This window comes from Eretmochelys imbricata, chromosome 14, assembly GCF_965152235.1.
Source record: "Eretmochelys imbricata isolate rEreImb1 chromosome 14, rEreImb1.hap1, whole genome shotgun sequence".
NCBI lineage: Eukaryota > Metazoa > Chordata > Testudines > Cheloniidae > Eretmochelys > Eretmochelys imbricata.
Genome location: NC_135585.1, coordinates 46,697,489 through 46,769,110, shown reverse-complemented (window position 1 = coordinate 46,769,110; position 71,622 = coordinate 46,697,489). Strand labels below are relative to the sequence as shown.

Below are 71,622 nucleotides of genomic sequence, written 5' to 3'. Positions count from 1 at the left end.
CTGGTGCAAAGCGACAATGCGGGAGCGGCTGTAGAGTGAGCCTGCCCGTCACTGAGCCCGCAATGGGGAGCCAGGCACAGCCCCATGGGACAGGACAAACTACAGCAGGATGAGTGTGGGCTGGGCTCACTCTCCAGCCCCCTCGGCACTTGGCGGGGATTAAGGCTGTGGTGCTGAGGCAGAAGGTGCTGTTGTGGTTGGTCTGAGGAGGAGGAGGAGGAGGACGAGGCAGTGACAGAGTGAAGTGGCAGTTAGGGAAGCCCGTTTGTGCAAAGCCATCCACAATGTCACGCATGTTTACCAGAGTCACGGACTTTCAGAGTCCAATGGTCAACTTTCCCACTCCGAACTGGTAAGCGACCGATCAGTAGCAGTCTGAAGTAGCCAGCTTCCACTGTGGAATCGCCATGTGCTTCTCCAATGACAGGGCAGCTCTCATTCTCATGTCTTTGGGCTGCAAGGCTGGGGCAAACTAATCACACGGTCCCACGAATGTGGCTTTCCTCATCCGAAAGTTTTGCAGCCACTGCTCGTCATCCCAGACGTGCATGACAATGTGATCCCACCACTCAGTGCTTGTTTTCTGAGCCCAAAAGCTGTGTTCCACTGTGGTCAGCACCTCCATGAATGCCACAAGCAATCACGTGTCGTAGCTACTACACATGGCAAGATCAATGTTGCACTCCTCTTGCCTTTGTAGTTTAAGGAATAACTCCACTGCCATTCGTGATGTTGTGACAGTCTGTACCTTAGGGGAACACCCTGTACCCCCATGTTCATCCTTATAATATGATTGTGTAGTATCCAATGCAAAACTTGTCATCTCGGGTGTCTTCGGAAGGCTCATGATGCACTGAGCATTGTTGTTATAGTAATGTTATAGGTTGTAACTTCAGGTATATAGTTATGAGGCTGAAAATGTGTCCTCATGGCTTAAAAAAAGCTCAGGCAAAACTCTCCAGGAGCAGAGGGGCAGTACACACCTCATCAAGGTATGTATGGGACAAACCCAGCCCGACCTCACAGGAACCAAAGACACTGGCCTAGGCAGCAACAAAGGATCTATTGGACTCTCAAGTGAGTCACCCCCCTTCCCTTGGTCAGTTTGGGACTACAGTGAGGTAATGCTCACCTGACTCTGAAGCGGGGGGCAAAGCCAAGAGGGAAGAAAGAACATGATAAAAGGGAGAGACCTTTGCCATGCTCTTTCTCTTCCACCTCCATCTACAGACACCACCACCAAGTGACTGAAGTGCTGATCAAAGGGGAGAGCCTGGTTGAAGGGCAACCAGCCAGCTGTGGTGTGGCGTATCTAAGTTTGTAAGGGCACTGAAAGTGTTAAGATCAGCTTAGAATGTGTTTTGCTTTTATTTCATTTGACCAAACCTGACTTGTTGTGCTTTGACTTATAATCACTGAAAATCTATCTTTTGTAGTTAATAAATGTGTTTGTTTATACTGCCTGAAGTAGTGTGTTTGGTTTGAAATATGTCAGAGACTACCCTTGGGATAACAAGCCTGGTACATATCAATTTCTTTGTTAAACTGACGAACTCAGATAAGCTTGCAGTTTCCAGTAGGCATAACTGGACACTGCAAGACGGAGGTTCCTAGGGTTGTGTCTGGGTCTGGAGATATTGTCTAATGTCCTTTGGTAGCACAATCCAAGCAGCAGCTGGCCAAAAGTGCTCACTCATGTAGCTGGGAGCAGCTTACATGCTAGAGGCTGTGTGTGAACAGCCCAGGAGTGGGGGTTCCCACAGCAGAGCAGGGTAAGGCTGGCTCCCAGAGTCGAGGATTGGAGTGACCTAGCAGATCACTGGTCTAGACAACACCAGGGGAACGTCACAGTGTCCCATCTATGTGCTTGACTAAGCTGTCTGCAATATGGGGCTACTCATGCATATGTAACCCTCTACTTTTTGTGGATGTTGTGTGGACGATAACAGCCTGCTGCTGCTGCCAGCTATTGTAGCTCGTTCTTTAGTTCAAGTGGTGAAGAGCTGTGCTGCAGTGATGAAAGACCAGCATTCAAACCCTCGTGATGATGTAGGGGATATTCCAATTATACTGAAAATAACTTTTATGTTTTAAACAGTAGGAAATGACTGACCAAAAGCTACATTACCAACATTGTAAATAACAAGAATTACTGTGGCCATGGGGAGCATTGAGCATTTGCAGGATTCCTGTTTGCTAAGACAACCTAGAGCCAGTGGGGTGTGAGTGTCCTGGGGAGCTGACCCATGCTTGGAGATCAGCGGTAGCTCCCGAGCCCCATATTCAGCATTATTCACATAGTTAAATGTGTCCAGAGCACCAATGTGGTGACAGTTTATCGTTCGGGCAGATGCCAGGCATAAGGGCGAATGGTGATGAGGGGAAACATCTCGGTTGGTGTTTCACAGGGTAGAGGCCCATCTGAGTGCACTGGAAATGCACATGCAGAAGCGCACAGACATTTGCATGCACAGCTACCAGAACCCCCCCTCCCCCCCCCACACACACTAACGTCCTGGCTCCTCTTCCCTCACTCATTGGAGGAGCCCCATTGATGTCAGGGCACCAATGAGATGGCTCACGTGAACCAGGGCTGCAGGATGGGCCCCACGGGGGGATTATGCCCACAACCAGCCCGTGCAGCAAGGCCCTTCGCAAGCACATTCTGCAGTCTCCAGGGCAGAAGCAGGTACAGAGCTGAGCTCCCATTTTCAGTGCACGAAGCTCCATCCTCCAGTTCTGAAACTTTGAGCCCATAAGTTAATTCTATATGGAAAGGTTTCAGACAGCCGTGTTAGTCTGTATTCGCAAAAAGAAAAGGAGTACTTGTGGCACCTTAGAGACTAACCAATTTATTTGAGCATGAGCTTTCGTGAGCTACAGCTCACTTCATCGGATGCATACCGTGGAAACTGCAGCAGACTTTATATACACACAGAGAATATGAAACAATACCTCCTCCCACCCCACTGTCCTGCTGGTCATAGCTTATCTAAAGTGATCATCAAGTTGGGCCATTTCCAGCACAAATCCAGGTTTTCTCACCCTCCACCCCCCCCACACAAATTCACTCTCCTGCTGGTGATAGCCCATCCAAAGTGACAACTCTCTACACAATGTGCATGATAATCAAGTTGGGCCATTTCCTGCACAAATCCAGGTTCTCTTTCACCCTGACCACACCACACGATCCATCGTCTACAGCCAAGCTCTGCGATACAACCGCATTTGCTCCAACCCCTCAGACAGAGACAAACACCTACAAGATCTCTGTCAAGCTTTCTTACAACTACAATACCCACCTGCGGAAGTGAAGAAACAGATTGATAGAGCCAGAAGAGTTCCCAGAAGTTACCTACTACAGGACAGGCCTAACAAAGAAAATAACAGAACGCCACTAGCCGTCACCTTCAGCCCCCAACTAAAACCCCTCCAATGCATTATTAAGGATCTACAACCTATCCTAAAGGATGACCCAACACTCTCACAAATCTTGGGAGACAGGCCAGTCCTTGCCTACAGACAGCCCCGCAACCTGAAGCAAATACTCACCAACAACCACATACCACACAACAGAACCACTAACCCAGGAACTTATCCTTGCAACAAAGCCCGTTGCCAACTGTGCCCACATATCTATTCAGGGGACATCATCACAGGGCCTAATAACATCAGCCACACTATCAGAGGCTCGTTCACCTGCACATCCACCAATGTGATATATGCCATCATGTGCCAGCAATGCCCCTCTGCCATTTACATTGGTTAAACTGGACAGTCTCTACGTGAAAGAATAAATGGACACAAATCAGATGTCAAGAATTATAACATTCATAAACCAGTCGGAGAACACTTCAATCTCTCTGGTCACGCAATCACAGACATGAAGGTCGCTATCTTAAAACAAAAAAACTTCAAATCCAGACTCCAGCGAGAAACTGCTGAATTGGAATTCATTTGCAAATTGGATACTATTAATTTAGGCTTAAATAGAGACTGGGAGTGGCTAAGTCATTATGCAAGGTAGCCTATTTCCCCTTGTTTTTTCCTACCCCCCTCCCCCCAGATGTTCTGGTTTAACTTGGATTTAAACTTGGAGAGTGGTCAGTTTGGATGAGCTATTACCAGCAGGAGAGTGAGTTTGTGTGTGTATGGGGGTGGGGGGGTGAGAAAACCTGGATTTGTGCTGGAAATGGCCCACCTTGATTATCACGTTATCATGCACATTGTAGGGAGAGTGGTCACTTTCGATGAGCTATTACCAGCAGGATAGTGAGTTTGTGTGTGTGGTTTTTGGGAGGGGGGTGAGGGGGTGAGAGAACCTGGATTTGTGCAGGAAATGGCCCAACTTGATTATCATGCACATTGTGTAGAGAGTTGTCACTTTGGATGGGCTATCACCAGCAGGAGAGTGAATTTGTGTGGGGGGGTGGAGGGTGAGAAAACCTGGATTTGTGCTGGAAATGGCCCAACTTGATGATCACTTTAGATAAGCTATTACCAGCAGGACAGTGGGGTGGGAGGAGGTATTGTTTCATATTCTCTGTGTGTATATACAGTCTGCTGCAGTTTCCACGGTATGCATCCGATGAAGTGAGCTGTAGCTCACGAAAGCTCATGCTCAAATAAATTGGTTAGTCTCTAAGGTGCCACAAGTCCTCCTGTTCTATATGGAAAGAGACTCTGCCAGTCCTAGCTCTTGCTGTGCTGTTCTCTGTGGCTGGGGCACTTCCCCTCTTCTCACAAACACCCTCCCTGCGGAAGTGCCGGGGCTGCAGCTCCCCAGATATGAGAGATGGTTCCTTTAACCCTTCAGCTGCTGCAGAGACTAACTCATCCACCTCCCACTCTGGAGCACAAAGGGCCAGAGTCTTGGGCCAGGCTGAGCTGCTATTTCAGCAGGACTTGAAGGGACCAGGGCAGAGTCCAGTGGAGACATTTTCAGCCCGATCTGGGCCGGATCTGGAGATTAAAACCCTGCAAAAAATTCCTGCCACAGAACGAACTTTGAAAAGCTCCACCCCCCGGCCAGCCCCTGCCATCCTCAAAGACCTGAGGAAATTCATAGATTCGGGGGAGGGGAGTGCTTTTGTTAAACTGGAGCTAAAGGTGGCAGGGGAGAGAAGTATCACTGAAGGGGAAAACTCCCCGTACTAAGAGAATATTGTAGTTTTCTCAAAACCACTAAGGTTCAGAAGCCTGGAGATTCTAAGTGAAGGCGACACTTTCAAAACAAACCCCAATATTGGACAGTCTGCCAATGCACAGTTAGGTCACCAAACAACCCAGGTTCTGTCCTGTGCCAGCACCAACCTCTCACCCCCACCCCAGTGAACCATTTGTGTGTCCTGGGCACAGAGTGGGCTTCTATGGGGGAGGACTCTTTCTAAATGAGTGTTTGTTCACGGAGTTTCCAGGTTGGCGGGAGCTCGAACAGGCCCACAGCCACAGGCCAGGTCTGCACTTGAAAATTAGGTCGACCCAGCTACGTTGCTGAGGGGTGTGAAAAATCCACACCCCTGAGAGATGCAGCTAAACCAACCTAGCCCCCGGTGAAGACAGCGCTAGGTCCATGGTAGATTGCTTCTGTCGACCTCGGGAGCTGGATTTCCTATTGTGCTGCTGTAGTGTTTTTAGTGTAGACATGGTCTCTGGTTGCAGAAACCTTAAAGTCTGACAGTCCCCTGGATTTGCATAGTTCATCTACCTGTGCCACAGACCCATCCAGCCATTACCATCTGGCAACGGTTAGGCAAGGGGCGAGTTCAGACTTCTATTTTTCTGCTGAACTCTGTCAACTGTATTACCAGATTGGAAAGGCCAGATCTTGAAGACATTTTGTAAAGGACGAAGTGGTAAGATTCAGACATGACTCGGAAGTGTGGGGCTACAGAGAGGGCTGAATCAAAGACAAAGCTCAGTTCATGGCCTGAGTGACCACCCCCATGGCGCTGCCCATGGTGACTGAGAAAGGAGGGTGAGTGGGAGGGTGGATGTGGGGAGATTAGGAGCTTTGTGTCACGAAGTGTGAATGTTCTTAATGTTTTCTCTGAATACTGTGTGTGTTCCTCAGTTTCCCCTATGCACTTCTTAAGTTTCTAAGTGGTGGGATACGGGTGTGTGATTGTTGTAGAGCTGTAGAGGGCAGGGGTGGTGCGGTCTGCACAGAGAATGGCCGACACCCTGTCTCCTGGCAACTGATGGCCTGGACCCCTCCCCTGCAAGGTGCCAACTGAAGGTGTTGGAGAACAAAGAGATCAGGTGGCCTCCTGGCCCAGGGAAGGAGACAAAGGCCAGAGGCAGGGCTGGAGGAAGTCTCAGTTTGGAGCTGGCCGGGGAAATGGAGGGAGGCCCAGATCTGGGGTCTGGGCTCCCTATATCCCAAGATGGACCTGACTGAGTGGTCCTGTTCTCTGTACCTACAAGCTATGTTTTAGACTGTGTTCCTGTCATCTAATAAACCTTCTGTTTTACTGGCTGGCTGAGAGTCACAGTGAATCGCAGGAAGTGCGGGGTGCAGGGCCTTGACTCCCCCACACTCTGTGACACTTTGTTTCAACCGTGTTGCGTTTAAGCTGATGGTGGGATACCAGTGAGGACAGAGACAGGGAGACAGCCTGGAGGTTTTAGTTTGGACTGACAGAAACAGGCCCAGAGTGGATAGGCTGATCTAGGAGTTGTCAGCATAAAGATGATAATGAAAGCCATGGTTTTTAATGAGATTACCCAGAGATAAGGTGCAGAGGCAGAAGGGAGGAGGAGAGGTGTGGTGTGAAGCTGAGGTGCATAGACTATGAGGAGGGGAAGAGGAGGAGTAATAGTTTTACAGTAGTGCCTAGGGACCCTACTCATAGACCAGGGCCTCATTGCGCTAGGTGCTGTACAAAACCAGAACAAACAGAGCATGGAATGCTTGTGGCTTGTGGCCAGAGATGCATTGGGGACACCACTGGGATGAGCCAATGGCTCTCCTCCAGCCGCCTATTGCAGCACAGTACTGAGGGCAAAGGGGAATTCTGCCACTGACTTAAGTGAGGCCTGAGAGTATCAAGGCTGAAGGTCTCATTGCACTCAACTGCAGTGACTGTCTGTGTCACTGATCTGCAGCTCTTCCAGGTCACTCTCAGCCAGTTAAAGTGACTTTGCACCATAAGTGCAGTTTCAAGGGGATTTTGGGTGGTGGCTGTTTTTAACTGTAGAATTGTTTCATTTGCTTCCGAAGCCCTTGCACAGGATGTGACAAGGCTGAAAGAGAATTTATAGCTGTGCGGCTCACGCTCTGACTACAGCCGGCCTTTGCTTCCTCTGCAGGTTCCGCTTGTAAGACACCAAGGCTGGGAATTGGTCTGAGTTCAACGAAATGAAATTCAATTAAAATAAGTGCAAAGTATTTCATTTAGGAAGGACAAGTCAAATGCAAAACTACAGAATGGGGAATAACTGGCTAGGAGGTAGTACAGCTGCAAAGGATCTGGGGGTCATAGTAGATCACAAATAAAATATGAGTCAGCAATGCCATGCAACTGTGAAGAAGCTAATAGTCTGGGAAGTATTAACAGGAGTGTTCTATGTAAGACATGGGATGTAATTGTCCTGCACTGAAGCCTCAGCTGGAGTACTGAGTGCAATTCTGGGTGCCCCTCTTTAGGAAAGATGAGTCCAGAGGTGAGCAACAAAAAATGATCAAAGGTTGAGAAAATCTGACCTCTGAGGAAAGGTTAAAAAACAACCAGGCGTGTTTAGTCCTGAGGAAAAAAAGCTGAGAGGGGAATCTGAGAACAGCCTTCCAATCTGCTAAGGGCTGCTCCAAAGAGGACTGTAAATAGGAGAGCAGAAACCAGTAGGAAAGACAGAAATTAAGTGGCCAAAACATTAGTGACTAGAACAAAGTGGAGCTAAGGGCAGCAGTCCCTGGCAGTGGTTGAAAGCTGGGGCAGAAGGAAGGGGTGGCAGCCCTTTTAGTGCCCCTGGCCACCACCGTGTTCCCTCTAGTGCACATCAGGCCTGATTCTCCCCTGCCTGTTCCCTTGCGTCGGCATTCACACCTGTGCAAAGTGAGGGCTAACTTGGTTTAAATGCCACTGTTGGTGTAAGTGAGAGGAGAACTCTGGCTGGCAGGGTTTACCCCCCACTCTGCCCAGGTGTAAATGGCAGCAGGAGTGGCAGGGCAGGGGAGAATCATGCCACTGTTGCTTAAGGCCCTGGCTGACAGTCAGCATCTGCTCCCTCCTGCCTGCTCGCATGCCATGGAGCTTTCCGGGGGAAGCCCGATGACCATGTGAATTTCCTTCACTACAAACTGTCTCTCTCTCCTGCTACTGCCCTGCCAGCTGCCTTGCTCAGCGGCTCTGCTTCTGCCCTCACACTGAATCCCACACACAGCCCCAGCTCTCTCTCTGGGGACGTCTACGTTGCAGCTGAAGGTGGAATTTCCAGCTGGGGTAGACGTACCTCGTAAGCTTTGACTGAGCTTGTGAGCTAAAAAGACCAGTGTCGCTGTGGCAGTGGGGGCAGCTGGAGAGGCTGGATGCTCAAGTATCTACCTAGAGTCTGGGGCGGGATCGTACTTGGGTGTCTGGCCTATCGCACCACCCGCACCTTCACGGCTACTCTGCTATTTTAGGTGTTGTACCTTGACCAAAGCCAGCACGTGTACGTCTCCCCTGATCCCTTTAGGATCTCTTGATGAGGGGGCTGGACTAATTCAGGGAGATCAGGGGGTTAAAAAGCCAGCTCATAAACAACCAGCGGAGCTAGTGAAGAGAAGCAGCAAACAAAGGAGTTCTGTGAGGGAATTTAGAAAGGGAGCGTGATAGCCAGATACACCTAACAAACAGTCTCTAAACTCCCTCCAGTCCTCAAGAAAGAAAAACACATACAAGGAGCAAACATACAACCCCCCTTACGAGAATCAAAGTAATGCAGACAGAAGTCCAGCAGCAGGATGGGGGCTCTCCAGTTATTGCACTGAATGCAGCGTGTGTTATTACCTGCCTTGTGAGCAGGTGGCGTATGTGGGCATTAGGTGCAAGCAACCCCTGGCCCACAGCGACCAAGTACAGGCTCTGGAGACCGGAGTGGCGAAAGGTTAATGGGGAGACATACATACACTGGAAGGAGAGATACCGGGATTTCTAAGACCATAGATAAGTCTCACGCAGTGAAATTTCACCCTGTCAGATGCTCCCAGGGTGTGAACTATGGATTGAGGCTCCGGGTGTACAAGCCTTCCTGCTGCCTGTGTCACAGATTTCTACGCCCCAGGAAGGGTCGGGGGTGCGGGCTGTAGCTGTGCTGTCCAGTTTGCCACGTTCTTTGCTTGAGGGGAATGATGTTCTGGCTGTGAACACAGAAGGGCTGAATCAGCCCCCTCAGGTAGCTCCAGACAGGCAAAAGGATGTGAGCAAAACCGCAGACAGAACAGCTGATGGGGAAAGGGGGGGGGTCACATTCCCTGGTTAGACTCCCAGAGCATGGGCAGCGCGTTCAATAGGCAGGGAAAGGCTGAGCCTGCCTAACCGGCCCCGCATGGCCCCACCCATGCTCCGCCCAGAGGCCCCCTCCCTCCGCTGCTACTTGGCCCCAGCTCAGGCAGGCTGCTCCTCTCCCAGGAAGGGAAGCCGGCTGGGGCTGGGGCTAGGGTGGCTGGGACTTGGCGTAGCTGGGGCTGCCCAGTGCCAAGGGGGTCCCAGCACTGGGGCCAAGCTGTTCAGCGCTCCAGAGCTGGGGGGGAAAGGGGGACTGCATGCCACCTGCCACTCCGGGGCTCGGGGGGTGTCTACGCCCACCCGCTGCTCTAGGGGGCCATGTGCTGCCTGCAGGCCCGATGCTCTGGGGTTGAGGGGGTGCCCGGCGCTCTGGGGGTGGGGAGTGCTCATGGCTGCAGGGGGATCTGGGCTTGGGGGGAAGGGGGAGGGTGGGCTGCGGCCTCAGGCAGAAGGGGTGGGCTGGGGCCTAGCCTCCCCGAGCCGGTGGCTCACCCTCCGCCCATGTCCCAGAGGAGTTAGGCAACACCCCCAGGTTTGCAGGCAAAGGCCTGAGGAGGAAGCGGGTGAGATCCCTGCTGCTCCAGAGGAGGGACAGAACCTACTGACTGAAAGGGAAATCCACTGGGCCCTACAGTTCAGCTCAGGTCTCTGCTAACCCATCAGAGGGACCCAGGAGCTGTACAGACCATGAGGTTGGCAGTGTCTCAGGCCACAAGTAGGGACATGGAGGCAGCTGCAGTGCACTGCCAATCTATGGCACCCAGGCAGGGGGGAAATGCCCAAGCGGTGGATCAGAAGCTGCTTGGGAGATGGTGAAGGATCCTGAGCCAGAGGGGAGAGGGAATTCAGCTCATCTTGACTCAGGGGGCGGGGAACCTCCATCCAGCATTGGGGCAGCCAACCCTATGAGGGACAAAGGGACCACCAGAAACGTCCTAGGCACTGCATGAGAGGAGAGAGGGGGAGAACCAGGTCTCAAGTTTACATGCAAAGGTTTTGGGATCTAGCAAGGGTAAGAATTGGCATGAGAAAGTTCAGCCCCATGGGATCTGAACTGAGAACTTATTCAAGACGGCTGACAAGCGACTCTATGGATTTTGGAAGGATGCCTGCTGGCTTACTAGCAGAATATTTGTTATCTGAACACACGTTACGGAATTAGGATAAACTTTCTTGAATTAAGTTAGATCTCATTGAATTAGGGTTAATACTTTTGGGGTCCATTGTCTTAAAATTGCAATTGTGTGAGTGTTGTTGTTGCATTGTATGTAGGGAGGGGGGATGCTAATGAACTTCCCCCATTATCAACCCTTGAAGTCGCTCTTTCCCCCACCCCCCAAGTCTGCATATTCTAGTTGGAACTGGATTCTGTAGAGACCCAGAGACAAAGAAAAGCTTTTTGGATAAAAGCCTGAGTTTAAAATGACACAGGGCCTTCTTCCTGGTCCAGCAAATGGACAGAACCCTGGTCCCTCCTCCTTAGGGGAGGATTGGAAGGACTTGGCCTGCTGAGGCCTCATAACATTGGGTGCTTGTTCTGAGCTGAAGCTCTGAGGAGCTTGAACCACAAGGAAACCCCTAGGGTGGGGGGATGCCCGATAAGCTTATTAGCATGTGTGTAGGTCCTTCTATTATCTTTAATGTCATCTTTTTACCTCAAGAATAAAGCTAAGCTTGCTTAGAAAAAGCTGGGTGGTTATTTATTCCTGTAGCAATTACACTGTATCCATCTCTGAAGGGAAAGCAAGCAGGTGTCCGAGGGCAACCTGTCTGTGCTGGGAATTACACAGTGAAGGCAGGGCACTGTGCAGCCTGGACTTACCCTGGTCAGAAGGGAGAATGACGTGGGTCTCCACCCAACAGAAGCAATGGCTGGGGAGCTGGGAGCCTGAGAGTGGGTGCCCTTGCTGATTCACTGAGGGGAGATACAGGTGCAGTTGTCCTGAACTGTGACACCTATTTCTGTGAGAGCGGGAGGGCTTAGGACACATCTTTCTCATCAGCATCTCCCATTGGCTACCTTAGGAGGTGTCACAGATCCACAGGATCCGTGCTATGCCCCCAGTTTTGAAACAGTCTCTAAGAGGAATCAGTTCAGTGTGCCAGACCCCCTTGGGCGTCTCACTCCTCCTCCAGGGTAAGCCACGTGGCCTCACAACCTCCTTACACTGAGCCTCTGAGCTCCAGCACTCCTGCTTCACACGAGGAGCTCTGTTCAGCGAGTCCAGCTGAGATAGACTCCTGGGGGAGACTCGTCCACTCTTCAAAGACTAATGCACCTCATCTGGCATTTGCAGTGACACTCAAACAACATTGTCCAAAGAGTAGGATTTATTAATCATCTGGAAACAGCATAGGAAGTCCTTAGATTAGCACAGAGAACTGAAGGTTAAAGCATAGACCTTTCTATGTGGGTGCAATTCATCCCATCATCCAGGTCATTCATAAAGATGTTGAACAAAACCGGCCCCAGGACCGACCCCTGGGGCACTCCCCTTGATACCGGCTGCCAACTAGACATGGAGCCATTGATCACTACCCGTTGAGCCCGACAATCTAGCCAGCTTTCTATCCACCTTATAGTCCATTCATCCAATCCATACTTTTTTAACTTGCTCGCAGAAAAACTGTTGGAGACTGTATCAAAAGCTTGGTAAAGTCAAGATATATCACATCCACCGCTTTCCCCATATCCACAGAGCCAATTATCTCATCATAGAAGGCAATCAGGTTGGTCAGGCAAGACTTACCCTTGGTGAATCCATGTTGACTGTTCCTGATCACCTTCCTCTCCAAGTGTTTCAGAATGGATTCCCTGAGGACCTGCTCCATGATTTTGCCGGGGACTGAAGTGAGGCTGACCGGTGTGTACTTCCTCGGTTTCTTTTTCCCTTTTTTAAAGATAGGCACTCCAATAGTCCAGGACCTCCCCCGATCGCCATGAGTTTTCAAAGATAAAGGCCAATGGCTCTGCAATCACATCAGACAACTCCCTCAGCACCCTTGGATGCATTAGATCTGGACCCATGGACTTGTGCATGTCCAGCGTTTCTAAATCGTCCATAACCTGTTCTTTTACCACTGAGGGCTGCTCACCTACTCCCCATGCTGTGTTGCCTAGTGCAGCTGTCTGGGAGCTGCCCTTCTCTGTGAAGACCGAGGCAAAAAAAGCATTGAGTACTTCAGCTTCTTCCACATCATCTATCACTATGTTGCCTCCCCCATTCATTAAGGGTCCCACACTTTCACTGACCTTCTTCTTGTTGCTAATGTACCTGTAGAAACCCTTCTTGTTACCCTTCACATCCCTTGCTAGCTGCAACTCCAATTGTGCCTTGGCCTTCCTGATTACACCCCTGCATGCTCTAGCAATATTTTTATACTCTTCCCTAGACATCTGTCCAAATTGCCACTTCTTGTAAGCTTCCTTTTTGAGTTTAACAGTGAAATCTTCGGTGAGCTTAAGTCAAGCTAGTCGCCTGCCATATTTGCTATTCTTTCTGTACTTTGGGATGGTTTGTTCCTGGGCCCTTAATAAGGCTTCTTTAAAATACAGCCAGCTCTCCTAGACCCCTTGCCCCCTCATATTAACCTCCCGGGGATCCTGCCCATCAGTTCCCTGAGGGAGTGTAAGTCTGCTTTTCTGAAGTTTAGGGTCCAGATTTTGCTACTCTCCTATCTTCCTTTTTTCAGGATCCTGAACTCAACCATCTCATGGTCACTGCTGCCTAGGTTGCCACCCACTTCTACTTCCCCTACCAATTCTTCCTGGTTTGTAAGCTGCAGAGGAGCACGGCCCCTAGTCAGTTCCTCCAGCACTTATATCAGGAAGTACTCTCCAAAAACTTCCTGGATTGTCTATGCACTGCTGTATTCCTCTCCCAGTAGATGTCAGGGTGATTGAAGTCCCCCATTAGAACCAGGGCCTGTGATCTGGAGACTTCAGTTAGTTGTCCGAAGAAAGCCTCGTTTACCTCATCCCACTGGTCCCGTGGTCTATAGCACATACCCACCACGACATCACCCTTGTTGCTCTTGCCTCTAAACTTAACCCAAAGACTCTCAACAGGCTTTTCTCCAGTTTCATACTGGAGCTCTGAGCAATCATACTGCTCTCTTACATACAATGAAACTCCTCCGCCTTTCCTCCCATACCTGTCTTTCCTGAACAGTTTACACCCATCCATGACAGTGCTCCAGCCATGTGAACTGCCCCACCAAGTGTCTGTTATTCCAATCACATCATAGTTCCTTGATTGTGCCAGGACTTCCAATTCTTCCTGCTTGTTTCCCAAGCTTCTTGCGTTCGTGTACATGCACCGAAGAAAACTAGCTGATTGCCCTGCCTTCGCCGTATGAATCAGGAGGCTTTCCATCTTGTACCCTTCTCTTTGTGTTTCCTCCCGGTATCCCACTCCCCCACTTACCTCTGGGCTTAGGTCACCATCCCCCGGCGAGCCTAGTTTAAAGCCCTCCTCACTAGGTTAGCTAGCCTGCCTGTGAAGATGCTCTTCCCTCTCCTCATTAGGTGGATCCCATCTCTTCCTAGCAATCCTTCTTCCCAGTACAACATCCCATGATTGAAAATTCCAAAGCCCTCTCTCCAACACCACCTGCGTAACCAAGCACTCACCTCCACAATTCGACAGTCCCTACCGGCCTTTTCCTTCAACAAGGAGGATAGATGAGAACACGGCTTGCGCCTCAAACTCCTTTATCCTTCTTCCCAGCATGCAGTCTGGGACTGTGGTGGGCCTGCTGTGCACCCCTGACTCTCTCCCTCCCTTGCCCCTGCTTGCCCCACCCCTTGTCCCTGCTTCTCGGGAGCCGATCAAAAAAAGAAGCAACAAGCTACAACAAGCAACAAGCTACAAGCCAAAAACTAGCCAACAACCAACTCACAAGCCAATTAAGCCAAAAACAAGCCCAATTTCTGCATTTTTTTCATGGGTTTGGTATGTCTGGTGTGACTGTGGAGTGAGTAAGGTTTGTTTTGTAATCGTTAAGCAGCATTTAGAGTATTACATACTAACACTGTTTCCGGTATCTGCCTGCTCCCCATCCCATAGGGAGACCTCTGTTGTGGGTCTAACAGGTCCAGGGGCTGTGTGCAAACTTTTGTAGAACTTGCTTACAAGGGGTGACCTCTTGCACAAAAGGTAATGACTTCCCTCAGGGCTATCTCTGGATTGCTTTCTCTCAAACATTTTTCCAAAGGTGCAAAATTCCACATTGTTACTCAAAATTGTTTATGTGCTACTATTTGCCTGAGCTCCTATATCCTCAGAGCTGGGTCTTATACAAAAAGAAAACACTGCCTAAAACTCCTAGAGAGTTTATTCCAGTCCCAAACAGAGCAAGAAACTCTTAAGTTCTCCTCTTACTGCGGCTCTCTATGACCGAGGGTGTGCACACTAATTTTGCAATAAACAATCAATTTTGCAACTTTACAGTAAAGGTGGGGTGTGGCCACATTTCCGCTTTTGCAATTCTCCACCAGAAATGTTAGGCTTATAAAACTCACAGAATCTTTTTCAGGGGACAAGGGAATACGCCGCGTTTATTAAAAAGTTAAACAAGTATTAAAATCAGTATACGAGCGTGCACACACACACACAGACACACACACACACACAAAAGGTTCTGCAGCTGGCGTTATAGTTACCAGTTATACAGTGTTATAGTTACCAGTGTAATGATACTGCCTTTGACGGGTCACTTCTGAGAGTATCAATTCAGGACAAATTGCTTAGAGCAGGGCAGTTACAGCCCAAGGCTGAGGTTTCTCCACTTCTAAGGCACACCAAACCAGCCAGACAGAGAGGACTTTGGTTTTACCCCACTCACTAACCATAAGTCATACAAGCAATTCCCTTAGGCACTTCAGTTTCCCAGTATCACCACCTGTGCCACTCATTATGGGGGCAAATGGTTATGAAAACCAATACCCCAGTAAAGGGAAAAAGGTTCTCCCAATCCCAAAGGACCAAGCCCCAGACCCAGGTCAATATACAAATCAGATCTTATCCACAAATCATGCTGTTGCAATCCTTTAGAATCTAAAATCTAAAGGTTTATTTATAGAAAGAAAGAAAGCAAGAAAGAAAAGTGAGAGTTAAAATTGGTTAAAGGGAATCATTACATACAGTAATGGCAAAGTTTTTGGTTCAGGCTCGTAGCTGTGATGGAATAAACTGCAGGTTCAAATCAAGTCTCTGGAGTATGTCCACAGCTGGGATGGGTCGTTCAGTCCTTTGTTCAGAGCTTCAGTTTGCAGCAAGGTTCCTCCAGAAGTAAGAAGCAGGGTTGAAGACAAGATGGAGGGATTTCCAGGGCCTTTTATATTCTCTGCCGTGTGGAAGGACACCCCTTTCTTCTTACTGTGGAAAATCACAGCAACAAGATGGAGCTTGGAGTCACTTGGGCAAGTCACATGTCCATGCATGACTCAGTTTGCAGGCCGGCACCATTGTTTACATGTTAGTTTGAATGTTCCCAGGAAAGCTCAGATGTGGATTGGCATCTCCCAAAGTTCCTTGTCAATTAAGTGTTTCTTGATTGGGCACTTACTGAGAATAGTAAGAAGCTGACCAAATGCTTCACTGAGGCTACTTAGCCCTGGCCTACACTGGGGGGTCGATCTAAGATACTCAACTTCAGCTACGAGAATAACGTAGCTGAAGTCGACGTACTTAGATCGACTTACCGCGGCATGTTCACAGAGGTGAGTTGACTGCTGCCGCTCCCCCGTCGACTCCGCTTGCGCCTCTCACGGCGGTGAAGTAGAGGAGTCGACTGGAGAGCGCTCGGGGATTGATTTATCGCGTCTAGATTCGGTGGGTAGTGTAGACCTAGAATCAAAACACATTGAGAGACACATATATAGTTAATATTTATAACTTCAACTACAAAATGATACACACATACAGATAGCATAATTATAACCAGCAAATAATAACCTCTTCATAGACACCTCACTCGACAACCTTTGTACAATATTTGCTGCAAATATATAACAGTGGTTGCAACAATGATCTATACAGTTACAGTTCACGTCAATAACATCACACCGGTCATTTTCCATTTCATATTACTACTTTAGCTTTACAACAAATTACTACTAACTTAATAAATCTAAAACAGCTTAAAAGATCAAGGCAACTTTGTCAGGGCTTGGGTTCTTTTGCGAACACCTCCACCGGTGTGTCTGAGGTCATATTGGCAGGAGCAGGGTAGCAAGGGTCTGCAAAATGGCAACCTCCATAATAATACCAGACAAGACTACACCTGGTATTGGACAGGGACAAACCTTTCCAAAATCAGCACTGTCCAACACAAAACTGGACAAATAAGCTGCCATGAAAGGCTGTGTGGACACTCTTATTTTGGTTTGAACAAGGCTTATTTCAGTTAATTTCAAATTAATCTAAACTGCAATACGCTGCTTTTAAAATGAAATAAGAGGAGCATCCACACAGCGATTTGCTCTGGTTTAACTAAATTGGCTTAAAACACAATATCAGTGAAACTGGTGCAACTGTCTGATGTAGACAAGGCCTGAGGCCTTGCCTAGATTCCAAGTTGCACTAGTTTAGTTAAACCAGTGAAAAACCCAATATGGACACACTTATCTTGGTCCAGAGTGGCCTATTTTGGTTTACCTTAAGCCAGTGAGAAATCTACTTAAGTTAAATCAATGTGAGCCCCTCTTAGGCCCGTGTGGGTCCCAGTATAACTATTTTGGTCAGAGATGTGACTTTCCACCTAAATTGTTCTAGCACTACAAACCATGGTGCAGCTGCATTTAGATCAGTATAAAAGTGACTCCTCCTGGTAGAGCTTATTCACCTCCCCATAAGGGATCAGCTATACTGATATAAACATCTTTGTACAGGTATAACTCCATCTGCACTATGGGGGCGGTTAATCACATACGTTTAAAAAGGCACTGTTAGTTAAACAGGTGTGAATGCATATGCAGCGAAGGCCCAACATTCACAGTTGCGGTGATGAACGTGTTAATTCACAGTTAATGAGCTTGAGTTAAAAGAGGCCCCAACATTCTACTGGACAAACCAAATGAGGAGTCCCTTCCTGTCTTCCCATCCAGGTGACTCCAGGTGCAGACTCTGTCCCACTGACTGGCTGTCGCACAGGAGAAAGTGCTCCTGGGTTTCTGAAGACAATACGGAGGGGACTGGGAGCCATGCGATGGCTTGGCAAGGAGGGTTCAAGACCTAGGGATCCAGGACTTGGATGAAATGGTGATGTGAAATGTGGGGGCTGGGAGCTATAGCTGCAGAGAGACCTGGTCTTTCCTGGAAGGCAGAGCAGAGGAGTACCAGGGGCTGGGGAACCTTTAAAACCTTCCCTGACTGCAGGAAGCCCCCATTACTGCTGGGGAGCGGGGAGACAGCCTCCCAGCAGCTTCGGAGCAGTTATTTGTCTGCGCATGTCCTCTCCACTTCCCATGCAATGATCCTGCAGCCTTCAGCTATAAATACAGTGCACACAGGGAGTCAGCCCCCTGCATGCCTCGGGGTGTAGCAAGTGATGGCCTCTTTGCCCAAGAACACTATCACATATGCTAAGTATGCAGAGACATGAAGACAGGAGATAGTGGTGTGGAAAGGGTGATGCCCCAGGGGCATGGAGGGATATGGTAAGAGAAGCAGAGACATCAAAGACATGGTGGAAGGTGTAAAGAAACCATGTTCCATGGGAGTCAGAAGGGTCTAATGATTATGACACTGGCCTAAGAATCAGGAGACCTGGGTTCTGTTTCTGCCCTGCTGAGTAAGTCAGAAATTCCTAGTGCACAGATTGTAGATTAAAATAGGTTTGACTTCTTCCGGGGCAAGAAACTGTCCAGAGCTGTGGCATTTGAGGCCCTTTCAATTATCATGTGCTGGTTCCATCAGGCAGTTTGTGTTTTCCCTGCTTGGTTTGGATCCCTCTTAGATCTCCAAGGAGACCTTTGCGTGCTCTGGGTAACGTTCTCTGGTTTCATGGGAAAGACAGCAGAGAACCCAGGGAGGTACAGAAGGTTCTGCTCACCCCGGTGCCTCTGTCATATGCTTTGCAGGAGTTCATAAATTGTATATTCTTAGTTAAATAATTTTTTCTTACAATAGTGATATTGTGTAATATAGGGAAACTGTTAAATGCTTACTGTTTCCAGTCTATATTTACAGTATTTTAAAAATATAGATCGACTTAAAAGGCAGGTGTGGGGGGGCGAGACTTGGACCCGTTCTGAGCACCACCAAAAATTATACAACCCTGCCGCCCCTGACGCTGTGCCAGCACAAGGGGCAATAGAAGTCGTTGCTGCGCTAGGTCATCCATTAGTTCACAGGGGCACTTGTTATAGCTGATTAGAGGCCTTATTGTGCAGCAATAATAAACACAGATAATGGTAAACGATTAGCTTGGCTAATGTTTAAAAACACTTCAGATGTATTTAACATGGGGAAAGATGCAAAGTGTTTGATGTAATGGGGAGCCATCCACTCAGGTCCTCTTCATTGCAGGGGTTGTAAAGTTAAGTCAAATCCAAGCAGGACATTTGCCTTGCCAGACTCTTTTGAATATGGAAACAATGAATCACGCTTGGGTCAATAACCCTCAAAGCAAATACTTTCTAAAATTAAAACAAAATGTTGCCCCTTCTTTTGCGATGCTCTCCAGGAGGCAGCAAACACTTTTCATAGTTGTTCAGTGGGGGATGGGGCTGCCCCTTGCCCAGGCTGGGCCAGGAGGTGTGACTAAAGGTGTGGGGGCACGGGGAGGGTGTCACAACACTCAGCCAAGCCCCAGCTGCTCAGGTCCAGGAAGCTCCCTCGCCTCCCTTCTGTTGGGTGCCGGGGGGTAGGGGGGCTGTTGTCACGTGTACGCTTGACAAAGAGGAATTGTGATGAATTTCTGGAGCAACTTTATTTTCTTTAGAAAAAAAACAACAACGGGGAGTACTTGTGGCACCTTAGAGACTAACAAATTTACTTGGGCAGAAGCTTTCGCGGGCTAAAACCCACTTCATCAGATGCATGGAGTGGAAAAAAACAGTAGGCAGGTATATATACACAGTACATGAAAAGATGGCAGTTGCCTTACCGAGTGTGGGGGGGGGGGGGAGGGGGGTCAGTGCTAACAAGACAATTCAGTTAAAATGGAAGTGGGCTAATCTCAACAGTAGAATACCAAGGGAGGAAAAATCACTTTTGAATTGGTAATGAGACCAATGCAAAGAGGGTGGCCCATTTCAAACAATTGACAAGAAGGTGTGAGTAACAGAAGGGGAAAATTAGTATGGGACAATTAGTTTTTGTAGTGACCCATCCACTCCCAGTCTTTATTCAGGCCTAATTTCATGATGTCCATTTGCAAATTAATTCCAGTTCTGCAGTTTCTTGTTGGAGTCTGTTTTTGAAGGTTTTTTTTGTTGAAAAATTGCCACTTTTAAGTTTGTTAAGATTGAAGTGTTCTCTGACTGGTTTTCGAATGTTATAATTCTTGATGTCTGATTTGTGTCCATTTATTCTTTTGCATAGAGACTCTCTGGTTTGGCCAACATACATGGCAGAGGGGCATTGCTGGCACTTGATGGCATATATCACATTGGTTGATGTGTAGGTGAATGAGCCCCTGATGGTGTGGCTGATGTGGTTAGGTCCTATGATGGTGTCCCTTGAACAGATATGTGGACACAGTTGGCAATGGGGTTTGTTGCAAGGATAGGTTCCTGGGTTAGTGTTTTTGTTGTACGGTTTGTAGTTGCTGGTGACTATTTGCTTCAGGCTGGGGGGCTGTCTGTAAGTAAGGACTGGCCTGTTTCCCAAGGTCTGTGAGAGTGATGGATCGTCCTTCAGGATAGGTTGTAGATCCTTCATGATGCGCTGGAGAGTTTTTAGTTGGGGGCTGAAGGTGATGGCTAATGGCATTCTGTTACTTTCTTTGTTGGGCCTGTCCTGTAGTAGGTGATTTCTGGGTACTCTTCTGGTTCTGTCAATCTGTTTGTTCACTTCACCAGGTGGGTATTGTAGTTTTAAGAATGCTTGATAGAGATCCTGTAGCTGTTTGTCTCTGTCTGAGGGATTGGACCAAATGCGATTGTCTCTTAGAGCTTGGCTGTAGACAATGGGTCTTGTGATGTGGTCTGGATGAAAGCTGGAGGCATGTAGGTAAGTATAGCTGTCATTAGGTTTCCAGTATAGGGTGGTGTTTATGTGACCATTGCTTATTTGCACTGTAGTGTCCAGAAAGTGGATTTCTTGTGTGGACTGGTCCATGCTGAGGTTGATGGTGGGGTGGAAATTGTTGAAATCCTGGTGGAATTCCTTAAGGGCTTCTTTCCCATGGGTCCAGACGATGAAGATGTCACCAATGTAGCACAATTGGAGTAGGGGCATTGGGGGACGAGAGCTGAGGAAGCGTTGTTCTAGGTCAGCCATAAAAATTTATTTTCTTTGTACTTTAAACCTCACGACAACAAAAAATCACCCTTTCGACTGATTTATGGCTGAGAAGAAAGGTTTCCCAAGAAAGCTTCACCAAATTTCATGTTATGTGTCATTAAGTGCCAGCATCTTTAATACAATTAAGTTAATTTGTGATGATTGAGTAAAGGAATACAACCCCTTCTCTATTTCTTTATCAAACTACATTTGTTGTGTCCTTATAACCAAGAATATGAAGAGCCTGGCAATACACTGAAATCAACGGTGGACACTGACAGGACATTGCCTGGAAATAATATTTCTAAAGAAAAAAACCCTAAAAAATGGAAATTGTAGATGAGATTTCTATCTATAGGAAGATAGCATTTGAGGTTGGGGACCATGTTTTATTAATTGATGTGAGAAAAAGAAAGGAAGGGTCATATCTTGATTACCAATTATATGTACCGAGAAAGTTAAAAATCACATGAATTAATTCTGGCAGAAGTTCAAATAATACTATAATTAAATATAAAAATGTTATATAATTTAGTGTGAGTTAACTTAAACATATTGCTTAATTAATTCATTTTTTCACCTATTAATTTTCAAAGGGGTAGTGCAGGAGGTGGATGTATGTGCCCTGCCTTCCAGAGAGAACCAGTCAAGACAATAAAAGGGGGGGGGGGGGAGAGAGAGAGAGAGAGCAGCTGCACATGTGTGTAGCTGTGTTGTTTACGACACATGTACATTGTAACTGAACAACCCCGTCTGACAATTTAATAGTTTATTTAGTTAAGACAAATATTTTGGATTTCTTGAAATTCCACAGTTGAAATACAAATGACGTTATTTAGAGAAGTTAAACTTCAATATAGATTTGAGGGAAGAATAAAAATAAATGTAAATAATTCCATTTCTAAAAAGATGTTTAGATGCTTGATTTTGAAATACTGTTGAAATGTAAATTAAAATATTCTTGTATTTACACCTTGTTACAATAATATTTTCTAAATTAGAATAATCTTTTGTCTTTCCTATTTTACACTGAGATTTCACAGGGCTAGAAAATTCTGGCAGGAGTGAATGACCCCATCCCCCACCATCTGCTGCCCCTGGGGCAGGGGACGGGGCAAGGTGACGACTGGGGATTGCCAGGTGTCCAGTTTTTCACTGGACCCTCCAGTGGAAAAGGGAAACTGGCAGCGTCCGGTCAGCACAAAAACTCCAGTAGCTGCAGTAACTGCCCCCCCAGGGGGGTGGGAGGAGCAGCAGCGCTGGGGGGGCCGGTCTGTGCCGCGGGGTCACTGTCAGGGACCGAGATTCCCCCCGGCCGGAGCCGGGACCGGGCAGATGATCAGGGGAGCCACGTTTGTACCCCCAGCGTGGAGACCAGGATGGAAATAAGGGCGGAGCGTCCCGGAGAAGGTGTCAGTGAACGTGAAGAGATGGGACCCGTCAGTCACATTGTAAAACGAGACCTCGCCCGCCTCATAGTCCAGGAAAATCCCCACCCGGCCGGGCCGGACGCTCCTGGGGAGGGGGGTCCAGGGGGAGGTGGAGACCTCGTATCCCCCCTTCCTCAGCAACATGACCCAGTATCCATCCTCAGGTGATGCTGTGACCTTCCCCTTCCTGCTCACAGATTCCCTACAAACCCCCAGTTCCCAGCCTGCCTTGTCTCCCACCCCCACCTCCCAGTAACACCTCCCGCCCGCGAACCCCTCAGCGCCCAGGACACAGGCACAATAATCAAATCTCTCAGGCTTGTCGGGCAGATCCTGGCGTCTGTCTCCGTGTCTCACACGTTTCCGATCCCCAGACAGGACGAGTTCGGGATGAGCCGTGTCTGGATCCAGAGTCACGTCCACTGGGGAGAGAGTCACAGAGTCAGGGCCGGGGGCAGCGGCTGGTCACTGGGATCAAAGGGAAATTAACCTGCGTCCCCGTTAATCGCTGGGGGGGAGGTTGTTGCCTGAGGGGAGTCAGGGCCCCTCTGCCTGTGAGGAGACAACGGGGGTGGGGGAAAGGGCAGGAGGAGTGGGGGAGGGGTGGGAAGGTGTCACTGGGGGCGGGGGAGGGGAGGGGGGAGGCTGATGCTGGGAGAGGAAAGGGGAGGGGCAGGTGACAGGAGCAGAGGGGGGAGGGGTAGAGGGGTGGGGCAGGTGACAGGAGCAGAGGGGGGAGGGGTAGAGGGGAGGGGCAGGTGACAGGAGCAGAGGGGGGAGGGGTAGAGGGGTGGGGCAGGCACAAGGGCACTGTCGGGACAAGGGAAGGGGCAGGCACCATAAGAACGGGGGGGGGGGGGTGAAGGGCACGATCCCGGGAGCTGCAGGGGGTGGAGCCAGAGGGTGAGGGGAGGGGCAGAGGTAGAAATAAAGAGAAGGTGGCATGGATGATGGTGGCAGAGGGGCGAGAGGAGAGTGAGGTCAGTGGGGCAGAGGGAGGTAAGGGGGTAGGCACCAGGGAGGAAGGAGACAAGGGGAGGGTCAGTTGTTGGGGGGGCAGGGGGAAGGAGGGAAGGGGTCGGCACCAGAAGGGTGCGGGGGGTAAGGGAAAGGGTAGGTGCCAGGGGGATTGAGGGGGTTGAGCAGAAGGGCAGACACAGGGAGGGCAGAGGAGGGGAGGGACAAGCACCAGGGGGCAGAGAGAGGCAAGGAGAGAGGCAGGGGCAGGTGGATAGAGGGAGGTGTTAGGAGACAGCATTGGGGAGAGGCAGGTGCCGGGGGGTCAGAGTGGGGTTAGAGGAGGGGTGGGCACAGGGGGGTGAGGGAAGGGGTGCATGCCAGGGGTCAGAGAGGGTGGGGAGAGAGGCAGGAGCCAGGAGGGCTGAGGGGAGTTAGAAGGGCAGAAGCCAGGACAGCAGAAGAGGGTGAGGGGTGGGACGACCATCAGGGGGCAGAGGGGGTGAGGGAAGTGACAGGCACCAGGGAAGCAGATGGGAGTGAGGGAAGGGGTGGGAGACATGGCAGCAGAGGAGGGAAAGGGGAGAGGTGGATGCCAGGACATAGCGGTGGTGTGAAGTGATGGGTGGGCTCCAGGGTGCAGAGGATGTTTGGGGGAGAGGGGAAGGTGCCAGGAGGGAAGGGGGGGAAGGAGGGGGGTTTCCGGTGGGGCAGAGGTGGGTGGAAGGCAGGGGCACTTGGCAGGGAGGCAAAGTGGCGGGCAGAGGGGCCTAGGGAAGCAGAAAGTGGGTGGGAAGAAGGGGAGGGATGAGGAGGAGGGGTCCGAATAGATGCAGGGTCCAGGTGGGCACAGGGGTTTGAAAAGGGGAAGGGAGGGGCAGGAGCCAGAGGGGTGAGGGAGAAGCAGGCCCCAGGGAATCTCTCTTGCTTTGGGGTCATGTGTGGTTGGTTTCTCGCTAAGAGCAGGTTGGTGCTCGCCCCACACACACTGGGGGTGCAGCCCTGCCCCAAGGGGCGCAGCTGGGACTCTCCATGCTGGCGGGCCCCATGGGCACCACCTTCCAGCCAGGCAAACCCCACAGCCAGCCCCTCCCCTCTCCTGGCTGAGCCCGTCCGCCATGGGGCAGTGCTCTGGGTTGGGCTCACTGGGGCGGCCGTGCAGTGGAGGATTCTGGTGGGGGGGGGGTAAATACATACTAATAGGCTGTTGCTAATGAGGCCAGGGCAGTGGGGAGGGATCATTTCCCCACTTACTGTCCCCCCCTTTGGGGGAAGCTGCACCAGGCTCCAGTCCCAGTTCACATCCGCACAGCAAGTCTGCCCTGGGGGTTTCCACCGCTGCAAGGAAACCCCGGCAGACATGGCCTGAGACACTGGTGTGCCAGGGGCCGTAACCCCTCCCGTCACTGGGGTTATGGATCAATAATTACAGGGTGACTGGAGCAGGGGACCTGGACTCTGGGTCTCCCAGGTCAGGGCCTGACACACTGGGCTGCAGAGTCAGTCTCGCTCCCACGCTCTGGCCCAGTGCCCAGGGCAGTGTTTAGACACAGGGGGACGTCATCAGACCCCCAGAGCCCAGCAGCTCAAGCCCTCCTGGCATCCCACGGCGCGATTGAACTGGGGGCTCCCCGGTGGGGGCAAAGCCTGGAAGGGAAGCGGCGGCACCTTTCTGTTGATTGAAACTTGTCAGCAAACTCGACACGGATTCGCGAATAGTTTCTGTTGACCCGAAATATAATTTTGCAGCAAATAAACTATTTGTCCAAAACATTTCACCCAGCTTCACTGTAAACCTGTCTGAGCAACTGAGGAGCCCAAATCCCAGTGACTTGCAGTGAGTGACTCTCAACATCCCCAGACACGCACAGTTACGGGCAGGTCAGACTCAGGACATCAGCTATGAAACACTCCAGAGCTGCTATTTAATTTGCCCTGGGTAAAAAAATTCCCCCCGAGCCCCTGATCTCGCCCCCAAAATCAGGCTGAAAATGGAGACCCCCACAAATCAGCCTGAACTCTGCCCAGAGCGATTGTCCCATGGGCGATGCTGGTGGCACAGACCCTCTGCAGCTGCACCTGGGCGTCTCCCAGAGCAGACAATGGTCACAGAGACCGTCCCAGAGCCCCAGGGGCCCCGGTGTCTCCATCTAACGACTGCGCCAGCCACCCCCCTCGCTCTCATTAACCAGCCCTGGATCAGATGCGCCGGGAACTTTCAGACCCAGACTCTGGACACACTCTGGGTTCATGTACACAGCCCACGGCAGCGAGTCTCCGAACGGGGTGGACAGATTCAGGCTTGTGGGGCTCCCTCTTTGGCACTAAAAATAGCCACATAGACGTTCACGCTCAGGCTGGAGCTCAGGCTCTGAAGCCCAGCGTGGAGCCAGGTCTGCCCCTCACAGCGCAAGCGGGCAGATTGTCTGTGTCCACGTCCCCTTTACCCCATTCCTGGAACTGGAACAGCAGCCCCTGGGCCCCTCCCTTCACCCCCAGGGCAGGGGAGCGAGAGCCCTTGGCCTCCTGGGCAGTGGGGCCTCCCAGCAGCACCGATTCCTGGGTCAGTGAGAAAGTGTTTCCACCTGGAGAGCTCTGTGCACCCAGCAAATACACAGATGTGCCCGTGGATCAGGATCCGGGATGGTCCTCTCCCCAGGAGTGATGGAAGCTCCCTAAAAGTAGAGGGGCCTCCGGTGCGTGAACCATGGCCCTGCCTTCCCGTGTGGGTCCTTCTCCTGGAGCTCCAGCCCCGGCATCACCCCTTCTCCCTGAACCCCTGCCCTCACACAGCCCCTTCTCCCCGAGCCACAGCCCTCACACTGCCTCTTCTCAAGACCCCACCCCCACACCGCCCCTTCTCCCCAAGACTCCACCCCCGCACCGCCTCTTCCCCCCCAACACTCTGCTCCCAAGGTCGCTCCTCTCTGCCCCTTCCCGCCCCCCATCATTCGCCCTTACAGCCGGTAAAAAGTGGGAGACCTAGCCCTCCTATCAGTAAAAGTGATGGTGCCATGGTCTCCTGGCCCCTCTCTTCCAGTGCCATTTATTCACCCCCCCAACCCCGGGAGGAGAGGGGGCCTTGGGGCAGTGTCAGTGAGTGTCAGTGAGTTCAGTGCTGGGGGTACAAGTGGGGTTTACACCCCTCCCGCTGGAGCTCTGGGTATCGAGGGTACGAGGATGTCACAGCGGCCATGTGAGCCCCGCACTCTCCTGCCAACATGGCTCAGCCCTGACACCTGCTGGAGTGTCTCCCTGAGGAGAAACCGTCCCTGCGGCCCCTTCAGGCCTTGGCCTCCCTGCAGAGATGGCCAGTGAGGCTGCCGTTAACGAGAATTATGACATGAGCTCCTGTTCACTGGGAGCTGGACTCTGAGCCTGGGCTGGGATCGGTGACTGGGGAGTGAAAGGCCACAGCTGCCCTCACTGCCCCCCTGAACCAGCCCAGCGCCCCCAGCCATTTAGTACGATAACAGCGATGCTCACACCTGGTGACACCCCCAGTGCCCGCAGCGGCCAGGGCGAGGGCCTGTCCAAGGAACAATGGGTGCAAGCTGCAGCAAGGGAGACTGAGGCTGGAGATGAGGAAACACGTTCTAAGTCTCAGGGCAGTGAAGCTCTGGACCTGGTCCAAGGGAGGCTGCGGGATCCCCGTCACTGGAGGTTTGTAAGAACAGATTGGACAAACCCCTGCCAGAGATGGTCTAGGCCCTGCCCAGCACCAGAGGCTGGGCTAGGTGACCTCTCCAGGTCCCTTCCAGCCCTGCATTGCCATGAGTCTAGGTTACAGCTGTTCCTGGGGCGTGGTGTGTGGCACGTGGCAGAGTTAACACTGTTAGTGACCATAGCAGCTCAGCGTCCCTGCCAGGGGCCTGGGCTGGCATATGGCTGCCTGTACCCAGCTCAGCAGGGTGTTACTGGGCCATGTGGAGAGGACCTAGGGTTAGTACCTGTCCACAGGGTTGCCAGGCGTCCGTCCTTCACCACAAACCCCTCATCCCCAGGCCCACCCCAGAGCCCGCACCCCTCCCTCACTCTGAACCCCTCGGCCCCAGCCCAGAGCCCCTTTCTGCAACCCAAACCCCTCATACCCGGCCCCACCCCAGAGCCAGCACCCCCAGCTGAAGTCCTCACCACCCCTGCACCCAACCCCCTGCCCCAGCCCGGAGCCCTCTCCCACACCCTGAACCCCTCATTTCTGGCCCCACCTGGAGCCCACACCCCCAGCCAAAAGCCCATACCCCCCCTGCACCCCAATCCTCTGCCCCATCCTGGAGCCCTCTCCTGTACCCCAAACCCCTCATCCCTGGCCCCACCCCAGAGTCCGCACCACCAGCCGGAGCCCTCATCCCCCTCCCACACCCCAAACCCCTGCCCCAGCTCGGTGAAAGTGAGTGAGGGTGGGGGAGAGTGAGCGACGGAGGGAGGGGGGATGGAGAGCGGGAAGGGCAGAGCCTCAGGGCCAGGGCAGGGAAGGGGTGTTCGGTTTTGGGAGATTAGAAAGTTGGCAACCCGACCTGTCCAGGTTTTCCCAGGATTGTCCCTTTGTCCATGTCACTCTCCTGGGAAATCTGTGAGTCTGCCCAGGACGTGACAAGTCCCAGGTGTGTCAATGGCTGTAATGGGGGAGCTGCGGGGTGACCGTGCCTACGCAAAGGGAGCTCTGGGTCCAGAGTGCCTGGGAGCTGCAGAGACGGGGCAGCTCGGAGCAGTGAGTGAGATCGGGAGCTCAGGGCCAGCAGGGCCCAGTCACCCCTGTGCAGGTACCAGCTGCGGGGGTCACTGCCGGGGGCAGCGGGGTAGATCTGGCGCCATGTCCTGCTCGGTGAGGTTGGTACTTGGGGCAGTCCAGGAGCAGGAGCCTGTGGTGGCTGGTGCCTTCTCCCGGGATTCGGATGGGGAGACGGTGCCCGGGTGAGGGGACAGGTGATGTCCATGAAGCAGGCAGATTTCCTGTTTTGTTGTACCTCAGAGGTGGCGACCCAAACAGGACCCCCAGCGGTGTTTGTGTAACTGCCCTGGATGCCCCCCTCCCTCCCAGCTCTGTGTGGTAGGATACCCCGGAGTGCATGGACCCCTGGGCCAGTGGGGCTGCAATGTGTGTGCATGGCTCCTGGGCTCTCTGATCCCTGCTGGAGCGGCCCCGACTCCCCCAGCAGGCTCCAGGGCACCCACAGGATCAGGCAGCAGGCTGGGAGCAAACGCACACACAGCTCAGCCCCGGCTGTGAGGCAGAAAAGCTGCCACGTGGGCACAATTGGTTGTAACTGGGTCAGGGGAGTGTCACAAGCTGGTTATAAAAACCTGTCTGCCCTGGCAGTGGGGACAGGGCCTTCCTCCCCCCAAATCCAGGGGGACACTGAACAGCTCCTGTCTGGGCATGTTCGGGGAGAAGGAAATTGTGGGGGAAAGGGCAGGAGGAGAGGGGGAGGGGTGGGAAGGTGTCAGTGGGGGCGGGGGAGGGGACAGGCTGATGCTGGGAGAGGACAGGGGAGGGGCAGATGACAAGAGTAGAGGTTGGAGGGGCAGAGGGGAGGGGCAGGCACAAGGGCACTGGGGGGGGTAAGAGGAGCGGGCACCAGGAGGACAGAGGGGGGTGAAGGGAGGGGCAGGTTCCCAGGGGCTGCAGGGGGTGAGTGGACAGGTGGGCACCAGGGCAGAAGAAGGGGATGGACCCCAGGGGGCACAGGCAAGCAAGGGAAGGGGCGGGCACCAGGGGGAGAGGGATGTGAGGGAATGGGGGGGCTCCATTGGGGCAGGAGGAATCAAGGGGAGGGACTGATGCCAGGGGGTGGGGGGGATGAGGAGTGGAGCAGGTGCCAGGACCATGTGGGGGAGGGAATGGGCAGGCACCAGGGGGACGGAGCGATGCAGGAGCCTGGGGGCAAAGGGTCTGGCTAGGGCAGGGACAGTCAGCAGTGGGTGGAGGAGGGCAAGAGGAGGGGCAGGTGCCAGGGGGCTACGGGGGGGAGGGTGAGCAGAGGAGCATGTGCCAGGGGAGAAAATGGGATGATGGGAGGGGCGGGCACTGGGGAGGGGGCTAAGGGGGAAGGGGAGGGACTTGCATCAGGGCCATAGAGTGTGAGTGGGGGGCAGGACTGGTGCCAAGGGAAAGAGAAAGATGAGGGGAGGGGTGGGCACCAGGGGTCCAAAGGGTGGGATAGAGAAGGGGCGGGTGGCACTGGGGGATGGGGGGGGAAGGGAAGGGGCTTGCACCAGGGGACACAAGGCGTGAACAGAGGGGCAGGCACTAGGGAGGCAGAGGGGGAGTAGAAGGAGGGGCTGGCACCAGGGGAAAAGGAGGGGGTGGGAGAAGGCGCAGGTGACAAGGGGACAAAGAGGGGTGAGGGGTAGGACAGGTTTCAGAGGGACATGCAGGGGTAAGTGGTGGGGCAGACCCCAGGGGGCAGCAGTGGAGCGAGGGAAAGGGCAATCATAAAGGGGGAGAGGGGCATGAGGGGTGGGTGCCGGGAAGACAGAGGTGGGAGGAGGGAAGGGGTAGTCACCATGAGGGATGGGGGGGATGAGCAGAGGGGTAGATACAACGAGTGGAGAGAGGAGAGGGGAGGGCACTGGGGGGCAGAAAGTGGGGTGTGGAGAAGGGCACGCCCTATGGGCAGAGGGGTGTGGAGATGTGGGCATGAGGGGGGAAGAGAGAGGGGGAGGGGAGGGTTGGGACCCAGAAGTTAGGAGATGGGGAGGGGAGGGGCAGACACCAGGGGGCCCAAAGCCAGGCAAGGGAAGGGGTTTGCACCAGGCAGGCAGAGGGGGCAAAGGAAGGGGCAGGCACCATGGAGGCAGATGATAGCAATGGTAGAGATGGGCCTCAGGGGGGGCAGAGGAGGAGTGAACAGAGGGGCTGGCACCAGGGGACTAGCGGGGGGTGAGGGGTGCTAGTTTTAGGGAGGCAGAGAGTGACGGAAGGGAAGGGGGAAAAACTAAGCGGAAGGTGGCAGGGGAGGGGTTGCAAGGGAAGGGGCAGGCAACAGGGGGTGGGGGTGAGGGAAGTGGCTTGTACTGAGGGGAGAGGTGGGGGCCAGGGCGGGAGAAGGAGGGGCCAGAGAGGGGCGAGAAGAGAGGCAGGGCAGGTGGGTAGATGGAGGTGTTAGGAGAGGGGAATGGGGAGGGGCAGGATCCAGATGGTGAGAGTGGGGCTAGAGGAGGGGTGGGCACAGGGGGACGAGGGAAGGGAAGGGCAGGGGCCAGGTGGGCACAGGGGTAAGGGAGGAGCAGGAGCCAGGGGGCACAGGGGCATGAGGAGATTGGCAGGTGCCAGGGGACAGAGGTGGATGGAAGGCAGGGGTAGATGCCAGGGAGACAAAGGTGGGGAGAGGGGCAGGGTCCCAGGGGAGCAGCAGGAGTTTGGGGTGAGAGTAAGGAGACAGGATAGAGGCGGAGGTCAGGTGGGCACAGGAATTGAGGGAAGGGTAAGGGAGGGGCAGGTGCCAGGGGGATAGAGGGAGGTGAAGGGGGCAGGCCCCAGGGAATCTCTGTTGCTTTGGGGCGTGTGTGGCTGGTTTGTTGCTAAGAGCAGGTTGGTGCCATCCCCACACACACTGGGGGTGCAGCCCTGACCCACGGGGTGCAGCTGGGACTCTCCATGCTCAGACATGGGCAGGGTGTCTGGGCTCGCTGGAAGGGGGCAGGGTAGAGGGAGATAGGAGTTGAGGGGTGCTGGGGGGATTAGGGGCCATTGCTAATGAGGCTGGGGCAGTGGGGAGGGGAGGGGACATTTCCCCACTTGCTGCCCACTCCATCTGGGAGAAGCTGCACCAGGGGCCAGTCCCAGTTCATACCAGTGCAGCGCATCTGCACTCGGGGTTTGCAGTGGGGCACCGACATGGCTGAGACACTGCTGTGCCAGGGGCCAGAACCCCTCCCCTCACTGGGGTTATGAATCAGTATTTACAGGGTCACTGGACCAGGGGAGCTGGACTCTGGGCTGCCAGGTGCAGCCCGACCCACTGGCCTGCAGAGTCAGTCTCACTCCCACGCTCTGGCCTAGTGCCCATGGCAGTGTTTAGACACAGGGGGACGTCTTCAGCAGGAGAGATTGTGGGAGCCCCACACCAGACACCCGGAGCCCAGCAATTCCAGCCCTTACCTGGATTCCCACATTCCAATTCCTGCCCCACATCCCACGGCGGGATTGAACAGGGGGCTCCCCGCTGAGGGCCCAGCCATGGGGCTAAAGGCTGGAAGGGAAGAGGTGGAACCTTTCTCTGTTCATTGAAAGTACTCAGCAAACTCGACATAGATTCAGGAATAGTTTTAGTTGACCCAAAATATAATTTTTCAGCAAATAAACTATTTACCTCCCAAATTACACCCAGCTCTATTTCAAACGTGTCCCAGAAATTTAGGAGCCCAAATCCCAGTGACTTGCAGTGAGTGACTGTCAACACCCCCAGAACCGCACAGGTATGGCCAGGCCAGGCTCAGGACATCAGCTATGAAACACTCCAGAGCTGCTGTTAAATTTGTCCTTGGTAGAAAAATTTCCCCACGGGCTCCCATAGCTCTTTTACTGAAGGCTGCGGGGAAAAACATATGGCCAGTCGTAATTAGTGACACTAACAAGAAGCTAGTCTGAATGAAATAGACCTTGGAAGAGACTAGCTGCAGAGTTATGTGAATTCAGGGGACATCTTTACCTGGTAGTCGTGGACTATTTTTCCAGGTATGTAGAAAGAGTGTACTTGAAAGACATAACAGACCAGAGTGTTATAGAGCAACTGAAGTGCACTTTTGGTCATTTCAGGGTTCCAGAAGAACTTGTGACAGAGCATGGACCATAATTCACTGACGTAGAATTTAATTTATCCAAACAAAATATGATCTTCCTCATATTACGAGAAGCCCATATTACTCACAAGCAAATGGAGAGGCTGAGAGAGCTGCACAGACAGTGAAGAATATCCTTCAGCAGGAAGATCCATTCTTTGCTCTACTGAGTTACAGATCAACACCAATAGCAGCTACTGGATATAGTGCAGCACAGCTCCTGATGGGAAGACAGCTCAGAACTACCCTCCCAACTTTGGAAAAGAATCTATCTCCAAAGTTCCCAGACATGGAGAGAGTAGCCAAATCACATAAAAAGGCAAAAAGAGCTTGCAAACACTTTTACAACAGACATCACTCAGAAAACTACCGGGGCTAGAACCTGGTGACCATGTTTGTGTCAAACTGGATGGAGAAAAAGAATGGAATACTCCAGCTGTTGTAAAGAAAAAGAATTCAACACACAGGTTGTATGTGATCAAGGCCAAGAGAGGAGAGTTCAACAGAAACTGTCAACATCTACAGTTTGTTCCTTGGAAAGAACAATCAACTGAGCAAACTCTCCAGGTGGTGGATGCAGAACAAGAAGATGACTCAAGCATTCCAGACCGACCATAGTCAGTCGGTGGAACTAATGGATAGCCAGATGACCAAGCTGTTACCTGTTCGGGTCATGTAATTAGAAGACCAGTACCATTCAGAGACACCTAACAGACTGATCTGCACTGAACTTGAAAGACTGTACAATAATGTAAATATTATAAATTGTCGGAATGTAGAACTTAATGGGGGAGATGTAATGGAACGCTAAACTGTATTATGCTGTTCAACCACTAGGTAGCGCTGGGTGTAAACTACCATATTTAAGCTGACCTTAGCCATAGTTGGTAGAACATTAAAGGATTTTGTGATGAACACATCTGGTGTGTATCTGGCTGAGAGGGAAGCTCCGTAGCCAGCCCATATCTGCTACACAACCATCACACCAATGATGAAAGTCCAGTGCTATTGACTACCTCTGCTATGGCCAAAGAGTTGTTCTGAACTATGACATGCTGAAGACTATGGGGGATTTTACCCATGACATGAGCTATATAGAAAGTTGAGGAATCAAACTCCTGGACTCTTCATACTTCAATGACGAGAATAAAATTATGGCCAAGGGCCTTGCAGATTTCCTTGTGGCCGCAGGGCAGGAAGTACCCTCCACCTCACCCCGGCTGCAGAACATAACCAAGTGTCAGCCATGGTCAAGTCTACCTTTGAATACAGGTTGGCTCTCAGGGGTGTGTGTGTAGGGGGGAAAGATGGGAATGTGTCAAGAGCACTGGCCCTTTTACAGTAGTTAGGGACGAGACTACCTATGACAGGCTCCTGTAAGGGAGAACCAGCCAACCCAGACCAACCTGCAAGTAATTAAATCCCTAGTGGTGAGTTGGCAGCTAAATAGCTAATGAGCCTGATAAAGGGTGACCAGGCCACAGCTAAAGGGATCCTAGGGACAGGAAGCAGCTGAGGAGAGGAGCTCCCAGGAAAGCTCACCAGAGCAAGGAGCCTGGATGGGGTGATCCTAGAGCAGTGGTCCCCAAACTGTGGGTTGTGCCCCCCTCAAGGGTGTGGAGGAACATTTTGGGGACATGGCAGGTCCTGGACCAGCCCCCATGGATGGCAGAAAGGGAACGCCACCCAGCCCTGTTCTGCCCCTAGCTCCACTCTGGCCCCACCATAAGCCCCAGCTGCATCTCTGGCCCCAGCCTCCTCCACCGACTCTCAGCCCTGGTCCAGGCTGTGACCCCAGCTGCAGCTCCAGCCCCAACCGTGGTTCCACCCCTGGCCAAAGCCCCCAGCTCCCGGCCCCAACTCGGGTCCACTCCCAGCCACAGCCCCCGGCCCCAATTGCAGCCCCCTTCCTGGTCCTTCTCCTGACTGCAGTTCCCAGGGTTGGGGAGAAAACCAGGTAAGGGAGGGCATGACCAAAAAGTTTGGGGACCACTGTCCTAGACAGAGGAGCTCCCCTCAGGGGGAGAAGCTGCCAGAGAAGACAATGACAGCAGCAGCTGTAGCACGACAGAGCCCTGGAGAGCTGCCCCCGGCTGGAGAAAGTGGATGCAGAGAATAAAGGCACAGTCTGAAATGACCCCAGCTCCAGGAAGGAGGACTAGAGTCATCTGATTCCAGGATGGAAACTAATCCAAGCCCAGCTCTGGGAAGGAGGACTGAGGACTCCTGACTTGAGGACAGTGAGGAGCTTGAGTGAGAGCTGGAGGCTGGAGCAGAGTGAAGGAAAAGATTTTATTTTGGGGTTTACTTGGACTCAGAGCAGACCCCAGGAGGGGACATTTCTCTCAGATCTTTTGGACTGTGAGGTGTAATTTAACGAATGCTGACGAGGGTAAACTGAGGCAAGATGCTTGCCAAGACACCCTGAAACGGCTGAGGGTGGTATCAATAATAACACTCACTGCCCAGCTCCTAAGGTCTGCAGGACAGCACGGGGCCTTCCCCATTGCACACGGGGACGCTGGGGTGCAGGGATCCCTGGTTACTCTGCCCCACACATTCACCCAGCGACTCCCCCGAGCTGCCGGACCCGGGTCCCTGGGGTCAGAGCGTGGGCAGTCGAGCGGCAGTGACCGGCCGGGGCTGCTGGGGTGGGTGGCAGGAAAGGGTTAATCCCAGCGCGGTGGCGCTTTGCTGCCCGGCCCTGGCTGGTCTCTGCCCTCTGGGGGCAGCACAGGGCGCGTGTCTCTGAGCAGGTCCCTGCCCACTCGCCCGGCCACTTGCCCAGACCCAGAGAACCCAGGTGCCGGGGGAGGAGCAGCCCCAGCAGCGCCGCATTGGCCCTGGCACGGGCTGAGCCTGCGAGCGCAGCACCAGAGGCCGCGGCGGGGGGGGCTCAGCCATTGAGAGCAGCAGGGTCCCCCCCACCCGCAGGGGAGGGGTCGGCGCTGGGACAACAGGCCGGGCTGGGCCAGGGGCTGGGAGCTCTGGCAGCCAGCGCGGGGCCGGCACCAAGGGCCCTGCTGGAGACCCTGGGCCTGGCCAGCCGGGAGCAGCCAGCGAGTGACTCAGGGCCTGGGGCCCTGCCCAGGACGGGGTTTCCGGGGGGTGACAGGAGGCTCCCCAGGGGCTGAGGATCCCCTAGAAGGAGGCACGGAGGTGACTGGCTCAGGATCCCGACAGGCTCAGGGGCCAGGGCTGTGGAATGGCCCAGAGCCCAGCCGTGTTCAGGGACCGGTGGGCACAGACTGGGCTGGGCTGGGGGCAGCGAGGGGGCAGGGGAGCAGGGATGTGCTGGCTCCAGCCAGCCCCAGAGAGGAAGCTGCTTCCCCCACAGCCTGGGGTTCCTGCTCCCCGGAGCCCTGAGATCCTGGCCCTGCAGCCGGCACCCACTGCGCAGCCTCCATCGGCCGGGACAGACACACCCAGCTTGGCCCCTTCGACTGCCCCCTGCTGGGGGTGGGGGGTGGGAAGAGAGGAGCGGAGGGGGTAGGATGAAAGGGCCAGTTCAACTTTCAGAGACCGAGCTCACTGAACCTTCCCACTCCCCCTCTCCTCGGCCTTAGCTTCTTCTCTGTCCCTCCTCGCTGTCAGGTTTGTGCCTTTGCCCCCGGTCTCCACGCTGGGGTTGTGGGGAGGGGTTTGGATGGGGGCAGCTCACGCTCAGACACTGTGACAGGGTCACATTCTTGTGGGTGAGTCTCACTCACTGAGCAGCAAACCACTGACCCAACCTCACACTGGGCTGTGCTCAGAGCAGCCGAGGGGCCCGTAGGATTCAACTTGTTACCCAGTAACACACGGCCCAGGTCAGACCGCAGCAGCCAGACCAGCCCCTCCTCCAGCTCAGAAAGCTCAGCCAGCCTTGGCTAATCGGGGCTGGGGCAGAGTTGAACGGTGGCCACACAACACAGCCCTCACCTGTCCCAGGATAGAGGCACAGACACATCATCCGTTACTAGTCTGTGCAGCTCCCAGCACAATGGGCCCAGTCCAGGCCTCACAGCACCTGGCTCAGGGACACCCATTAACTCAGCCATGGAGGGGTCAGGATGTCAGAGTGATGGGGCCTGGTCAGACACCTGGGCAAGTACCAGCAGGTGGGTGCTAGGGTTGGCAACTCTCCTGGACCAGATGGACCGGATGCCATGCTGTGGCGATGGCATCCCCATTTGTGTCAATGACGTCCAGTCTGGGAGAGTTGGCAACCCTAGTGGGTGCGAATATCAGGCAAACTCTGCAGCACTGAGCACATCAGCCTCCAGCTATCACACAGCTCCAAGCCTGTCAGCTGGGTGCATGCGTGTCCTGGGGTCCCAGGCTCTGTACAGATCTCCAGCCACAATACAGTTGAATGTCCCAGTAGACGCCACTCACCTCCGAATCTCTTCAGCGCTTCCCTCATGTCAAGGGAAATTTTATACACGTTCTTCAGGTCAGTAGAAACGGCTTCTGGTGGTTGGAGTTTCATACTTTCATGCCTATGAAGAAAACATCCCATCATCACTCAGCTGCTCTGTGCACACATCACCGCAGAGCCGCTACCGAGGATATAAGTGCAATGAACATCGGAAACACACCTGCTCAATGTGCTTTTCACATCCTGGAAGGAGAAAGAGAATCAATGTGCTTAGTTAAAACCATGTGTAAAAACCAGTTAATTTTCACTCTGCAGATCAACCTTTCCCCTAGAAAACAAATCAACCTTTCCAGGCTTCACTGTTTTGTGGTAAAAATTCATATGGCATTTTGCATTAACACTTGTTTCATTTATGTAGGTGAGACAGGAATTTAGCTAAAGGGTTCTCCCTTCTAGGGACCCAACCCATCAGTATCTGTGTTTATTGACTGTGTTGCGGCCAATGCTCTGGAGTCAGAGCAGTGATGGGTTTAGCTCAGTATCATTTTTGTATCACCCATTTAATCTCCCATGGCCTCCCTGGATCTCCATGATGAGAATTCCCATCAAACATGATCTGCAATATTTTGGAACTGATGGAGCTTTTAGCCTCATGTTCTGTTTCTCAGTAAACCACAGAACACATTGACTCTAATTCTTGGGATCCAGACCCACAGATCTGAGTTATAATTCTGCATGGATGGGGAATTTTGATGCCATCTTACCGTTAGCAGCTCAATAACTGGTTGCTGACACTTCTCCTCTATCTCGGTGATCAACTGCTGCAGAGAGGAGCTTTGCTGGGAGAGTTTGGTGACATTATCCTGTAGTCTCTGCAGAGTCTCCCTCTCCTCCTCCTCCAGGCTCTGCAGAAGCAGCTGCTCCTCCTCTCTCAGCAGTGTGTGCAGTTTGTTAAATTCGCCTGCAATCATCTCTCTCTTGTTCTTCACTTTCCTCTGGAGAAAGAAAAATAGGAAAGGCACAGAGAAAACGTGAGCCAGATGTTGAGTTACATGGACTGGGCCTCTGTTCATGAAACAGGGGATATTAGATCAGTATCAGGTTTGTGAGGATATTTACTTCTTTAAGAAATGAACCATAAAGGGTTTGTTTTAGTTCAGAGTCAATATGGCCAGTTCCGTAGCGGGGTTGTCTAGGGTGCTTTGTAAAGATGCAGTATGTTATTGCGGGTGGCAGGGGATGGCCATAGTGGAGTGGAGAGAAATCGAGGGAACAGGAGGGATTCACAGTGGGCTGCACAGGGCGTCCATGGGGGGATTTGGGTGCCCAGTGCTGGGCACTCAGATACCTAGGGGAGCCGTCACAGCGGGATGTGGGTGATGCTCGTTCTTTGACAACCTGCTCCCAGGGCTGCAATGTTCAGGACCTATGGCCAGTGCTAACAGCCCTTTGGGTGCCATCCTGGGGCTCACATGGGTGTTGGGAACCCAGGGTATTGTCAGAACTGGTTTTGGCCTCACCCAGCCTGGCTGAGTGCCCCATGCCCATGTGTACAGTGACCAGCCAGTGACTTCCTCACCCCCCAATCCCCCACCCCCCATGCTCTCTGCAGGGATTTCACTGGAAAAGGCAGGCGGACCAGAACAGACATTTTGTCCCATGGGTTCATCACCTGGCTACAGACAAGCACAGGTAAGGTCACAGTAACGGTAGCAGGTGCCTGGGATGAAGTGGCCATGTGATGGCAAGAGAGGCTGTGAAGTGGCCGAGCACTGCCTGGCTTCACACTGACCCGCTCCCGGCTCTGCTCACTCAGGGGGTGGCCACACTGCAATGGAGGAGTGAAGGCAGCACATGAAGACACACCCCAGCTTGCTCGGGTGCTGGTAGCAGTGAAGCCACAGCAGCAGGGGCTGTACAAGCCCACCCAGCCGCCTGGGTAATGACTCGGGCAGCTCGCCCGCAGCTAGCTGTTGGCGCCGTGTAGACACCCCCCCGGGGGCAGATTTTCCACAGAGCTCCACACCCGCCACTGGGTTCGATGCTCAGAGGAGCTCAGCTCCCAGCATGCCCCCAGCCCAGCCAGCTGAGCGAATCTGAATCTCACCCATCGGGTAAATCCTCCCCCCAGCTCTCGTGTCTGGCCCAGGCACTGGGCAGATGCACTGCAAGGACTGTGTGGGAGGATGACGAAGGAACAATCCCTGTGCCCTCCAGGCTGCAGAGACACTGTGGAGCTATTTCACGGAGGCCCCTGAATCCCCCCGCCTGCAGGAGGGAAACAGGGTCTGTGTCTTAGTGAAAACACTGCACGCACTATTGAGAATTTGCCCCATTAGAGAGCATTGGGGTGAGTTTGCACCAACTCACTAGGCCCTGGAACTGCCCCTCCTCTGCCACGTACAGGAGCTGCTGTGCTGAGACCCCCCACCAGAGACACAGCCTGATCCTGCTGGCACCAAGCCTGTGTCACGGGGCAAGCAACCAGAGCAGGTTCATACCCTCGTCCTGGAGCTTCACAGCTCCTTCATCCCTGGGAGCGTTGCAGGGAGAAGGGCTCAGGGAGGGATAAACCCGGACACACCTGCCACTCCGTGGTTTTTTCCTTCTCTTTAGATGTCAGCGCCAGGGCCTCCTCCAGCTCCTTCCTCATAGGGTCCAGGGCTCCCTGGAGTTTCTCCTGCAGGGACATCGCGTACAATAAACAGCCGTTAGTCTGCCTGTCTGATGGGTGGAGAGTATCATAGAATCATAGGGTTGGAAAGGACCTCAGGAGGTCATCTAGTCCAACCCCCTGCTCAAAGCAGGACCAATCCCCAACTAAATCATCCCAGCCAGGGCTTTCTCAAGCCTGACCTTAAAAACCTCAAAGGAAGGAGATTCCACCACCTTCCTAGGTAACCCATTCCAGTGCTTCACCACACTCCTAGTGAAATAATGTTTCCTAATATCCAACCTAGACCTCCCCCACTGCAACTTGAGACCATTGCTCCTTGATCTGTCATCTGCTACCACTGAGAACAGTCTAGATCCATCCTCTTTGGAACCCCCTTTCAGGTAGTTGAAAGCAGCTATAAAAATCCCCCCTCATTCTTCTCTTCTGCAGACTAAATAATCCCAGTTCCCTCAGCCTCTCCTCATAAGTCATGTGCTTTGGCCCCCTAATAATTTTTGTTGCCCTCCACTGGATTCTTTCCAATTTTTCCACATCCTTCTTGTAATGTGGGGCCCAAAACTGGACACAGTACTCCAGATGAGGCTTCACCAATGCTGAATAGAGGGGAATGATCACGTCCCTCTATCTGCTATCAATGCTCCTACTTATATAGCCCAAAATGCTGTTAGCCTTCTTGGCAAGAAGGGCACACTGTTGACTCATATCCAGCTTCTCGTCCACTGTCACCCCTAGGTCCTTTTCTGAAGAACTGCTCCCGAGCCACTCGGTCCCTAGTTTGTAGCGGTGCATGGGATTCTTCCATCCTAAGTGCAGGACTCTGCACTTGTCCTTGTTGAACCTCATCAGATTTCTTTTGGCTCAATTCTCTAATTTGTCTAGGTCCCTCTGTATCCTATCCCTACTCTCCAGCGTATCTACCACTTCTCCCAGTTTAGAGTCATCTGCAAACTTGCTGAGGGTGCAATCTATGCCATCCTCCAGATCATTAATGAAGATATTGAACAAAACCGGCCCCAGGACCAACCTTTGGGGCACTCCGCTTGATACCGGCTACCAACTAGACATGGAGCCATTGATCACTACCCATTTAGCCCGACAATCTAGCCAGCTTTCTAGCCACCTTACAGTCCATTCATCCAGCCCATGATACTTCAACCTGCTGGCAAGAATACTGTGGGAGACCATATCAAAAGCTTTGCTAAAGTCAAGAAATAACATGTCCACTGCTTTCCCCTCATCCACAGAGCAAGTTATCTCATCATAGAAGGCAATTAGGTTAGTCAGGTATGACTTGCCCTTGGTGAATCCATGCTAACTGTTCCTGATCACTCTCCTCGAAGTGCTTCAAAATTGATTCCTTGAGGACCTGCTCCATGATTTTTCCGGGGACTGAGGTGAGGCTGACTGGCCTGTAGTTCCCAGGATCCTCCTTCTTCCCTTTTTTAAAGATGGGCACTACTTTAGCCTTTTTCCAGTCATCCGGGACCTCCCCCGATTGCCATGAGTTTTCAAAGATAATGGCCAATGGCTCTGCAATCACATCTGCCAACTCCTTTATCACCCTCGCATGCAGTGCATCCGGCCCCATGGACTTGTGCTCGTCCAGCTTTTCTAAATAGTCCTGAACCACTTCTTTCTCCACAGAGGGCTAGTCACCTCCTCCCCATATTCTGCTGCCCAGTGCAGTAGTCTGGGAACTGACCTTGTTCGTGAAGACAGAGGCAAAAAAAGCATTGAGTACATTAGTTTTTTCCACATCCTCTGTCACTAGGTTGCCTCCCTCCTTCAGTAAGGGGCCCATACTTTCCTTGACCACCTTCTTGTTGCTAACATACCTGTAGAAACCCTTCTTGTTACTCTCAACATCCCTTGCTAGCTGCAACTCCAGGTGTGATTTGGCCTTCCTGATTTCACTCCTGCATGCCTGAGCAATATTTTTATACTCCTCCCTGGTCATTTGTCCAAGCTTCCACTTCTTGTAAGCTTCTTTTCTGTGTTTAAGATCAGCAAGGATTTCACTGTTAAGCCAAGCTGGTCACCTGCCATATTTACTATTCTTTCTACACATCGGGATGGTTTGTCCCTGTAACCTCAATGAGGATTCTTTAAAATACAGCCAGCTCTCCTGGACTCCTTTCCCCCTCATGTTATTCTCCCAGGGGATCCTACCAATCAGTTCCCTGAGGGATTCAAAGTCCGCTTTTCTGAAGTCCAGGGTCCGTATCCTGCTGCTCTCCTTTTTTCTTTTTGTCAGGATCCTGAACTCGACCATCTCATGGTCACTGCCTCTCAGGTTCCCATCCACTTTTGCTTCCCTTGCTGATTCTTCCCTGTTTGTGAGCAGCAGGTCAAGAAGAGCTCTGCCCCTAGTTGGTTCCTCCAGCACTAGCACCGGGAAATTGTCCCCTACGCTTTCCAAAATCTTCCTAGATTGTCTGTGCACTGCTATATTGCTCTCCCAGCAGATATCGGGGTGACTGAAGTCCCCCATGAGAACCAGGGCCTGTGATCTAGTAACTTCTGTTAGTTGCTTGAAGAAAGCCTCATTCACCACACTCCTAGTGAATTGTTAACAATGCTGATATTTAAAGGATCATCCCCAGGCACCTGAGCCCACCCCCCACTGAGGGACTGGGGCCGTTCACAACTCTCTGAGCCGCTGTGCCCAGCTCTCTGCATCCCCTACATCTGGGTCAGTTCTGAGGTTTTCTTCACAACCAGAACAGCTGGAGAGTCAGTTTAACACAAAGTGAAAGCTGAGAGCCCGGAGAACACGGCAGTCGCAGAGACGTGCCAGCACTTCCCGGCTGTCTCTGAGCCCTGTCAGTGAGCGCAGAGGCTTGGGCCTGGTCTTAACCTCACACTTAGGACGCCCTGGCTACTTGGTTGTAGCGCTGGAGCTGTGCAGCTCAGACATCTGTAGCTTAGGCAAGGCCTGCGAGTTCCTGGGGCAGAGAAGCAGCTCAGTGGACGAGGGACTTGGAGCAGAAATCTGGGACAATCTGGGCCAAACTGAGTGTGTCAGTGAGTCTGGTCCCTGTGGGGAGGGAATTCAGGCCATTTCCCTCCCTTCCTTCTGCAACCCTGGGCAGGGCCCTGACATCAGCCCATGTCCTCCCCTCTCTCCCGGGGTGCAGGCAGGGAACCTCAGCAGCGTCTCCTCCCCGGCCTCCGACTCTCCAGCGCAGATACAGCCCCAGACAGGGAACGAGAGCACGAACATGTTTCCTTAATGTGGTTCCAGAACCACATTGTCCCACCCACGCTGCCAAAACCCAACTGGGTTAGAGTGCAGATGGCCCTAAGCTTGTCAGACAATTATAATGCTATGGTGTGTGTGACAGGTTGGGTCACAGAAACTCCCTCAGGACTGTCACTAGATTTGCTTGGATACTACTGAGAACAAACCCCCTTGCCAGAAAAGGGTGCCCACCACTCCTGTCTTGCTCAGCTGGACACACCAGTCGGCTCCAGCACAGACCAAGAGGTTGGGCCACACCCCCCTGCAGTTCACACAAACGGAGATTCACTCAGCCCAGGGGCTTCTCAGTTAACAAGGACTTTCCCAACGCCCAGTGTTCAGTCTTTCAGGGAGCCTAAACCCCAAATAAATCCAGTTTACTCTGCATAAAGCTTATACAGGGCAAATTCATAAATTGTCTGCCCTCTATAACACAGAGAGATATGCACAGCTGTTTGCTCCCCCAGGTATTAATCACTTATTCTGGGTTTATTAATAAACAAAAGTGATTTTATTAAGTATAAAAAGTAGGATTTAAGTGGTTCCAAGTAATAACAGACAGATCAAGGTAAGTCACTAAGTAAAATAAAGCACCAGGGGTGGAAGTAGATGCCGGGACTTACCAGCGCTCCCTGCACCAGGCCCGGCATCCTTAACAAGGCTCTGGCCCCCTGGAAGGGGTAGAGCCTTGGGGCAGAAGGGCCAAGGGGGCTCCGCTTCCCACCGCTGGTGAATGCACGGGGGTGGGGGGGTTCCATTCCTTCCCCCAACCCCCTCCCCTGAGTGACGTGGCTGGGGGCGGGCCACTCTGCTTCCCGCCAGCTGCAGTGAGTACAGGGGAGCGCCCGACCCCTGCTGCCAGGCCCCCTGCTAATCCCTCAGGCCGCCCTGGGCCCCGCAGGGCCCCCCAAAGCCGGGGCCCAGGGCAGCAGCCCCTTTTGCTCCCCCCTATCGGCAGCCCTGCTGGCAGTGCTTTAACCTTGCTACTGCGGCCGTGCTGCTGGAGCCTACCGGCAGGGCCGCTGACAGGGGGAGCAAAACGTCCAGCCCGCACCAGCCCACTTTCACCTCCGCAAAGCACTCTGGTGGCCAGTTTTCACAGTGGGATAGCTACAAACCGTGCTGCTCTCTGTGTGGATGCAAGAGCTGCTAGCGGGAATGTGCTCTGCCTGCACAAGGAGCTAGTGTGCACATACAACAGCGGCTTTAATTAAAGTGGCATAACTGTTGCCAACAAAACTGTGTAGTGTATACAAAGCCTAAGAGCTGACAATCACTAAGAGCAGGGGAGAACCTCAAGAGACTGATCCTATAGAGCTTATAGTAGAGAAGCAGGTAACTGCTGGTGGGGCGGCCAGTGGAGTGGACCAGTTGGGTACATGGCAGGGTGCTAACTCACAGGTGACACGGAGGAGCAAGCAAGGTGCCTTCTTACACCCCTCCACCAGGTGTACCTCGGAGTCTTCACTAACCTGGGACAACCACTGTGAGTAGGGTGTGGTGAGGGACTTGTTAAAGGATCTTTTGGTTGTAGAACTAAAAAACCGGAGGCAGAAGACACTGCCCCTCACACCCTGGGGTGGGTGTTTTGCTCACGGTTTTATGTTTATGAATCCCGCGTGTGGCATTTTCCTTAATTAATGCCGGGTGCCTTCCCTCCTCTCATTTAAAGTTTCTTTCCTACGATAGGCACCAACTCTGTGGGTGCTCCAGGGCTAAAGCAACCAAGGGGAAAAAAAGAGTGGGTGCTCAGCACCCACCAGTGGCCCTGTGATCAGCTCCTTCCCCTTCCTCCCAGTGCCCACTGCCCACCGTGGATCAGCTATACGGCAGTGTGCAGGAGGCATGGGGGGAAGAGGGCAGAGGGAGGGCAGGGTGCGCTCGGGTGAGGGGGCAGAATAGAGCAGGAAGAGTTGGGGTGGGGGTGTGGTCTTGGGGGAAGGGATGGAGTGCGGGCAGGGCCTGTGCAGAGTGGGGCTTGAGCACCCCAGGGAAATGGGGAAGCTAGCACCTGTGTTTTCTACACTCAGACTCTGTGCTTTAGAGAGAGGAAGTATTGCCTCTCAGAGGCGCACAGGGTGGGGTGGGATTTGCCCAGGTTACTGGGTTAGGGCTCGAGCTGGTTCTGTGTTGTCATGCTGAAAAGGAACCCCTAGATATTGAACCCAGCCTTTCTTGCTTCCTACTCCACCTGGCAGACGGGTTACAGGTGCACAAAGAGCCATCAGCCCTGTTCTCTCTATCAGGCATTGAAACGTGCATTGTTGGGGCAAAAATGTCTGGATCTTTTTCCGTTACCCACAACCCCCAGTTGCTCACCCCTCTGAAAACCAGGCCCCTTTCATTTAGGTGCCTAACCTTAGGCAGCCAGGTGTGAAAGTTTGTCCTTGGACTGAGAGGACAATAAACCTGGTGTCCTTAAGGGATTTAATTAAGCAAAGTCAACAGTATTTCCTACCTTGTACTCCTGGGCAGCCTCCTCAATGGGAACCACAGTGTGAGATTTGTGGTCCCGGGATTTCTCACACACCAAGCAAATGGTTTCTCCATCCTCCTCACAGAAGAGTTTGAGGCGTTCCTCGTGTCTCTCACACAGATCCTCCTTTTGCCCTTTTTCTGGTTTTAACTCCAGTTGTTTGAGCTTTTGTACGATGTTGTTCAGCTGGGCGTTGGGCTTGAACTCCCCTTTCTGGAACTGGGCTCTGCACTGGGGACAGCTCAGGGGTGTCCCCGTTCCCTTCTCCTCACTGTACTGGGTGATGCAGGCTCGGCAGAAGTTGTGCCCACACGCTGTAGTCACCGGCTCTGTCAGATACCCCAGGCAGATGGAGCAAATAGCTTCCTCTTATATGTCCCCTGTTGTAGCTGTAGAGGCCATGGCAGCTGGGTGACTGTCTGTTCTCTCTGCCCTTTGCAGGCAGCCAGCAGCCCAACTAGCCACACACGCAGGCAACCCAAAAGCAAAAGGAAAAAATATCAGCAAGCAGACTTTTAAAGCTTTTTTTAGCAGATTGTGCAACCGGGAGCCAATCACGTGCTCCAGCAGGATATTGTACCCCCGCCCCCCCTCCTCCCCCCAAAAGAGGCAGAAGCCACAGCCCCAAAAGGCCCCCGAACAAGCAACTTAAAGAAATGAATAGGCAATTATGCACAGAAAGAAGCCTAAATAGACTTACTGGGAGCAGTAGTGATAAAAGTTACCACAGTCAGGTGACAGGTTTCAGAATAACAGCCGTGTTAGTCTGTATTCACAAAAAGAAAAGGAGTACTTGTGGCACCTTAGAGACTAACCAATTTATTCGAGCATAAGCTTTCGTGAGCTACAGCTCACTTCATCGGATGCATACTGTGGAAAGTATAGAAGATCTTTTTATACACACAAAGCATGAAAAAATGGGTGTTTGCCACTACAAAAGGTTTTCTCTCCCCCCACCCCACTCTCCTGCTGGTAATAGCTTATCTAAAGTGATCACTCTCCTTACAATGTGTATGATAATCAAGGTGGGCCATTTCCAGCACAAATCCAGGGTTTAACAAGAACGTCTGCGGGGGGTGGGGGTGGGGGTGTGGGGGTGGTAGGAAAAAACAAGGGGAAATAGGTTACCTTGCATAATGACTTAGCCACTCCCAGTCTCTATTCAAGCCTAAGTTAATTGTATCCAATTTGCAAATGAATTCCAATTCAACAGTCTCTCGCTGGAGTCTGGATTTGAAGTTTCTTTGTTGTAATATCGCAACTTTCATGTCTGTAATCGCGTGACCAGAGAGATTGAAGTGTTCTCCGACTGGTTTATGAATGTTATAATTCTTGACATCTGATTTGTGTCCATTTATTCTTTTACGTCGAGACTGTCCAGTTTGACCAATGTACATGGCAGAGGGGCATTGCTGGCACATGATGGCATATATCACATATATCACGTCAAGCTTGTTCACTTGCACATCCACCAATGTGATATATGCCATCATGTGCCAGCAATGCCCCTCTGCCATGTACATTGGTCAAACTGGACAGTCTCGACGTAAAAGAATAAATGGACACAAATCAGATGTCAAGAATTATAACATTCATAAACCAGTCGGAGAACACTTCAATCTCTCTGGTCACGCGATTACAGACATGAAAGTTGCGATATTACAACAAAAAAACTTCAAAACCAGACTCCAGCGAGAGACTGTTGAATTGGAATTCATTTGCAAATTGGATACATTTAACTTAGGCTTGAATAGAGACTGGGAGTGGCTAAGTCATTATGCAAGGTAACCTATTTCCCCTTGTTTTTTCCTACCCCCCCCCAAGACGTTCTTGTTAAACCCTGGATTTGTGCTGGAAATGGCCCACCTTGATTATCATACACATTGTAAGGAGAGTGATCACTTTAGATAAGCTATTACCAGCAGGAGAGTGGGGTTGGGGGAGAGAAAACCTTTTGTAGTGGTAAACACCCATTTTTTCATGCTTTGTGTGTATAAAAAGATCTTCTATACTTTCCACAGTATGCATCCGATGAAGTGAGCTGTAGCTCACGAAAGCTTATGCTCAAATAAATTGGTTAGTCTCTAAGGTGCCACAAGTACTCCTTTTCTTTTCACAGTCAGGTGAGCCATCTGCAGTGGTTGCCAAAATAGGACATGTGGCAGAGAGGCTGGTGTTCCTTGCTGGCCCATCTCAGCACCCCCCCACCCCCCGGGCTGTGGTGTTAAAGCACATTGCCCTATATGTCTTTGTTACATAAAATAATTTATTGTCACTTCATGTGGCTCTGACCTGCTGTTCCCATTGCCTGACAGTTACTCTGATTCCACCGTAAATGCAACTTCACTATTTTAGTTATTTATTTTTAATTCCTTTTTAAAAGCAGTGGTTTGGTTACTCCTATTTTCCTTAGCACGCCTTGGTTAACACCGTGTGCCTGGATGTCATTGGGCTGCTTAGTGTACAGTTTTAATAATAATCACAGAAAATAATAATTGACGTTACAGGTTGAACCTTCCTAATCCGGACTTCCCTAGTCCGGCAACACCCCTGGTCCGGCATCGTCGGTGACCCAGTGGATGTTCCGGGGCTGGAACACTCAAGGGGGGAAACTGAGGGGCTGGGGCCAGGAGTGTTGTGGGACCGGGGAAGAGTGGAGCTGGCAGCGGCGGAGGAGCAGGGGGCCGGCGGCTGGGAGCTGAGCCCCTGGGAGTGATGGGCTGGGGGCCAGCAGTGGAGTCCCAGAATCCCTGCGGAGCAGAGGGGCCGGTGCCCTGGGGACAACGGCCAGGAGTGGTGGGGCTTGCATTGATCTCTCCTGGTCTAGCAAATTCCCTGGTTTGGGGCCAGTCAGGTCCCGAGGGTGCCAGACCAGGGAGGTTCAACTTGTAGTATTTAAGCAATCACTTATAGCAGGGATTCTCAACCTGGTGGGCTGTGAGACGCTTTGTTTACCTGAGCGTCGGCAGGTACGGCTACTCGCAGCTCCCAGTGGCCACAGTTCGCCGTTCCTGCAGGAATTAGCTACACCTAGCTCGGGACAAAATGGCCATCAGAAGAGGTTCTATAAATATGTTAGGAGCAAGAAAAAGACAAAGGAAAGTGCAGGCCCCCTACTTAGCGAAGAAGGAGAGCTGAGCTAATAACCGACAAGCTCAAGCAGGCTGAGTGTCAGAAACCAGAGCCTGCAGCAGAGTCAACTTCTAGGCAACCTAATGAGCACAGCTGGCCTGCACCAGGCTGCTTGATTGGCTACAGCACCTGATTGGTTCGCAGAGCAGCTCTTAAGCCCAGCAGCAGGTGCACTTTAAAGGCTGTGCAAAGCATCAGGTATTGCTGTGATAGCATCTGCCTTGCCCCTGATTTGACTCATTCCAGCTAACCCAGTTCTGACCCTTGACTCAGGTTCCTGACATCAGCTCTGACTCCAGTTTTGGCTCCTAGCTCTGGTTACTGACCCCTAGGCATGTTTGCCCAAGTCCCAGCCAATGACACTGGGATGTTTAATGCCTATTTTACTTCAGTCTTCATGAAAAAGTTTAATTGTGACAAGATACTCAACACAGTTAATATTAGCAGCAAGGGGGAAGGAGCGCCACCCAAAATAGGGAAAGGACAGCTTAAAGAATATTTAGGTAACTTAGATGTATTCAAGTTGGTGGGGCCTGATGAAATTCATGTGTGGGCACCAAAGGAACTGGCTGAAGCCATCTCAGAGCTATTAATGATTATCTCTGAGAACTCACAGAGGAGGACCCCCAGACTGGAGAAGGGCAAACATTGTACCTATCTTTAGGAGAACAAAGAGGACCCAGGGAATTTGAGACTAGCCAGCCTAACTTCAGTACCTGGAAAGATGCTGGAACAAGTATTTAGAGCACTCTCCGATGCGGTGTGGGAGACCCCAGCTCAAGCCTTTTCTCTCCCTCAGAGGGGATGTGAACCTGGATCTCTTTCATGGATGGCAGGTATAATAGGCCAGGGGAGGCTAAGCTTCCCCAAACTGAGGCCCTGGCCCTGCCCTGAGACCCCAACCTTGCCCCATCTCTCCCTCGAAAAGGGGGCTCATCTCAGGCTGGTGGCTTGGCACGTGGGCGGGCTGGCTGGCTGCCAGGGGTAGCTTGGGCCAGCGAATGGCTTGGGTGGACCAACTGGCAGCAAGGGGTGGCTTGGGCTGGCCAGCAGCTTGGGACACGGGGGGGCTCAGGCCATGGTGGGGGTGTTAGGGCTGCTCTGGTGGTGGGCAAGGGGAGCCGGGGCCTTGGACAGGGGGCAGAGTAGGGGGCTAGCCTCCCTGAATCGGGGGTTCACCCACACCCATATGTCTTCACATTGCAGGTAAGTGCTCTAATCACTAGGCTGAACGTGACGAGGCAGGCACCCCTCCTCTGGCCAGATACTGAATGGGACCAGATCTGCTGGTCTGCCTCTGAGCAGACCTGCTGAATGGGGCGCTGAAGGCAAGATAAAAGCGGAAGATGGCTTATGTTCCCCAGGTTCATGGGTCATGCTAGAGATTGGGCAGGAGACAGGTGTGTGTGTGCCTAGGGTGGGAAGCACTGCACGTCTGGAGCAGGAAACCCAGGCACTTTTAGGGGACCGCTACAGCATAAACTTAGGTAAGTTCCAAGTGAGTTTAGTTAGCAAATTCTGAGGGAAGCAGTTCCTGACACACCGACCAGCTCCAGCGGCCTGGATCTCAGCCCCTTCCCCACTGGGCTCCAGAGCTGGAGTCCCAGCACCTTCACCTAGACCTCTTCATGAATCACCTCCTGCTGTATGAACCATGGAGCAATAAAATGTGAGAGGGCCGACTAGGGCCGGATCCTGCAAACTCCCCGGTGTGAACCATCATGTTGGTGGCAGGGTGCTGCTGTGACTAGAGCTGCCGGGGAAGGGGGGCGGATGCTGGGGAGGTGGCAGGGGGTGCTGGGGAGAGGAGGGCGGGATTCCAGGGGGCTGGAAGCATGAGAACCACTGAGCTATCTGGGGAACAGGGCCCGGTCTGAGCTACTTGCTCCCGCTCCTGCTTCCTGTTTTCGGAAGGAGCTGGGGCTGGGCGAGGGGAACTCCTGTGATTTACCGGAATCCAGACCCGTGGCTCCACGCCCTGGAAATCCCACGGACTCCTCCTCTCCGGGCTGCTGATCCCAGCACAACAGTGACAGACCCAGAAAGGGCCAGGGCCGGGCAGGAAAGTGACGCTGCACCCTCCTCGCCCCAGCTCTGCTCCCGGGGCGGGGGTCTGCGAGTCCCAGAGCTGCTGCTGCCCTCCCTGACCCCCCCGCCGCAGGAGCCGAGCCAGCTGCAGCCGGGCAGTTCCCGAGTCACATTCGGTCCGTTCTGACCCCCCCGCCCCATTGATCCACTGTTACTTCCCACCCCGTCCCACTCAGTCACTCCGGATTTCAGCTCCCCTCCCCCCGCAGCATCCTCCCCCCTTCCTCATTCTGCCTCCACCCAGGGCGGGGCTTTTTGCCGGTGTAGCATCACAAAAAGACCCCCCCCCCCCTTTTGCGGCGAGTTGCAGTTTCCACCATCCGATGAAGTGAGCTGTAGCTCACGAAAGCTCATGCTCAAATAAATTGATTAGTCTTTAAGGTGCCACAAGTACTCCTTTTCTTTTTGCGAATACAGACTAACACGGCTGTTACTCTGAAACTAGTTTCCACCAGGCAAACGTGACCTTCTTGGCTGCTGCTCAGGACTTGCTACCGCCTGCTCCAGAAGTTGCAAATTAGGAGGGCTGGGGTTTTGTGGTCGAAAACACTCACAACTTCCTCCCTCCTCGGTAACGTGCACAACTGATGGATTTGATGACTGAGCTGTGCCGTTGCCTTGTGTGTGTGTGTGAGTCCGTGAACAGGGAGGTGAGACTGGGGGGCTCGGCGCAGGGACGTGAGTCCAGCGTGAGAGCCGAGTGGCCCGTTTGATTTTTTTTCTCACTGGCTTCCTTCTTGCTTATTTGCAAGGACTTCGCTGCTCATCCACCTGCTTGTATTATTTGTATTGTACACATGGACACAAATACAGAGAATTATTTTTTTCAAATTAAAAAAACTGTATTATTATAATCTGGTATATAAATAAAAAGAGTTTTCTTTCTGTTCCAAGATTTTTTGAACAAGCCTGTAAACATAATGTTGGTTTTTGGTAAAGTAGTGAACTATGCACATTTCTTGCACTTGTATTCTTTCTTCTCATCGCCCAGGTTTTCTTGATTGGTTCCTTCTGGAATGCAGGGCATATGTGCCCACCTCTTGCAAGAATCACACTGGACCTTTGATAAGGAACAATTGAGAAAATGAAATCACAGAAAGTTATAATGTTACACGTAGTTTCCATTCTCTCACGCTATTCCTTCCATATGTCAGCGTTACCTAAGACATGCCTACCAGCATGCTAGGTTTCAGAGTAGCAGCCATGTTAGTCTGTATTGGCAAAAAGAAAAGGAGGACTTGTGGCACCTTAGAGACTAACCAATTTATTTGAGCATAAGCTTTCGTGAGCTACAGCTCACTTCATCGGATGCATACATGATGCATCCGATGAAGTGAGCTGTAGCTCAGGAAAGCTTATGCTCAAATAAATTAGTTAGTCTCTAAGGTGCCACAAGTCCTCCTTTTCTTTCTACCGGCATGATGAAAATGTTTACTGATGTGGAATGTTTACAAGAATCGTGATCCTTAGGCAGTTTATGGCATTTGTTTTTGATACAATTCCATGTTTCTTACCACTGTACAAGCCACACTTTCCTTTTCACAACTGACAAGGTTGCAGAATGTGCAGTAGTCCTCCACGCTTTCTGAAAAATCAGTATAGCGCAGTGAAATGCTCGTTACGTTACGACCAACGCTCAAAATGCAAATCTTGATTTATTAATTATTGTGAATATTTTAATCCAGCCACGGGTTTGAACGTATTTTCTTCCTTTTTAGTGAGTCATATTTTCTCAAATTTTTACTGCAGCTGTATATAAAATTAGCAATTTCATTTAACTGGTCGATCAATAGCAACCATTCACCCCATTCAAATAGTCAGGTACTTAAAGATATTATTGATGCATAGTCACCATTGCAGAACCAAACCTGTGCCATATCCCACTTTAGTTATCTTAATACCCCTATCTGCTACATGACATAATTCCACTCTTCCTGTTATCTTCACATAGGCCTAATGAGTCCATAGTACATGGGAGAAAGTAATTACCTGACTCCTTCATTAGAACAATTGCAATTTGTCTTCTAAACGCAGTATTAGCCTCTTGGGTTGTTTCTACCATGCTGATGTCTTTCTGCTGCAAATACATTTCTGCAAACTAACAACACTTCTATTTAGAAAAATCATAATGACCAGAGGTGAAAGTGGGCCGGTCCAGCATACCGGTAAGCACCAGCCATCAGTACCGGCCCGTACACGGCTGATGTTACAGTGCTGCTTTGGCAGTGGTTTATGCTTTAATGTCGCTACCCCCCTTTAGCCTTTAGCTGCCCTGGGTTCTGGCATTTTACAAGGGCCTGGGGCTCCTGGCCCCCCAGCCCCAGACCTTCTGCCAGAGACCCCACCCCTTCTGGGAGCCACGAGCCCACCCCACACACCTTGGCAAGGATGCCGGTGCAGAAACCCCAATAATCTCTGGCATTTACTTTCACCCTGGATCATTACACATAAATAACAAATGATAATGGCAATTTGGTATTCAATACTTTTAAGATGAGAGGTCCGCAGTTGTGGACATCACTTTGTCTGGTACGCTTAAAAATTTTACTCTTCCAATCAGATGAGGTTTGCTAGTTAATCGTTTTATGAAGTATTTGAAATTTTTAGAGAGAACATTAGTGGCCTACATAAATGAGCTTTTCTTTCATTTTTTTTCCCTCTGGTTTCTGGACATAGATACAAATCCATTCTAGCTCCATTTAATTAATGATTGCAATGGCTTATTGCTCATATATATACACACTTTCTTTCATATTATTGTCTCTCTCCTACACAATGTATCACCTGATTTGCTGTGCCCTATGTTGATAACAACACTTTCTCACTCATGCAACATGCTACTGTTTCGTGTCCGCATTCTGTGAAGTTGTTACCCGGACTCAAACCACAGAAGTTCATGCGAAGTTCATTAGTAAGCATATTCAGTACAAGTACATGCTGGGTTTCAATTTTTATTTGTAGGTAGATATTAGTCTCACTACTGTTACATTACATTCCCTGGAAAAAAAATTCACAGGAATAGTTCATGTCCACTGTAAAAGTAAGTATCTACTAAATCACCTCTAATTCCTCAGGCATGTTCCTTCATATCTCATCTCGTCACACAAGGGGTCGATTATTAACAATTCCGTTTTTTAAATCAAGGCTATCTGTAAGCGTAAATATATGTACAAATTATATTGGTAATGTGATGATTTCTACAATTTTATAATGATTTCTCAAAAATCATCTCATTAACATATTCTCATTTGTAACATCTCACTAACACACAAGAGAAAAGCATATTGTGAATTCATTGATCAATTCATTGCAGACTGTATTCTTCCAAGTTATATTAACAACATATCCACACAGCCCCAGGACCAGAGAAGTTCTGCCCCTGTGTCATGGCCCCAGGGCTGTACCAGGGAATGAGATCTCCTCTAGTCCCAGGGCCGTGGCAGGGGTTTGAGTGGTGCGCTTCTTTAGGGGACCAGGAGCGGGATGCTGTGGATTCTCCCACCCGGCACTTATGCGGCTTCTGCCAATGCTGGGGGTGGGAGCGACGTAGGCAGGCTTCCCTCATCCCACCCACCAGCAGAAGCCAGCCCCCCTCCCCCCCCGTTGACCTTGGCCCCTTGGCCTGGGCCCTTAGTCACAGTGGCTAATCTGCCACCGAGGGAGACATGATGATGAAATCACGTGTTGCACTTAAGCTATGACCAGTTATTTGCTAAGACATTCATTAATTATAAGGCATATGCATATCAAAGACATCTAGATACAGTATGGTTCGTAATGACTTGAGTACAATGGGGGAATTTCAGTGTATGGTTAGAGCTAGCTGTTTTGTTTTGTTTTTAAATTAGAAATGATTGCTCAGTGAACATATAGTGATTGTTGATGGTGCTTGCAGCAGACAAGTGAACATACTTAAGAAATGAAGCAAAGTCATAGGGTTTTTTGGTAAAATTTATAGTAATTTCTCATGTACCTGCACAGTATGTTTGTTGCACGACCAGCATAGATAGCAAAGGAGATTTTCTGGAAAATTTGAATAAAACTAGAGATCCCAATCCCGGTCCCCTTGAAGGTAAGGTTAACACTCCAAGTAAATCCCAGTGTTGGGACATCAGGACCATCATTTACTGGCTGAATTTTCCAGTGTAACGTGTCCGTATTATCTGAAAAAAGTATTCCTTGCCTTCCAAAGAAAAGTTGAGAGCAAATCGATGCAGGTTCAGTCTGCCTGATTTATTCATTCCTTCAGGATATGTGCTACTCCTTAGATATACCAAAATATTTGCAATGTTTTCCTCAAAAGATTTCCCTGAGAATTGTTTACAACAGAAAACAGGTACTTAAGTGGAAATAGGGAGTATCAATCCATATAAGAATTAAAGTTCAGTTAGAAGGTATGAGATGTACATTGCGGACATATAAGCAGGGTAAACTTTGAAGTATTTGTGGCTTGCAAAATATGGCTGTATTCAATCAGTGCAGATTGAATGTCAGAGACAAGGATATCACCTACAAGATTGTAGCCACATATAGACATAGTAACTCAGGACATGAAATGTAACAGCCCAAAAATGTCATTAAAAAAAGAAAACACAAGCAGAGTTGCTTGAAGATAATGGCTTCCGAAAACAAATTAATACACATGGAAACACTCTACTTACCTGCCATTATGTGTGCAGTACAGGTCATTTTTTGCTTGGTGCAACTTTTGGGAGAAAACTGTATTCTGAAATTCTGAAGAATCTGAAATTAAGAAACCCCTATAACATTCACATATCAGTATCACCTTATTCTCAGCGTTGCCTTTCACCAACCATTGTACTGTAATTTAAGTAATAAATCCTATCATATTGTAACTTGATTATCTAACAAATTAGATCCCACCACCTTAATTGGTTTACACCCAGCAAAATTACTTATACATCAGCCCCCCAAAAATCAAAGAACTAGACAGAGACCATACAGATAAACAATAGAGAAATGAGGACCAAAAGACTAAACAATAAATAAATCACCATGATTACAGGCATGCAAATCATTTAAGAAATGGCGATACAGTTATTGTAAAGATTCTTGATTACTCATGCAGTTAGCCAGGAAGACCCTTAGTATTTGGGTACTTTTGCCAAATTTGCCCATTACTTGGAGTATGTTCATTTATTGTGGTTACTTGTCTGGTGTTTCCCCCCCGATAATTATAGTAATGTGCTGCTTGTGTATAACGCTGTTGTAAGGCACCCCCTTTCCCAGGGGCATTTTCCTTTCTTCATTACCCATCTCTCTAACCTGTTGGTTTTCTCCAGTCTTAAGCAAGCAGCCATAAGGTCTTTTTCACCCATCACTGATGATCCCCACCAACAGCTCTTTCACTACTAACAGTATTGCTGTAAAACCTTTATTTTGAAGGCACAACTCTTAACTCCTTATTGCACAGTTCGACAGGCATGCTAAGCACCATAGGTGTGCACAGCACATTTCATTAGGGTGTGCACTCAGGGAATTTTATTTATTTTTTTAAAAGGCGAACATTTATTGAATACTCAGTCATAAAGGACATTATTTTTATTCATCGAACAAACTAAAGTAACTAAAACTTAACTAAACTTAATGTTTTTTTTTTAAATTAACGACTAAACTTTACTTAAAAAATACAAACTTAAAAAATGAGACACAAAATACCAAATTTTTGCTGTAGTGACAACCAGGCGTATACAAAGATACAGTCAATTTTCATGATCTTTATCTTTAACCAGATAATGCGCTAACCCAAATTGACCAAAACAGATTAAGGTTTCTTCATCTTCCTGTCCTAGAGAATGAGATGTCTCTCACCAGGTGTTATGGACTTAAATTTCTCAATCACATCATTGTAATTAACTGATGAAGCCAATTCTTGTTCAATGTACAAAATCACGAGCGGTAAGTAAGTTGAGATCTGGAGCTTGAAGAGCCTTACTCACTTTTACCACCATCTGGAGAATAGGGTGCATCATGTGAAGGGCAAAGATGAACTTGAATGAATTTAATTCATGGATAAGGCCCCTGGCTTTTATTTTAGCATCAGCAAGGCAAGTTGTTTCAATAATCTCTTGTAAAGCTTGTAAAATGATGGAGTAGTTTTGTTTTACAGCAGCCCCTGCTTCTGCTCTGCATGCCCATCTTGTGTTTGACAGGGACTTCAAAGTCTTCAATTGGGATCCTACTTCTTGTGAAATCTTCTCCATTACTGCATGTTGCACAGGTCTCCCCTCCATGAAGGCATAAAGAGTCTGAATAACGTGAAAAAAATCAAAGACAGTTCTGTTTTGTTTACTTGCAGTGCATGCATCTTCTAGGATGAGGTTCAAACAATGCGCATAGCAGTGTACATAGAGTATTTCACTGTTTCTTTCTTTACATTTCATTTGAACTCCCACAGTACATCCAGACTTAGTAGACGCGCCATCAAAACAGACAGACATCACTGATGACCCGTCAATTTTACGAATGCCAAGGGCGTCATTTAACTGGTCAAAAATAGACTGAGCATCAACTGTTAATAGTCTCTGAACAGACACAAAATGTTCAACTAGTCTGTTTTTCATTGTCAAAATACCGCACCACGATGGACATCTGTTCATGGTGTCCCCAGTCAGTAGCGTCGTCGGCAATTATTGATTCCATTTTTCCATTTAGTGAAGACACAATCTTTTGTCGCACAACATTGTGCAAGGCTACAATTAAATCATTTTGGATGCAATTACTCAGATAGGTAGCGTTTTGAGGAGATTGTTGCACATACTTTGCCATTACGGGATCGATCATATTTTTGGAGCATATTGACAAGAGTTAGAAAAAAATCTTTCTCAAAACTGTCAGCTTTTTCATTGTGACCCCTGAATGGTCTCCCACCTTTCGCCAAACACAGAACAATGTCGATCAGTCGCCCCATTACACTTCAGTTATGGCACCATTCTTCTTCTTGTTTAGACAGATAAGCTTGCTTGCCCTCATCCAACAATACATCAATAGGTTTCCCTTCATTAAAACTTGACCATGAAGAACAGCTCAACACATGAGATTTTGACAGTTGGTGGTTTTTAAAACATTCATTAGCCCTATGCCAGTTTCTGAATCCCTTATCACTAAAGGGGGGGGGGGGGGGTTAGTTTGGTTTCTGCTCCTGCACGTTAACAGGAAAACCGCAGCACTAAATGGCCAACTCAACGTGCTTTGCTTGGTATGGGAGAGGAGGGCGCTGCTATTGTGCAGGTTGCAGAAGCCGAAAGACTGTGGCTTACCATGGCTGCCTGCAAGCCGAATTCGGTTGGCCGGCACGGCGTGTGTGATCTCTAACACCAAAGCCGCAGGCCCTCAATATAAGATGCAAAATGCGACCTTGTACCAAAATCACATGTGCTATGTAATGTGAATAGTTTTGTTCACCGTGGAAGAGTATAGCCATTGTTCTGTAAAATGTATCTTTTTAAATACTTCGCTCCCTTTTTTTCCTCCAGCAGCTGCAAATGTTTCAAGCCTCCCTCCTCCATCCCAGAGGCTATCTCAGATAAGGCAGCGAAAAAAACACACGCACTATGAAATGTTCTCTGAGCTCATGCAGTCATCTGGCACTGACAGAGTTGTGTGGAGGGACACAATAGCAGAGTACAGGAAAGTGGCCGATGAACGTGAGGAGAGGTGATGGCAGGAAGATCAGAGGAGGCATGAGGCAACGCTGGGGCTACTGCAGGATCAAACGGACATGCTCTGGCGTCTGGTGGAGGTTCATGAAGGGCAGCAGGATCACAGACTGCCACTTCAGCCCCTGTTTAACCACCCTCCCTCCTCCCCAAGTTCCATATCCTCCTCATCCAGATGCCCAAGAACGTGGGGAGCGGGGAGGCTCCGGCACCCAACCAATCCACCCCAGTGGACAGCCCAAGCAATAGAAGGCTGTCATTCAAGAAGTTTTAAAGTGGCCTTTTCCTTCCCTCCTACCCTCTTCCCACACCCCACCCAGGCTACCTTGTGAGTTATCTCCCTATTTTTATAATCAATTAATAAAGAATACATGTTTTTTACACTATAGTGACACTATAGTCAGGCCTGCCCCCACACTCACAGGGCAGCGGGGAGTGGAGCGACCCAGTCCCAGCCTCCTCTGCTCTGCTCCCCAGCTTGGGGGAAGGGGGGGAACTGCTCCCCAGCACTCACTGGCAGCGCGGCTGGGAGCCGGTGGAGAGGAGCAGGCTGGAGCCAGGTCACTCCACTTCCTGCCGTCTGGTGAGTGCAGGGCGGGCCCGATCCCGACCCCTGCTGCAGTCTCCCGGGACGCATAGCTCAGGGGACAGGGTTGGGGGGGAGGGGTGAAGTGGGGGGGGAGATGGGGCGGAGCAGGGATGGGAAGAGGCGGAGCAGGGCGGAGCAGGGGCGGGGCCTGAGGGGAAGGGGTGGGAAGATGTGGAGGCAGCTTTCCTGGGCCCTGCTGTGCGCAGCCGGCTCAGCTGTCTGTGGGATCGGGCTGGCCACTGCAGCTGGATGTAGCACGCAGCTGCGTGGGGCACCAGGAAATTTGGGGCAATTTGGTACCCCAAATTTCCTGGTGCCCTATGCAGTGCGTAGTTTGCGTATGGGTAGGGACGGCCCTGCTTAGACATAATCCACGGACCCCCAGCGGTCCGCAGGCCACATGTCGAAAACCACTGCCATAATCTACTGTGAACTATTATTCTTATCTACTCCATATTAGCTACTATTAGCTTAATTAAACTCACTTTATAGGTAACAATTTATATCTATGAACTAACAGAATTTTGAATTAGAAAATCCAATGCATTAGAACAAATCCCCACTGACACACGTTCACTCTGCAGTTTCACAGTTCTCAGCCCCTGTCAGCCCAGAGTTTGGAGGATGTTTAGTTATGTCTTGAGGAATCCTCTTGGGCAATCTTTGTTTACAGTTTTAAGCTCCATCTTAAATACAGCCATGTATTCCTGCGTGTGATGTCTTGGTTTCTATCCCTCCGCTCCATTCTGGCGTACAGTCCCTTTGCGCTCTGACAATTACTCCATTCCTGTCATTCATCTTACATGCCTTAAGGTGCTGTCCAGATATTTTGTTTACACTCCTTACTATTTTCAGTACAGTTCACATCCTCCTTATTTGTTAAGTCAGTTTCTTTTAATTAGAATGTATCTTTTAGTACAGCTTATTTCCTTCACATTTCACTCTTGTGAACGATTGCTTTGTGGCACTGGGGAATGTGGACTTTTGGCTGTTGCTTCATGATCCTGGGATACTCTGTGTGTGTGTGTGTGTGTGTGTGTGTGTGTCCACACACAACCATATAAAGGGCCTGAAAAATCCTCTCCCTAGAAAAGGACAACATGCTCCTCTACAGATTCTAAGCTTTCATTTCAATTAGTGAATTAATTTCTAGCTTTTGTGGCTGTGATAAAAATCTTCCCAATGTGAACTGAATGTATTCAATACAGAGCTCTCTGCCTAAGTCTGTTGTTTTTTGTGTCATCGTTTCATCCGCTTTTTTCTCCCCACCTGTTTCTGTCCACATGGTTCTGAGTAGAGCTGGGCAAATACCAGATTTTTTTCCCTGGCTAGATATTTTAAAAAAAAATTGGGTTGAACCAAAAGTTTTTTTATAACATTTTCAGCAAATCATAAATTTGACTTTTTCTTGGTCAAATGAAATGTTTCATTTTGACAAAATCAAAATGTTTTGTTTCAATTTTGACCATTTCTTTAAAAAAATATAATTATATAAAAAAGAAAGAAATTTTCAACCAAAAAGTAATTTCACATTTAAAATCCTGGGGGAAAAAATTAAAAAGAAAATATTTTGATTTTTAATTTATTTCTTTTTGCAACAAAACAACTGGGTGACAGTGACAGGAATTCATGAAACGTTTCAGTGTCGACAAAGCTGCATTTTTCCCTGGAAAAAAAATTTAGTGCAGAAAATGTCACCCAGCTCTAGTGGCTGAATCCTGATTCCTGCTGCTTTGGATCTGCATCTCCGAGGCCATCGATAATGCATTATTCAAGCCATGTCAGACCTGGGAATGTCCTTTTACGAGATTCTGGGGCCAAAAGGAGAGGTATGAGAAAATCCTGTCTCTAGTAACCACATGGCATTGCACAGCGTCAGGTGACTTAAAATTTGCAAAGAAATTCTCCCTCCTGCACACTCAGCACTCCATGAAAGGACCCCAGACTGCCTCCATGTCCCTGACCAGCCCTTGCCCTATTTATTTATTTATCAATTTTTTACAGAGAAAGACACAAACCGAGAGGCGGAAGATTGTGTCTGAATTTCAGCAACTGCGTCAGTCCCTGGAAGAACAAGAGCGACTCCTGCTGGCCCAGCTAGAAAAGCTGAACAAGGAGAATGTGAAGATACAGAATGAAAATATCACCAAACTCTCAGAGGAAATTTCCCGTCTCAGTGAGCTGATCAGTGAGATGGAGGGGACGTTTCAGAAGCCAGCGAGTGAAGTCCTGCAGGTGAGACTGTTAGAAATATTCCAGATCCCACCACAGGGACAGGACAGCTCCTAAAACATGGGCACTGGAGTCCAGCAGTCGGAGATCACCGTGTAACTCAGTGTGTGCATTCCTGAAATGTGAATTATTATTATCGTTTGCAGAGCCACAGACACAATGATATTAGAGATGGAAAAGCCCCATTAGTCAAGGAATCCATGGCCCTGGAGCCAGGGCACGGCCTCTTTCATAGGTGCCGAGTCCGTGGATGCACCAGGGCTGGAGCACCCATGGAGAAAAATTAGTGGGTGCTTAGCACCCACAGGCAGCCAAGCTTCCCCTTTCTCCCCTCCCCCCAGCACCTCTTGCCCACCATCAGCCCCACTGATCAATTCCTCCCCCCCTCCCAAAACCTCCTGCCTGCCACAAATCAGCTGTTTCGCAGCATGCAGGATGCTCTGGGAGAGAGGGAGAGGAGTGGGAATGGGGCATGCTTGGGGGGAGGGAGCCGAGAGGTGGGGCGGGGGAGAAGCAGTCGGGAAGAGGTGGGGTGGGGGTGTGGGCTTGGTGGAAGAGATGGAGTGGGGGGGAAGGGGTGGAGTGGGGGCAGGGCCTGCAGTGGAGCAGGGGTCGAGCACCCCCTGGCTAGAGGGGAAGTCGGCACCTATGGCCTCTTTCCCCCATACTTGCAAAATCCCGTCTTTGGAATGTTGTGTGTGTGTCAGGTGGGCCTGAAATACTCTCTCTCTCTCTCTCTCTCTCTCCTCTAGGATGTCAGAAGCACCTTGAGCAGGTACCTGTCTCTCTCACTCCCCTTACACTTCACAATGCTAGGAAAGAGCTTGGAGATGATGTTAGCACTGCATCTCGCAGGGACTATACAGCAAAATGTGTGGGGAAGGTCACATTCTGGATTCAAATCTCTCTGATCAATTTCATCCTGAGGTTCTCACCCTTTTACAGAAGACTCTGGAATTATCCATACAGTGGGGAAGACTGACCTAAAATATTTCCTAGAGATGTCACATTGCTGGGGGACTGGCTGCCTCAGGATTGTGGGGATGGAATATGGGCCGGTCACTGCTGGGGCCCTGGTTACCATTCAGCCCAGGGCAGCAGTACTCAAGAGTCTTTCCCACCTGAGGACTGTTTGGAGACCTGTGTGGAATAAGCTGGGGAGGGGAGACTTGATGTCTCAGTCTAGTTCCTAGTGGACAGATTTCTACAACACTTTGCTTAGGAATCTCCTGTCTCTCAGAGCATGGAGGCGAAGGAGTGAATTGTCCATGGAGACTCAATTCCCCTTTTATCTCCAGAGCTGGTCTCTCCAGGCCAGAGTTGAAGAATATATTCGGGGGAAGATTTCACTGCCATGGCCTGTGCTGCACCTGCTCTGAGGCTGGGAGAAGTTGAGGAATTCTAACTCCAGGCCCATTAGAGCAGCAGCTCACTAGGAAGAACTTGTGAAGAGCTCATTCATATATAATGAATCAATAAATGAAATAGAATCACATGAAATTATTTCTGTCCAGGTGTGAGAAGGGGAAGTTCCAGCAGCCAGACGAGATTTCTCCTGAACTAGAAAAGAGACTCAGTGATTTATCCCAGAAAACTCTTGCGCTATTGGAGACTATGAGGACGTTCAAAAGTACCTAGAAGGGATCTAGGAGGGGAAATTGGGGTGAGCCTCTGAGTCTGTTGGAGGAGAATGTCTCTGGCCAATTGGTTCGTAATTAGATTATGCATGTATTTAATTTAATGCCACACACTTGGGGTCCAAGTCATTCAGGCTGATTAATTCAAATCTTTATTTGTACCTAAAGCATGCCTTGCCATGACAATTACTATGAAAGTAAGAAATGACAGATATACTGAAAGAAGTACTGGCCAGTTGCCTACTCCTGGGCCATAGGCGGGTCATGGGGGATTTCTCCTATGAAGCTCTGATTACCCCTTACAATGTCTGACATATTATACACATCCAAATTTTGTGTTTATTAGTTTTTTCCAATCAGCTTTGAGTGTTATGAATATTAAGTATCTTCTATAACTCATACAATGCACAAGCATGAACTTTTTAATTGTCAGGGCTTTTGCTGTCCAAGCTATTTCCATGTTATTATTTTTTTTCTGATTGGCTAATTACTACTAATTATGCATAGGTCTCTTCGACCCTGTTCTCTGCATAGGTTTTTTTTTTTACTTTGCTAACTGCTCCTGGGCAGTACATTTTGGGTGTCTGTTGTCTTTAAGTACATTGTGTGGTCAAAAAATCTCTTTGTCCCACATAGGAACTTATGAACACATCACTTAATTACAAGACAACCTAAGGCAACATTTCCTTATGTCAAGCAAACTGCTAACCAGGCGAAAGCCAAGTCAGTCAGTATAAATGCACAATCTTGGTCTGTCCAAACTTCTGCATAAGAAATGACCCATGTTCCAAGTCTCAATACTGAGCATAACAACTACTGGAAAGCAGATAAACTGAGGAGATGTAGCAGGGCCCCAGGTGTCAAGACATCTCACATAAATTCACGACTTACCAAAGGTCACAACATTCAGGCCCAAATTAAGCAAAATGGCCTAATTTGGGGCGCCTGAGTTTCTCTCTCCCCACTAGAGAGCTGCAGGGCAGGTGCTCCAGAGCTGTGTAGCATCCACAGCTGCAGGGGGAGTCAGTGGGAGCTGCAGAAGCCTAAGCCCTCTGAGACTGTAAATTAAAGGTCGTTTGTTAGAGCTGGACCCAGCCCATCACTGTCCTCTGGTGCCGCACGGCAGCTAGTCTGGGCCAAAGGGGCCATAGGGAGGGAGAAAGCCCCTCCCCCACGTGAGGGATCCCTCCAGCACAGCAGCCTCTTGTCCCTTCTCCCCAGCAGCTGCAGGCAGAAGGCGGGTTCCTGAGAGGGCTGGGAATGGGGTGGGGGTGGTGCGGGCGGGTGGAAAAGGGAGGGGGGGTGGACGAGGGACAGAGGGACATGGGCCATGTAAAGCTGGGCCTCGGACTCTCTGCACCTGGGCAAGACACACGGGGGCCACTGTCCTAGGGAGGTAGCTCTGGCTGGCTTCAGAACTTCCTCAGCCTGTGCCGAGGTCTGCACCGGCCCCTGCAGCCGCTGAATAGAGGAGTCAGAAATTGCCTCCCCTCTCTCCTTTTGCCGGTACAGTGGGGAATCTGGCCCATGGAGCCAACCTTCCCCCGCCTCAGTGTCCACATGGAGGACAAGGCCCTGTCATGCTGCTCTCTGTAGAGACGCTGAGTAAACAGACCCAACAGCTCACAGTTAGAGCCAGGATTTCACAAACTCTTAGTGTCAAGGGGACCAAAGTCGGTAAAGTTACTTTTATGCCAAAGTCTTTGTATGATCTGGGTCTAGGCTATGACAAAAGGCAGAAAGTGAATGAGACAAACCAACTGGATTGGTGGGAGGGAAAAGTAAATCTAATTTACAGATTGTCTGTCCTGAGATGGATGTGAGGCTGCAAATATGTTGGTTCCATTGCTGGGAGATGCCTGAATGAGAGAGGAAATAGAAGGTTTTAGATAAGTTTATATTAAATACCTGAGTCTGTCTCTGGGCCTCTGTCTGTTTCTCTGTGATGATGAAAACACAGTTCTAGGAGTTCAGAGTGGGAATGCTGTTAAAAATGTAAGCAGATTCAGGATGAGCTCTACCCTGACATCTGGTGGCGAGTCATGGTGGGTTGTGGAAAAGAACTTCAGGGGCTGATCTCATTTGCATTGGCACACCCACCTGCCTAGATGGTCACTTTGGCTGCTGTAGGAGCCCCAATTTCTCTGTTATTGGGGCAGGAGTAAACTGTTATTATCTTGATTATGTGACTCAAGGACAGTGGAACTGTACTTGGCCTTTTGTTATGATGGAGGGACTCACCATCAACTAAGCAGCACTGGTTAGGCAAGGGTCATGGGTTCTAAAACCTAGTAAAAGGAGAGAGGCTGGGGATAGATATTAATGCCTGGTGGTAGGGGTCCTATGGTGAGGGTCTTACATGCTAATTGCACTTCCTCCTCTCTCTACTGTAGAATATCAGAGCTAATTTTGATTCTATTAGGAATCAAGTTATAGGCAGCTGAGCTGAATTCACTTTGGGCCAATGGTACACTAGTACTGAGGCCCCCTACTACAAGCTGAAATCACGAAAGAGCTAAACTTGCTAAGAGCTGAAATCACTGAGTGTTGTCTTAAGTTGTGGGGGAGCCTGAAGATATACTGCGGAGCAGTTTGTGGGACGGCTGGCAGAGCAGAGCAGCTGGTGGAGTGGAGCAGTCTGTGGGATGCCTGGAGCAGCTTATGGGGGCGGAGCGGAGTGGAGCCCCATGGAGAGGTGGGGCAATCGGCTTTGGACCACATAAGGTGCCCCTTAACCCCCACCCCCCCCACCCCATCTCCACCCAGGTTGGGAGGTAAAACTCTGCAGATAAACTTTCGAACTCTAGGGCTGCACTGACCAGGGACAAAGACTTTTGGGGTGTTGGATTTTTGGGACTTCGGGTGATTTTGGGTTGCTGGACTCAAGAACCAAAGGGAAAGGACATGCCCCAATTTGCTTGGGGTGGGTTTTTTGCTCATGGGTTGTGTTAGGAATCCTGTTGGTGGTATTTCCCCAACATAATGCCACATTGTTTCTCTCTGTTATTAAAAGGCTTTGCTACACTCAGACTCTGTGCTTGCGAGAGGGGAAGTATTGCCTCATGGAGGCGCCCAGCGGGGGTGGTATATATTTTCCCAGGTCACTGGGTAGGGGCTCCAGCCGGTTTTGCATTGTGTTATTGGAATGGAACCCCTAGATACTGAACCCGGCCCTTGTTGCTGCCAACTCTGACGGGCAGAAGGGTTACATAAATATGAAAGCCTGAAATTTTCTCTTTCCTCCTTTCCCCATCCAGACACTCTGCCATCTGCACGGGAGACAAAAAGAGGTAGGTTGACGATATTTCCCAAAGGGAAAACGGGACACCATGTGGGGTTAGTCTGAGCCCTCCCCGCTCCATCCCAGCAGGGCTGGTGTCGCTGCTTGCCCAAGCACTGCCTGTTCCCCATGCACGGGCATTGCTGATAACTCAAGCCCCACCTTCCTCCCTTCCTGAACTCTGCCTGCCTGCCTGTCTGGGGCTGGCATCACCACTCGCCCCCCTGCATGTTCCTCTGCACCCCACTTTTGCCAAAAAAGTCGGGATGGCCAGGACAAGGCTTAAATAGGATCGTTCAGACATGGTGAAATTGCATTTAAATTATGAGACAATTCCAGTGAAAACATCTTCATGAGATTGTAGTTAAAGTTACCAACAAAACCAACCCCAGCCATGACACCCAGCCCTAAAAATAAACCCATTAAACAGTGAGGTGATCAGAAGCTGAAGTCACACGAACAATCCTGACACCAACCTTTGTACTGAATTCATGCTCACGCTGATGATCAGAAACACTCTCCCTGAAGCATCCAAACACCCTTAACTCTGACCGTGGGGTTTTCATAGACAATAACAAGACTTTTAATATAAAACTGAGAGGAATGAGTAGAGAGTTCCCTCCCCTGAGTGCTGACAGATTCCTCTCCTTCACCCCAGTGCAGGGGGTCTCCCCATCGCTTTTCTCCAACATCCTACCTTTCCTTTGGGCAGGGCTAGGCTCTCCCTTTGGAACTGCTCACTCTTTCATGGATTGGAGAGATGCTCTCCCTCTGATGCTGGTCCCTCTCCCTTCTCTCTGGGCTGGAGATGGGGCTATCCCACCCAATGCCACCTCCTACCCTCTGGTCTTAATTGGCACTTCCGCAATGCTGCCCCTTCCTCTCTTTTCCCTGGCCTGGGAGTGGAGGCTGCATTAGGGGAGGGAGCTTCCCTCTGGGGTTTAAAGCTGGTATCTGCCTCTTCTGATCCCTCCTCACCAAAAGCTTCTGACACCTTCCTGTCTGGGTCTCTGATGCTGGGAATGGAGCAGCCCCAGCAGGGGGAGCTGGGAGCTGAAGCCTCTGCAAACAAATGAGAAACCAGTGAAGTGGTTCCTATTAAATGGTGAGGAACTGCAGTGACATCTCTTCTTAGTCTCAGGTGCCCAGGACAGAGGCAGCTCCCTGGGATCCAGGCCAGGAATGTCCCAGCCAGAACAGAGCTGCTGGGGAATGTAAGAAATGGTCCCAGCCTTCCCTGGGGCTGAGCTCTGCCTCCAATGCTCTGGTTCTCTCTCCCCAATGAACGTGACTCTGAATCCAGACATGGCTCATCCCCAACTAGTCCTGTCTGAGGATCGGGAAAGTGTGAGATGGGAAGAAACACGGCAGTATCTGCCTGACAGTCCTGAGAGATTTGACACTGAGCCCTGTGTGCTGGGCTGTGAGGGATTCACCTCGGGGAGACATTGCTTGGAGGTGGAGGTGGGGGGTGAGGGAGGCTGGTTTGTGGGGGTGGCCAGAGAGTCTGTGAGGAGGAAGGGAGATATCAGCCCAGAGGAGGGGATCTAGGCTATGGGGTATATGTTGGATCTATTCTGGGCTCTCACCTCCCCTGCCCCTGATCCGGGTCCCCAGCAGGATCCGGGTTTGTCTGGACCGTGACTAGGGGCAGGTGACATTTATTGATGCTGGTGACGAGGCCCCGATCTTCACTTTCCCGCCGTGCTCTGTCCCTGGGGAGAGAATCCGACCCTGGCTCTGGGTGCTGGGGGTAGGATCCTGGCTCCGCCTGTGTCCCTGAGACCACGGTGGGAGGAGGGAGGGAGAACAATATCCCACTGGGGACTCTGAAATCAGCCTCTCTAGCCTCAGAGAGTGTAGTCTCTATGATCTCCTCCTGTGGACTTTCTATCATGAAATCTCTGTCCAGTCTCTGGTGTCAAACAACAGAGAGCATTAGGAACGAGGAGTACTTGTGGCATCTGTGACGAGGCAAGGCCAGATGGCTATAGAAAAGTAGTGGGAGATAGATATATTAGCTCCAGGCTAAACAAATCCCTGGTACCAGGATAAGTGAAATGGCAGCTGCTCCAGGTCAATTAAGACACCTGGGGCCAATTAAGAACTTTCCAGAAGGCAGGGAGAAGGCTAGGTTGATTGGGACACCTCAAGCCAATCAGGGGCTGGCTGAAACTAGTTAAAAGCCTCCCAGCCAGTCAGGTAGGTGTGCATGTCAGGAGCTGTGGGAGGAAGTTGTGCTGTTGGAGAGACTGAGTAGTACACACCTGCTTTGAGCAGGGGGTTGAACTAGATGACCTCCTGAGGTCCCTTCCAACCCTGATATTCTATATCAGGCACAAGGAAGGAGGCCCTGAGGTAAGGGTGAAGTGGAGCTTGAGGAAGTAAGGGCTGCTGTGGGGGAAGTAGCCCAGGAAATTGTACATGTCATGTTTCTAAAAGATCAGCTACCATAGCTGATACTTTTAGGGTCCCTGGGCTGGAGCCTGGAGTAGAAGGGGGGCCCAGGCTCCCCCCCCCTTTTCCCCCTGATTAATCACTGAGACTGGGAGACAACAGAGACTGTGCAAGGAAGGATAACTTCTCCTCACCTCCCTTGCTGGCTTATGATGAAAATGGCTCAGTAGACTGTGACCCTTGTCTCTAGAGAAAGAAGGGTTACATGGAAGGTCACAGTGAGCCTCTGAGGATAGCAAAATCTGCCAAGAAACGCGGGACCCACAGAGGCAAGGACAGAGTTTTCTCACACACCTTAGAGACTAACAAATTTAATTGGGCATAAGCTTTCGTGGGCTACAGCTCACTTCATTGGATGAATAGAATGGAACGTACAGTAGGAAGATATATAGATATATACACAGAGAACATGAAAAGGTGGAAGTTGCCATACCAACTCTAAGAGGCTAATTAATGAGCTATTATCAGCAGGAGAAAAAAAAACTTTTGTAGTGATAATCAGGATGGCCGATTTCAGACAGTTGACAAGAAGGTGTGAGTAACAGTAGGGGGATACTTAACATGGAGAAATTAGATTGCAAACATAGATTCAATTTGTGTAATGACCCAGCCACTCCCAGTCTTTATTCAAGCCTAATGTAATGGTATCCAGTTTGCAAATTAATTCCAGTTATGCAGTTTCTCATTGGAGTCTGATTTTGAAGTTTTTTTGTTGAAGAATTGCTACTTTTAAGTCTGTAACTCAGTGACCAGAGAGATTGAAGTGTTCTCCTACTGGCTTTTGAATGTTATGATTCCTGATTTGAGATTTGTGTCCATTTATTCTTTTGCATAGAGACTGTCTGGTTTGGCCAATGTACATGACAGAGGGGCATTGCTGGCACATGATGGCATATATCACACAGAAAGCATTAGGCGAGGTAGAGAAGCCAATCTTGTTATTGCCCCAGGGATTGTGCAGGCTATTTGCTACTGTCCTTTATGATACAGGAGGACTCTGGGGATCCTTCATCAGACAGTGTCACTGACATGGGGGGGAAGAGCCCACTGGGAATGGAAAAATGGGCTTCTCTAGCCACAGTCATCCTAGTCTCTCTGACTTGGAGGATTCCCATCTAACTAGTGCTCTGTCTTATATCTGTGCCCCTGGAGGACCCCTGTCTACCCAACCCCCGATATCTCATCTCTATGGCCCCTGAAAGCTCCTCCCCCTCCCTGCAGCACTAATGATGGGTGGGGGTGGAGGAAGAACCCCTGGAGCTGCAGGAGGAGCGGAGGGGCAGATGGGGGGGAGGGGGCTACAGGTCAGAACTGAGGGAGGGGCTGGGGGCAGAAGTGATGTGGGGGTTAAGGAGTAGAATTAACAGCCAGGCTAGGGACAGGAAGATGTGGGGGTGGTAGGGACACAGAATTAATTAATTAGGATTTGGGGTTTTGGGGAGAAGCTGGAGGCTCCACAGCAGCAGGGAGCCTGGGAGAGGGCGACCCAGAAACTGGAGAGTGTGACCTACAAGTCACGAGGGAAGGGATGCTATAGTGGGAAGCAGCTAGAGGGTGGGGTGATGTCAGCTGGATGAAGGTGTGGAGAGTCAAGTACAGGGTAGGTTTAACCAGAACGGGGGAAAGAAATGAAAGAAAGAAAAATAAAGTAAAACCAGTGTAAAGACAGAAGCTTGGAGAAAGTGGAGGGAAACTCAAATGAAGAGGGAAAGCAAAATTGTCCTGAGAAGGAAAATACTCTGGGGCGGGCAGCAAGAGAGGAAGGGATAAACTCAGGGGAGAGAACTGGGAACCTGGAGTGCAATGATCTGTGATGGGGAATAGAGAAGGGTTAGGGAGATGCAGAGAAATAAACATATGGGAAAGGAGTGCTAGAGAAAATGTGTAAAACTCATGAGATGTGTAAAACTCATGAGATTAAAGAAAAGAGAGTAGAGAGAACATGAGGTCGAGATCTATAAAATATTTCTGAAAGTGAGAGACTAACATTAATTCAACCCCATAGTTCAGGGCCAATATTTCCACTTCGGTACCTTTCAGAACAACACTTCTTCAGATTTGTGGATGTTTTTACCATGTATTCTGATTATAAAAGTTCCTCTCAGCTCCTTTTAACCTGACATTTACTTAAGGTAAATAAACAAGATGCATATTTTCTATGTTTCATTTCTCTTTCATTTTCCAGCTGTGATTTTTGAAGGCAGACATGGGTTGACATAAGCGATTTGGGGGTGGGGTATCCCAATACCAATGAGGACCTCTCTGTATGTCATTATGATGATAGCAACATATTACAGTAAGATGCAGGCTATCGAGCCTGCACTCTGGGTCATGTGCTTTATATAAACATGCACATCGGGAATTGTTCAACAGGAGAGAGCAGGTTCGGTCACTTTACTTCTCAATTTCCAATTTGTCAACGCGTGGCAGATGTTCACAGTTTGGAACCACGGGATTTTATGGCACATCACCCCACAATCAACAGATTATAACACTTTTAACTATCATGTGAATTGAACTATTAAAAAAAGAAAACTGAAATATAGATCAAGTAGAACCACTCAATCCCTACTCCCACAGCTGCAGGGTAAATAGCCTGGCCTCTCCGGTCCCCAGCACATGTCCCCACCACTTGAATTTTAGGAGGAATTGCCATTATTTCTGAGGCCAAACACCAGAGTGGGACTTAGGGTGACCAGCTGTCCCAATTTTATAGTGACAGTCCTGGTTTTTGGGGCTTTTTCTTATATAGGCTCCTATTACCCCTTAACCCCGTCCTGATTTTTCACACTTGCTATCTGGTCACCCTAGTGGGACTTCACACACACTGTGCCAGCAAGTCCACAAATACTAGACAGATTAGAATATTAGAGATCACAACTCTAGTGCTCTGTTCCTGGCTCCATTGTGCAGTGGTGGGTAGTGACACGTAACCAGGTTGTATTTATTTCATGCATTCATCCCAAAAGGCAGTAGAAATGAGTGGCTAGTGCCTGGACTTTCCACATTGGAGACCTGGCTTCTCTTCCCAGTTCCACCTGAAGTGATTTTGTGCAGCTTCCCAATTACCTTGTAAACTGGGGGAGAAAGTGTCTGATACTTCTCTGCTTTCTAGGGCTGGGGGTATGGGGGTTTTATTAATGATAACTTTTGTGATCAGGAGCAGCACTAGGGGGGAATTCCAAGGGCTATAACCACCCCTCCCAGTGCAAAGGTGAAATGCTGGAGCCGTGCCCACTCCCCAGCGCAGGGCCACCCCTGCTAGGCCAGGCTCCAGTGTCCCTGGATGGCTGCTTGTGTAGCCAGCAGGAGCACAGGGATGGAGTGAGTGGGTCATGAGGGTGAACGAGGAGGTGCCGATATCGGAGCTCACTGAGTGGGGGTGTGGGAGCTTCTTTGGGCTGGCAGGGGGGCTAGAGGAAGGGACCTGGGTGGGGGGTGATCAGGGAAGGGGAGATGAGAGGTGTTGGAGGGGGCAGGGGGAGGGGAGCTGGGTGGGGGGTAAACAGGGCTTTCTTGCTGTCATAAATATAAAGGGAAGGGTAAACACCTTTAAAATCCCTCCTGGCCAGAGGAAAAACCCTTTCACCTGTAAAGGGTTAAGAATAGGATAACCTCGCTGGCACCTGACCACAATGACCAACGAGGAGACAAGATACTTT

The 71,622-nt window shown here is 50.5% G+C and overlaps 1 pseudogene across 1 annotated transcript; it reads right to left on the bottom strand.

Annotated features, from left to right (window-relative positions):
• Window positions 1-21,755: 21,755 nt before the first annotated feature.
• On the bottom strand, window positions 21,756-45,268 carry LOC144274409 (E3 ubiquitin-protein ligase TRIM39-like; annotated as a pseudogene). The gene is made up of 6 exons (XR_013347871.1): window positions 44,849-45,268; window positions 39,057-39,152; window positions 37,237-37,467; window positions 36,693-36,715; window positions 36,490-36,593; window positions 21,756-22,793 (listed from the first exon to the last, which is right to left on the bottom strand). The product of XR_013347871.1 is annotated as an E3 ubiquitin-protein ligase TRIM39-like (transcript).
• Window positions 45,269-71,622: the final 26,354 nt, after the last annotated feature.